Below are 72,089 nucleotides of genomic sequence, written 5' to 3' on the forward strand. Positions count from 1 at the left end.
TCTGGTCATCTCCTGTACTGTCCGCAGTCTCTGGTCATCCCCTGTACCGTGTCTGCAGTCTCCGGTCATCTCCTGTACCGTGTCCGCAGCCTCTGGTCATCTCCTGTACCGTGTCCGCAGTCTCTGGTCATCTCCTGTACTATGTCTGCAGCCTCCGGTTATCTCCTGTACTGTGTCTGCAGTCTCTGGTCATCTCCTGTACTGTGTCCGCAGCCTCTGGTCATCTCCTGTACTGTGTCCGCAGTCTCTGGTCATCTCCTGTACTGTGTCCGCAGTCTCTGGTCATCTCCTGTACTGTGTCCGCAGTCTCTGGTCATCTCCTGTACTGTGTCCGCAGTCTCTGGTCATCTCCTGTACTATGTCCGCAGTCTCTGGTCATCTCCTGTACTATGTCTGCAGTCTCTGGTCATCTCCTGTACTATGTCCGCAGTCTCTGGTCATCTCCTGTACTATGTCCTCAGTCTCTGACCATCTCCTGTAGTATGTCTGCAGTCTCTGGTCATCTCCTGTACTATGTCCTCAGTCTCTGACCATCTCCTGTAGTATGTCTGCAGTCTCTAGTCATCTCCTGTACTATGTCCACAGTCTCTGGTCATCTCCTGTACTATGTCCGCAGTCTCTGGTCATCTCCTGTACTATGTCCTCAGTCTCTGACCATCTTCTGTAGTATGTCTGCAGCCCATTGGTTCAGAATATTTTTTTCTTGTCTCCCTCCTCTAAAACCTAGGTGTGTCTTATGGAATGAAAAATACGATATATAAATATATGGATATATATAGAATGTATATCGATTATATATGAATCTGGGCTACTTGAATGTGTCTCTTAACATGACATATACAATTAGTACAATAAACATCCCCCCTTTTAAAAGCCAACCATTTATTTAATTACACCGTGTTCCAAATTATTCTGCAAATTCTATTTATCACAAAGATTAAATCTTTTGTTTTTCAGTGTAACTCATGGATGGCATTGTGCGTCAGGGCTCTTTTGATCACTGAAAACAATCTGGGACACCTGTGATAATTAGATTGGCCGGTGAGCCCAATTGAAGGAAAAACTCCTAAAGGACGGCGTTCCACATTATTAAGCAGAGCACCATTTTCCAGCAATATGGGGAAGAAAAAGGATCTCTCTGCTGCTGAAAAGAGTGAAAACATTCGATATTTCAGGAAAACTTAAGCGTGATCATCGCACTATGAAGAGATTTGTGGCTGATTCAGAGCACAGACGGGTTGGTGCAGATAAAGGCACATTGAGGAAGATTTCTGCCAGATCCTTGCATCGGATCAAGAGAGCAGCTGCTAAAATCCCATTACATAGCAGCAAACAGATATTTGAAGCTGCTGGTGCCTCTGGAGTCCCACGGACATCAAGGTGTAGAGTCCTCCAGAGTCCTGCAACTGTGCATAAACCTTCTATTCGGCCACCACTAACCAATGTTCAGAAGCAGAAACGGCTGCATTGGGCAGAAAATACATGAGACTCATTTGCAAACGGTCCTGTTCACTGATGAGTGCCGTGCAACCCTGGATGGTCCAGATGGATGGAGTAGTGGATGGTTGGTGGACGGCCACCCTGTTCCAACAAGGCTGCGACATCAGCAAGGCAGTGGTGGAGTCATGTTTTGGGCCGGAATTATGGAAACAGAGCTGGTCGGCCCCTTTTGTGTCCGCAAAGGTGTAAAGATGACCTCTGCAAAGTATGTGGAATTTCTGACTGACCACTTTCTTCCCTGGTACAGAAGGAAGAACTATGCTTTCCGTAATAAAATCATCTTCATGCATGACAATGCACCATCTCATGCTGCAAAGAATACCTCTGCATCAATGGCTGCTATGGGGATAAAAGGAGAGAAAGTCATGGTGTGGCCTCCATCCTCCCCCGACCTCAATCCTATTGAGAACCTTTGGAGCATCCTCAAGCAAAAGATCTATGAGGGTGGGAGGCAGTTTACATCCAAACAGCAGCTTTGGGAGGCTATTCTGACATCTTGCAAACAAATTCAAGCAGAAACTGTCCAAAAACTCCCAAGTTCAATGGATGCCAGACTTGTGATCTGCTATCAGATAAGGGCTCCTATGTTACAATGTAACGTGACCGCTTCAAATGTTTACAAAGTTACAATGTTGGGAAAAGTTTGATTGAAATAGCTTTTGATTTCAGTAAATTTGCTGCAAACACAACAAATGACAACTTTCAGTTCTTTACAACCTAGAAAGTGTTCTGAAACTTCCTGTCCGGAATAATCCGGAACACAAATCCTGTTATCATTAGGAGGTTTGTTCAATAAAATGTGAATTGTCCTCTTCTAGTTGTCACCTGAGAATTCTGCCGACTGTTATTTACATCAATTATTGAGGGAAATGAGGAAATATCATCTGCAGAATAATTTGGAATACGCTGTATATTTAAATACTGTATAGGAGAAACAAACATTGTATTGCCGGCAATTTTGCGGACAGTGAGAGGGAGGTCGGAGATCGCGGTCCATCTCACTTTGGTCACACAATTACTATGTAATCTATGATAGGATCGTAGTAACATCAGAGGTGTACTTAGGTGTTGTGCTGCCCTAGGTAATACAAAAATTGGACACCACCCCTCCCGGCGAAGAGAGCTTGCCACCAACCAACACCAGACCCCCCACCTCAGAGAGAGCCTGACAGTGACTAATAACAACACCCCTGCCCCACCCCCACCCGAGAGAGCCTTCCACTAATGCCCCACCCCACCCCCTACAGAAAAAAAGATACTCGCCTTCACAGCTCTGGACACCCCCCCCACAGAGAGAGCCTAATGGTGACCAACAACACCCCTGCTCCACCCCCACCCGAGAGAGCCTTCCACTAACACCCCACCCCCTGACAGAAAAAAAGACACTCACCTTCACAGCTCTGGACATCCTAACCCCACGGAGAGAGCCTGATGGTGACCAACAACACCCCTGCTCCACACACACCCAGGAGAGCCTTCCACTAACACCCCCCCAACAGAAAAAAAGACACTCACCTTCACAGGTCTGGACATCCCCCCCACGGAGAGAGCCTGATGGTGACCAACAACACCCCTGCTCCACCCCCACCCACGAGAGCCTTCCACTAACACCCCCCAACAGAAAAAAAGACACTCACCTTCACAGGTCTGGCTATCCCCAGGAATGACAGTGGGACTCTGCATACACCATCAAGCAGCCCACAGCCTTTCTCAGATCCCACCTGGTCCCCATGTCCCTCCTCCAGGGGCCAGTGCTGCCCATCTAAAAAAATGCCGCCCTAGGCAAATGCCTTGTTTACCTTGTGGTAAATACGCCCCCCGAGTAACATAAGCACTTATTATCCAACTCACTCTGTGCTGGAATCCAGTTTGTTCAGATTGTATTTTCTTGGTGTACATTCCGTGTAGAGCGTGGGCCAGAACATACACAGCCCTGTATGCATAGGAGGGTATAGATGTATAATGAAAAAATACTTTAGAAATTTTTACATCTGTACAATGTCTGAGAGGGCGAGAAGTGTAAAGTTGTAAACAGTTATTTTTGTCCAGATTTGGGGAAAGGCACCGAAGCGAAGAAATCCCAATATCTTGCAGTATTGGGTCAGTTAAGCAGCTGGAGAAGTTGACACCGACACCACGATGATTGAAGTTCACGCTTTTCATTTGTGGCCACTGAAATATGAAGGTGCAGCTGACTGGTTTAAACTTAGCATAGAAGGCATCTAAGAATTTACTCCACGACGGCGGGAAAATATATGTGATAGTTTCTATAGCAAAATGAGAAAAGTACGCTGTGAAAGTTCCACACACTACCACGACTTTACCTGATGATTTATACATCATCTTTACTTTCCGATAATGATCTTCAAGATGTGAAGTGCTTTTAAAGATATAATCTGTGCAGATCCCGTGTTGGCTCATCATCCTGCTCAGTTCTTGGGCCTCATCATCACTGCTGCCATCCCATGATGTTATTATTCCAACCCAGTTCCACCCAAAATGCTTCAAGAAATGTACAACAGCCGTATAATAGGCCCGATTGTCCGGTGTCATACGGAATAAAGTTGGATACATTCTTCCATCACTCCGGGGAGGGTGAGTGATTCGATAACTAAGCTGGATGATACGTTGGGAGATATTTTCATGGGATGGTATTATTATTATTATTCAAAGAAAATAGGAGAAATGTAATATATAAATGACACACAAAGATCTCTATCATATTAGGATGGACTTTTGTCTTTTTTCAGCCAGACTAACTATGTAACTATATTTATTTTTCTGTTCTGATAAAAAGAAGTACTTGCCAGAATTTATATCCTAGAGATCTAAGTAGATGATGGCACACAATGCCTACTTACCTTCTACACCCTCACATTCAGCCCTTAATTCACCTACAACAACTCCTCATTCTAAGGCTACATAGTTACATAGTTAGTCTGGCAGAAAAAAGACAAAAGTCCATCCAGTTCAACCATAGAAAAAAAAAGAGTTATAATCCTACACCCACAGTTGATCCAGAGGAAGTCGGAAAGAAAAAGTCTACCAGCTATACTTCGTAGCATTGAAAATGATCAGTCCAGTTGACTGCCTGTCTCAATTCTTGAGGCCCTAAAATTCCAGGAAAGTACTAATACCCCCCCACCAAATGACCCCTTTTTTGGAAAGCTGGAGAGAGAGCTGGAGTACTCTTAAAGGAGAAACTATTTTGTCCCCATATGTACATAGTTGCTAAGGAGTTTGTCCTCAAGTTCACAGTTCCCTTGGGCATCCCATACACCCCTCAACCCCTCCGAGTTCTAAACCCCTAAATAAAATTACAAAACCAAGATCAAAGAATGTTTTCTGACTCCAGTGTGCAGAATGTGGAAGAAAATGCGTGTTGCCTGGCTGTGCAGAGCATTAGAGGGACCCAATAATTGTTATTGCTCCTGCAAAGCAAAGTGTAAAAAAAAAAAAAAAAATTACTGATCACCCCCCCAGAGTAGTACAATGTTACCAACTGCATTTAAAAAAATATTTAAAAATGTAAAAATAAAATAAAAAATACTGCCCTGAGAATTTAAATTTTTTTTAGGTTTTTGTTTTTAACAGCTTGCCAACTGCCTGCCTACAATCTGCGGGCCAGTGGTGGGTCTGGGCAAAGCGATGTATCCTTACGGCACTTTCTATTTTGGGGTGTATCTGCGCCCCCACTGTCCCCCCGTCAGTCCAGGGAGAGAAGAGAGAACACCGCACTGTGAGTAAAAGCGCTACAATTTACACACACGGTGGATTAGCACATTAACTCCCCTGGCGGTATTCCCGAGTGTATTTCGGGGTAAAGTTTCAGTACCACAAGTGGTGACCCCCCCCGAGCTACACTCGGGCTTACCATGCGGTGCTGCTCTGGGATCTGTTCTTCACTTACCTTGTCCTACGCTCCCGCGATGTTCCTCCTGCAGTGTTCCCGGCAATGTGCTCCGGAGGACGCCGGTATCTTTCATCTGGATTCCGTCCCCTGCGACCTCGGGACGTACGGGGGACGGAACTGGCGGGAAATTTGAAAATGACAAAAAGTGACATTCACTGAATACACTAAAATCACATAGTATAACATTCCTGTATCCAACCATTTCACATACATTTTGTCCCGAGTGCTTTGTCCGGCGCCCTGCCTGCATTATTACTGTTCTTTCTGCCTGGAAACTGAGAAACGTCCATGGCGTCCAAAAAGCGTCCCTTTAGGTCAGACGCGGTTTTAGACTGGCTAGAGAACAGCGATAGTAAATCAGAACCACTTGCAGAATTGAGTGATAATGATTGGTGGGGGAAATTCCTCATCAGACACTGAAAACGATTCTGCGACTGAGCTCAGCGATGTGCGAATTTGGCGCTCTATTTCACATTTCAGTGTATTTTGTTTGATTATATTATTGAATTACATTTATTATTATTATATTATTATTTTTTAGGATTATTTATTAAATTATAATTTATGATTTCGTGTTTCAAATTGTATCATACCCGGGATGTTTACTAGACTTTTGTTCGGACAGATTTCAGGGAGTTATTCCTAAAAATTACAGGCCTACAAAAAAAAAATACATATTTCCGTGCAAAAAAATTACCACTTTGAGCACAGAAATATGGACATAATCAGACCGCTAGGGAGGTTAACCCTTTGATCACCCCGTCACCCAGCCACTGGCATTAGTACAGTGTCAGTATATAGAAATTTTCACTGATCACTGTATTCCTGCCACTAGTGACATCAGATGATGTCAGGGTCAGTTAGCGCCCCTCCCAGCCAGGGTCAGCCAGTGTTAGATAAATGGAGATTATATCCCCCTTATGTATTATACATGGAGATCATATCCCCCTTATGTATTATACATGGAGATCATATCCCCCTTATGTATTATACATGGAGATCATATCCCCCCTTATGTATTATACATGGGGATCATATCCCCCCTTATGTATTATACATGGAGATCATATCCCCCTTATGTATTATACATGGAGATCATATCCCCCCTTATGTATTATACATGGGGATCATATCCCCCCTTATGTATTATACATGGAGATCATATCCCCCTTATGTATTATACATGGAGATCATATCCCCCCCTTATGTATTATACATGGAGATTATATCCCCCTTATGTATTATACATGGAGATCATATCCCCCCTTATGTATTATACATGGAGATCATATCCCCCCTTATGTATTATACATGGAGATCATATCCCCCCTTATGTATTATACATGGAGATCATATTCTCCCCCCTTATGTATTATACATGGAGATCATATCCCCCCTTATGTATTATACATGGAGATCATATCCCCCTTATGTATTATACATGGAGATCATATCCCCCTTATGTATTATACATGGAGATCATATCCCCCCTTATGTATTATACATGGAGATCATATCCCCCTTATGTATTATACATGGAGATCATATCCCCCCTTATGTATTATACATGGAGATCATATCCCCCTTATGTATTATACATGGAGATCATATCCCCCCTTATGTATTATACATGGATATTATATCCCCCCCTTATGTATTATACATGGAGATCATATCCCACCTTATGTATTATACATGGAGATCATATCCCCCCCTTATGTATTATACATGGTGATCATATCCCCCCTTATGTATTATACATGGAGATCATATCCCCCCTTATGTATTATACATGGAGATCATATTCCCCCTTATGAATTATACATGGAGATCATATCCCCGTTATGTATTATACATGGAGATCATACCCCCCTTATGTATTATACATAGAAATCATATCCCCCTTATGTATTATACATGGAGATCATATCCCCCTTATGTATTATATATGGAGATCATATCCCCCCCTTATGTATTATACATGGAGATCATATCCCCCTTATGTATTATACATGGAGATCATATCCCCCTTATGTATTATACATGGAGATCATATCCCCCCTTATGTATTATACATGGAGATCATATCCCTCCTTATGTATTATACATGGAGATCATATCCCCCCTTACTTATTATACATGGAGATCATATCCCCCCTTATGTATTATACATGGAGATCATATCCCCCCTTATGTATTATACATGGAGATCATATCCCCTTTATGTATTATACATGGAGATCATATCCCCCCTTATGTATTATACATGGAGATCATATCCCCCTTATGTATTATATATGGAGATCATATCCCCCCTTATGTATTATACATGGAGATCATATCCCCCCTTATGTATTATACATGGAGATCATATCCCCCTTATGTATTATACATGGAGATCATATCCCCGTTATGTATTATACATGGAGATCATATCCCCCTTATGTATTATACATGGAGATCATATCCCCCCTTATATATTATACATGGAGATCATATCCCCCCTTATGTATTATACATGGAGATCATATCCCCTCTTATGTATTATACATGGAGATCATATCCCCCCTTATGTATTATACATGGTGATCATATCCCCCCTTATCTACTGTGCATGGTGACAAATGCACAAAGCTTTATTGAGGCAAACAGATGACAGTCACTGAATAGGGGAGTGCGCAGGGAGGGTGAATACGCCAGTACAGGAAGACACGGAAGGACCAACCCAATTAAAGTCCAGCACCGAGAGCCAAGGGAGAGTCTCTGTAGCAAGTAATCCAACAGGGGGGGTTGGTGTGAGGTCAGCACAAGAACAGTTTAAGTGAAGCAGGCAGAGGGCTTGTACTCACGGATCCCTGGAGTCTAGCAGACAGTCTTCCCCAGCTCTGAGAGAAGGGGGGGTCCTAGGAAACCTTGGGTCTCTGCCGAGCCTGGCCACGGAAAACGTCCCGGCTGCAGCTCAGGCTCCTTCCAGGCTCCTTCCATCAGCTACACAGCAGTGAATACCTCGGGAGTCTAGCATCAGCTTCTTAAAACTGGTCGGACCCCCCCAGTCACCTAGGCAACCGGGGGGAGGTGTAGGGGGCCCGGAGGTAGGGTGGCTCTAGCTTGTCCTAGGAATGCGTTTCATCTCAGTAGAAGGGGGGAGGGGCACGGATGAGAGACAGCAGAGAGACCAGGGACAGAGCAAGGGGCTGAGAGGGGGGGGCAGCTGTGACAACAATATTGTTTTTGCACCGGTTTGTGGATGTCCCGGCACCCATAATGGGGCCTGGATGCTCCATAAATTGATACTGAAGGCTGTAGCTTTGTCTGTTGCGGATCTGCATGTTCTACTGTCTAGACAAATAATATTAAGGGATGTCTTTCCACTGTATACTTTACTGCTGATAGATATCATTTTTGTTTACCATGGTAATCCAGTGTATTTCACATAACGTCCAGGGTTTCAATTCACCAAATAAACGCAAAACAGCGATTTAAAATCAAAAACTGTAAATGTGATTGAAGACAAAATAATAATCAGAATAATAGTCCCATCAATCAATTAATAGTCCAATAATAGTGATATAGTGATCAGAAATCATCAAATAGTGACTTTCCGTGAATCCTTCAACCAATTAGGATGTGCGCTCACTTCCTTCTATGCCTATAAAATAGGCTATAAACACTTGTGGTTCACATTTCCTGGAACCTGCCAAAATGGGATGGATGTTGGGTACTTCCTATGAATGACAATGCTTTCCCCTTGTGTGCTGGATATCCCTGCAGGGATTGCTCCCTCCTTCAGCTGCAAAAGATCACTTGCTTTCTCCTCCTTAATCGTTCCTCAGTATCAAATAGAAATTGAAGACGTGTTTGCATGGAAATTGAACCATTCTCTGCGACCCCCACATATCTAGAAGTTACGCACTAAATCTGGCGCTCTTTCCTCTCTTCCTCAAGAAGTTCTGGGTATTTTTAAAACATTTTATTCCAACCTATTAGCTTCTCCACAATCAAATTCTGTTCCACCATCTGACTCATGGCTGGATCCTATACCCCTCCCTGCTCTCACACCCTCTCAGATGACCTCTCTCAATGCCCCCCGCACCTTGGAGGAAATATCCCATGTGATTAGCGCACTAAAAAGTTCCACCGCAACCAGGCCCTGATGGATTTACTGCCAATTATTATAAACACTTTGCCCCTACATTGGCTCCCTTTTTGATGACTTTATTTAATGATGTTTTGCAGGGAGGCAGGTTCCCTGAGGAGATGCTATTGGCTAACATGTCTTTATTACCCAAACCACTAAAAGACCACCATCTGCCCCAAAACTATAGGCCAATCTCAGTGATGAACAATGATTTGAAAATATTCAGCCGTATTCTGGCAGATAGGTTGGCCCCCATTATCTCCTCTTTGGTCTCTCCAGACCAATCGGGTTTTATCCCAGACAGACTAATCACAGACAACATTCGCCTCACATTAAACATTATTCAGGATGCAATTTGCACTCTAAAGCAGTTTTGTTACTGAGTCTGGACACTAACAAGGCCTTCGATAGTGTTCTTTGGCCTTGTTTTCATTGCTGCAGAGAATGGGCTTTAGTGAGGAGTTTCTATCTGGTATTCATGCCTTATACGACTCTCCTAAAACAAGGAAAAGGCTTCCCGGCTGTAACTCTGAATTTGTTACATTGGGCAGAAGTACCCGTCAGGGCTGTCCTCTTTCACCCTTACTATTGGCGCTAGTGTTGGAACCCTTGGCAACTGCAATAAGATCACTCGGATATCTCTGGTTACCCATTATTGGTTTCGCATTTCAAAATTTGCATGTATGCTGATGATGTTATGCTTTTCAGACCTTCCCTCTGTTGCAGTGGTGACTCGGGGTGCCCACCAGGTGGCCCTGGACCAGTCATTGCCCACTGCTACAGAGGAACTGTACTTACCAAGCACTTAGCGCCGCACTTTCTATTTTATTCCATATACCAGGACTTACTGAAACACAATGTGCCTTTTCACCGGGAACTTCAGAAGAACATCTTGTTTCTTTACTTAGGGCTACAAAACCAAATTGTTTTTGCCCATGCAACCCCATCCTGCCATCCACCGCTGGCAGACCTTCAGCCAGACCCCTGAGATCCTCTGGGCTGCCATCAATTTCCACAGCCGCAGGGGACCTAGAGCTATCTGCCACAGGTGCCAGGTGGACAACAGTCTGAGGAGACCTTAGGCCCTCTGGGCCAGGTTCACAAGGGTCCAACTCAGCTAGATTGGGCCCTTCCACAGACAGTTCCTCTGTAGCAGTGGGCAATGACTGGTCCAGGGCCACCTGGTGGGCACCCCGAGTCACCACTGCAACAGAGGGAAGGTCTGCCTTGCACATGTCATTACATTTGGCATCACGTAACACATTGTCAGTTGCGGAGTCATCTGTGACTTTAAACTCTTCTCCAGGCCTTGACTCCAGACAACCACTAGAGCCAGGACCTGGTACATAGTCATTCACCCCCTGACCCTCCCCAGAATCCCCAGTGTTCATGGAGTCTTTAAACAGTATTTTACATGAGTCCAGGGCCTCAGGTGGCAATGTAGGTTCTAGGGGGGCTGGATATGGCTCATAACGGGCTACCAACCGCCCCAGGTCAGTACCCAATAATACATTAGAGGGGATGGCATCTGTTACACCCACTTCTCTCATTCCTCTCCCAGCTCCCCAGTCTAGATAAACACAGGCTGTGGGGACAGCTGGGTTAATGCCCCCAACCCCCTTTACAGTCATGGTCTTACCAGGAATAAGATCCTCAGGGCTCACCAGTTCTGAGTGCACTAAAGTCACCTCTGCTCCGCTGTCCCTTAGGTCGGTAGTAACTTTGCCACCCACAATGACAGGCTGCAGGTTATCGGAGAGCCCTCCTGCATTCCTGAAAGCACACAAAACAGTAGACTCCAGGCGGGTGGTCTTGGTAGATGGTGGGACAGCCTTCTTTTTCTCAGGGCAGGATACACTAAGATGACCTATCTGGTGGCACAAAAAACATCTCTGGGTATCCACAGTTGCTGGGGTGGCTCCTAAAGGTCTGGATGCCTTGGTCTTCTGGATGTCCTGAGAAGAGGGTCCGCTTGTTTCTCCTCCTTTCCAGCTGGGTGCAGTAGTCCTCAGGTTGACCGATCGGAGCCCCCCTGGTGTCATGAAGCCGAATTGTCTGCATTTCTCTTTTAAGCTTCAGGAAAATGGCAAAGTCTGATTATGTATAGGTGACAAAATCTTATTAGCACCCAGGTGCCACTTCCAGCCTGAGGAAGCTCTGTCTCTTTTCAGATGCTAAATGATGACCATCTGTCTCTGAGTACCTATGACTGAATATTTCTTTAATAACAAGGGCTGAACTAAATTTACGATTACATATTGCTACAGGTCACATTTCAGCTACTCAAATCTGTACATTTATGTCACACTCTCCGTCCCTGCATCGACTATAGGGAACTCAACAAGATCACCATTAAGAATCGGTACCCACTCCCTCTCATTCCCGAGTTATTTCAGATGTTTTGGACAGCCCGAGTGTTTATGAAACTAGATTTACAAGGGGCCTACAATTTAGTTCACACAAGGGAAGGTGAGGAGTGGAAGACCACTTTCAGAATGAGCTTTGGACACTTTGAGTACCTAGTGATGCCGTTTGGATTATGCAACATTCCTACGACATTTCAACACTTCGTGAATGATATCTTCAGGGAATATCTCAATCTCTTCTTGATCATCTACCTGGACGACATTTTGATTTTCTCCAACTCATTGGAACGTCACCGAGACCATGTTAAGAGGGTACTGACTACGCTGAGGACGTATGACCTGTACGCTAAGGCGGAAAAGTGCGAGTTCGAGAAGCAGTCCATCCAGTTTCTTGGGCTCATAATCTCCACTGAAGGAATCTCCATGGATCCTCAGAAAATCTCCGCCATATTGGATTGGCCTGCACCTACTGACAAGAAAGGGGTCTAAAGAGTTGTGGGCTTTGCCAACTTCTATTGGAAGTTTATCAAGGGCTTTTCAACCATTATTGCCCCTATTACCCAGCTCACTCGTCGGCATACACATTTTCTCTGGGGCCAGGAAGCACAAATAGCCTTTGAGCAATTAAAAAAGCAATTTACATCTGCTCCTGTATTACAACACCCAGAACCAACACTTCCCTTCATCTTGGAGGTGGAGGCTTCAGAGGTGGCTACAGGAGCCATGCTCTTGCAATGCCAAGGCCCAAAAGTTCTGCTCCATCTGGTAGGCTTTTTCTCCAGGAAACTAAGCCAAGCTGAAAGGCACTACGACGTAGGTGACAGGGAACTTCTGACGATCAAAACGGATTTCAAAGAATGGAGGTACCTTTTGGGAAGGAGCTAGTCACCCAATTATGATCTTCATGGATCATAAGAATCTGGAATATTTAAGATCCGTCAAGTGCCTAAGACCGCGGCAAGTTATATGGGCCTTATATTTCTCCAGGTTCAATTTTCATATCACCTACCGCCCAGGATCCAAAAATGGGAAGGCAGATGCTCTATCCCATATGTTCCTGGATTCAGTTGATCCTTCGCCCCCCGATACCATCCTGTCTGCCCAAAATTTTTTGTTAATCCAGCCCAGTCTGAAGTTTTCGATTGAACAGGCCTCTGCACAGTGCGCCAAACCCGAACAGGGCTAATTAGGAGGCAGGATGGCTTTCTTTGGCACCAGGATAAAATCATTGTACCCCAGGAGGTAAGATCCCAAGTAGAGATGAGCGAAGAAATGAAAAATTCGATTCGACTGATTCGGCGAATTCGTGGACAATATTCGATTCGAGTCGAATAAATTCGCTGTGAATTTAACTTAAAAAAGGGTGTTTCTAGGCTTCAGAGAGACTTAATATTAGTGCAGAACACTGTACCTTTAATTTAAATGCCCTTGGAGTCTGCTGGGGAAGAGAAATAATACTGTCTGTCAGTATGACATGCAGATGAGTGCCGTCGATCTTAGAATCACTGCACACTTCACTCCTTTGGCCAGTCACGGGGCCAAAACCAGTGTTTGGAGCCACAGTGTGGCGGTGGAGGCAGCAGCAATGGGAGGCCATACAGCAACCTATGACAAAATGGAAACCAGCAGGAGCGTGAGGAGACCTGAAAGTGGCACATGGCAGAGTGGGAGCAATGGGAGGCGGTAGAGGGACCCAGGTCACACTGTGGGCCCAGCAGCAGCGTGACCAGGCGGTACGGGGGCCCATGGCCGATATGGGGCTTGGTGGCACCTATGGAAGGCCTGTAATCTGCCAGCGACCTATGACAAAATGGACAACCGCAGGAGTGTGAGGAGATTTCAAAGTGGCACATGGCAGAGTGGAAGCAATGGGAGGCCGTACAGGGACCCAGGTCACACTGTGGGCTCAGCAGCAGCGTGACCAGGAGGTACGGGGGCCCATGGTCGATATGGGGCCTGGCGGCACCTATGGAAGGCCGCTAATCTGCCAGCAACCTATGACAAAATGGACAACCGCAGGAGTGTGAGGAGATTTCAAAGAGGTACATGGCAGAGTGGAAGCAATGGGAGGCTGTACAGGGACCCAGGTCACACTGTGGGACCAGCATCAGCGTGAACAGGCGGTACGGGGGCCCATGGCCGATTTGACCTCATTCATCCCATAGTCCTGCCGACTCACGAATAGCGTGGCCTCCTCAAAGGGCCTGAGCAAGCGCAGGTGTCACACATGAGCTGACAATGGCTGACATCTAAGTTACACAGGGAGTACCTTTATCCGCTTTTAACATCAGGAAATCTGTGATGGCCTTTAGCTGTTCGTAAAGGCGGTCTAACATATGTAGGGTTGAATTACACCTTGTTGCAACGTCACAGCATGAGGAGTCGGTACGGGGGCCCATGGCAGATTACATGTCTGGCAGCAGCAATGGGAGGCCCGTAATCTGCCAGCACCCTATGTCAAAAAATTTAACACACCAGCAGTGTGAAGAGACCTGAAAGTGGCACATGGCAGCAGAGTGTGGCGATGGAGACAGCAGCAATGGGAGGCCGTACAGGGACCCATGAGAGACTCTGGACTTGGCAGCAGCATGAGGAGGCGGTATATAGGGGCCCATGGCAGATTAGGGGCCTGGCAGCAGCTATGTGAGGCCCGTAATCTGCCTGCACCCTATGTCAAAAAATTAAACACACCAGCAGTGTGAAGAGACCTGAAAGTGGCACATGGCAGCAGAGTGTGGCGATGGAGACAGCAGCAATGGGAGGCCGTACAGGGACCCATGAGAGACTCTAGACTTGGCAGCAGCATGAGGAGGCGGTATATAGGGGCCCATGGCAGATTAGGGGCCTGGCAGCAGCTATGTGAGGCCCGTAATCTGCCTGCACCCTATGTCAAAAAATTTAACACACCAGCAGTGTGAAGAGACCTGAAAGTGGCACATGGCAGCAGAGTGTGGCGATGGAGACAGCAGCAATGGGAGGCCGTACAGGGACCCATGAGAGACTCTGGACTTGGCAGCAGCATGAGGAGGCGGTATATAGGGGCCCATGGCAGATTAGGGGCCTGGCAGCAGCTATGTGAGGCCCGTAATCTGCCTGCACCCTATGTCAAAAAATTAAACACACCAGCAGTGTGAAGAGACCTGAAAGTGGCACATGGCAGCAGAGTGTGGCGATGGAGACAGCAGCAATGGGAGGCCGTACAGGGACCCATGAGAGACTCTAGACTTGGCAGCAGCATGAGGAGGCGGTATATAGGGGCGATGGCAGATTAGGGGCCTGGCAGCAGCTATGTGAGGCCCGTAATCTGCCTGCACCCTATGTCAAAAAATTAAACACACCAGCAGTGTGAAGAGACCTGAAAGTGGCACATGGCAGCAGAGTGTGGCGATGGAGACAGCAGCAATGGGAGGCCGTACAGGGACCCATGAGAGACTCTGGACTTGGCAGCAGCATGAGGAGGCGGTATATAGGGGCCCATGGCAGATTAGGGGCCTGGCAGCAGCTATGTGAGGCCCGTAATCTGCCTGCACCCTATGTCAAAAAATTAAACACACCAGCAGTGTGAAGAGACCTGAAAGTGGCACATGGCAGCAGAGTGTGGCGATGGAGACAGCAACAATGGGAGGCCGTACAGGGACCCATGAGAGACTCTGGACTTGGCAGCAGCATGAGGAGGCGGTATATAGGGGCCCATGGCAGATTAGGGGCCTGGCAGCAGCTATGTGAGGCCCGTAATCTGCCTGCACCCTATGTCAAAAAATTAAACACACCAGCAGTGTGAAGAGACCTGAAAGTGGCACATGGCAGAGTGTGGCGATGGAGACAGCAGCAATGGGAGGCCGTACAGGGACCCATGACAGACTCTAGACTTGGCAGCAGCATGAGGAGGCGGTATATAGGGGCCCATGGCAGATTAGGGGCCTGGCAGCAGCTATGTGAGGCCCGTAATCTGCCTGCACCCTATGTCAAAAAATTTAACACACCAGCAGTGTGAAGAGACCTGAAAGTGGCACATGGCAGCAGAGTGTGGCGATGGAGACAGCAGCAATGGGAGGCCGTACAGGGACCCATGAGAGACTCTGGACTTGGCAGCAGCATGAGGAGGCGGTATATAGGGGCCCATGGCAGATTAGGGGCCTGGCAGCAGCTATGTGAGGCCCGTAATCTGCCTGCACCCTATGTCAAAAAATTTAACACACCAGCAGTGTGAAGAGACCTGAAAGTGGCACATGGCAGCAGAGTGTGGCGATGGAGACAGCAGCAATGGGAGGCCGTACAGGGACCCATGAGAGACTCTGGACTTGGCAGCAGCATGAGGAGGCGGTATATAGGGGCCCATGGCAGATTAGGGGCCTGGCAGCAGCTATGTGAGGCCCGTAATCTGCCTGCACCCTATGTCAAAAAATTAAACACACCAGCAGTGTGAAGAGACCTGAAAGTGGCACATGGCAGCAGAGTGTGGCGATGGAGACAGCAGCAATGGGAGGCCGTACAGGGACCCATGAGAGACTCTAGACTTGGCAGCAGCATGAGGAGGCGGTATATAGGGGCCCATGGCAGATTAGGGGCCTGGCAGCAGCTATGTGAGGCCCGTAATCTGCCTGCACCCTATGTCAAAAAATTTAACACACCAGCAGTGTGAAGAGACCTGAAAGTGGCACATGGCAGCAGAGTGTGGCGATGGAGACAGCAGCAATGGGAGGCCGTACAGGGACCCATGAGAGACTCTGGACTTGGCAGCAGCATGAGGAGGCGGTATATAGGGGCCCATGGCAGATTAGGGGCCTGGCAGCAGCTATGTGAGGCCCGTTATCTTGCAGCACCCTATGTCAAAAAATTAAACACACCAGCAGTGTGAAGAGACCTGAAAGTGGCACATGGCAGCAGAGTGTGGCGATGGAGACAGCAGCAATGGGAGGCCGTACAGGGACCCATGACAGACTCTAGACTTGGCAGCAGCATGAGGAGGCGGTATATAGGGGCCCATGGCAGATTAGGGGCCTGGCAGCAGCTATGTGAGGCCCGTAATCTGCCTGCACCCTATGTCAAAAAATTTAACACACCAGCAGTGTGAAGAGACCTGAAAGTGGCACATGGCAGCAGAGTGTGGCGATGGAGACAGCAGCAATGGGAGGCCGTACAGGGACCCATGAGAGACTCTGGACTTGGCAGCAGCATGAGGAGGCGGTATATAGGGGCCCATGGCAGATTAGGGGCCTGGCAGCAGCTATGTGAGGCCCGTAATCTGCCTGCACCCTATGTCAAAAAATTTAACACACCAGCAGTGTGAAGAGACCTGAAAGTGGCACATGGCAGCAGAGTGTGGCGATGGAGACAGCAGCAATGGGAGGCCGTACAGGGACCCATGAGAGACTCTGGACTTGGCAGCAGCATGAGGAGGCGGTATATAGGGGCCCATGGCAGATTAGGGGCCTGGCAGCAGCTATGTGAGGCCCGTAATCTGCCTGCACCCTATGTCAAAAAATTAAACACACCAGCAGTGTGAAGAGACCTGAAAGTGGCACATGGCAGCAGAGTGTGGCGATGGAGACAGCAGCAATGGGAGGCCGTACAGGGACCCATGAGAGACTCTAGACTTGGCAGCAGCATGAGGAGGCGGTATATAGGGGCCCATGGCAGATTAGGGGCCTGGCAGCAGCTATGTGAGGCCCGTAATCTGCCTGCACCCTATGTCAAAAAATTTAACACACCAGCAGTGTGAAGAGACCTGAAAGTGGCACATGGCAGCAGAGTGTGGCGATGGAGACAGCAGCAATGGGAGGCCGTACAGGGACCCATGAGAGACTCTGGACTTGGCAGCAGCATGAGGAGGCGGTATATAGGGGCCCATGGCAGATTAGGGGCCTGGCAGCAGCTATGTGAGGCCCGTTATCTTGCAGCACCCTATGTCAAAAAATTAAACACACCAGCAGTGTGAAGAGACCTGAAAGTGGCACATGGCAGCAGAGTGTGGCGATGGAGACAGCAGCAATGGGAGGCCGTACAGGGACCCATGACAGACTCTAGACTTGGCAGCAGCATGAGGAGGCGGTATATAGGGGCCCATGGCAGATTAGGGGCCTGGCAGCAGCTATGTGAGGCCCGTAATCTGCCTGCACCCTATGTCAAAAAATTAAACACACCAGCAGTGTGAAGAGACCTGAAAGTGGCACATGGCAGCAGAGTGTGGCGATGGAGACAGCAGCAATGGGAGGCCGTACAGGGACCCATGAGAGACTCTAGACTTGGCAGCAGCATGAGGAGGCGGTATATAGGGGCCCATGGCAGATTAGGGGCCTGGCAGCAGCTATGTGAGGCCCGTAATCTGCCTGCACCCTATGTCAAAAAATTTAACACACCAGCAGTGTGAAGAGACCTGAAAGTGGCACATGGCAGCAGAGTGTGGCGATGGAGACAGCAGCAATGGGAGGCCGTACAGGGACCCATGAGAGACTCTAGACTTGGCAGCAGCATGAGGAGGCGGTTTATAGGGGCCCATGGCAGATTAGGGGCCTGGCAGCAGCTATGTGAGGCCCGTAATCTGCCTGCACCCTATGTCAAAAAATTTAACACACCAGCAGTGTGAAGAGACCTGAAAGTGGCACATGGCAGCAGAGTGTGGCGATGGAGACAGCAGCAATGGGAGGCCGTACAGGGACCCATGAGAGACTCTGGACTTGGCAGCAGCATGAGGAGGCGGTATATAGGGGCCCATGGCAGATTAGGGGCCTGGCAGCAGCTATGTGAGGCCCGTAATCTGCCTGCACCCTATGTCAAAAAATTAAACACACCAGCAGTGTGAAGAGACCTGAAAGTGGCACATGGCAGCAGAGTGTGGCGATGGAGACAGCAGCAATGGGAGGCCGTACAGGGACCCATGAGAGACTCTGGACCTAGCAGCAGCATGAGGAGGCGGTATATAGGGGCCTATGGCAGATTAGGGGCCTGGCAGCAGCTATAGGAGGCCCGTAATCTGCCAGCACCCTATGTCAAAAAATTAAACACACCAGCAGTGTGAGGAGACCTGAAAGTGGCACATGTTTGAGGCATGATTCATGGCGGATTTAGTCAGTTGTGTCAGGAACTGGTGGTTTGAAATCCAGACTAATCCACGCCTGATTCATTTTCACAAACGTGAGTCTCTCCACACTTTGGGTGGACAGTCGTGTCCTCCGCGGAGTTACAATACCTCCTGCCGCACTAAACACGCGCTCCGATGCCACGCTACTGGCCGGGCATGACAGCCTTTCAAGGGCAAATTCAGCTAGTTGGGGCCAAAGGTCAAGTTTCGTTGCCCAGTAGTCAAGGGGATTGTCTACCTCGGTTGGCAGGGTGCTGTCCAAGTAGGCCCAAGCCTGTTGTTTGAGCTCCTGCTCCAGGTCCACCTGATGCTGCTGCTGCTGCTGCGGCTGGTTAGTAGTTTCCTCACTGCGCTGGTGAAGAAAGCTACTCATCATCGACTGCAGACTGAGGCAGCCACTGCTGGTGGAGCTGCCACTGCTCCTACCACCCCACCCCTCCCCTGCTGCCATGCCAGCGGAACGCGAGCGCACAGGGCCCACAGTGTCTGAGGATGGACGTTGGCGCACAAAGGCAGAGACCAACTGACTACATAGGTGGTTTTTATAGTACGTAATTTTGGCCTCCCTCTCAGCAGGTGTGAAAAAGGCCACCATTTTGGACCGGTAGCGAGGGTCCAACAAGGTGGACAGCCAAAAGTCATCCCTCTGTCTGATGGTTATTATTCGGCTGTCGCTACGCAAGCAACCGAGCATGCTATGGGCCATTTGTGCCAAGGAATGCGAGGGACTCCCTGCCTCCATCTCCACAGCATACTGCCACGGTGCGTCTGGGTCCTCTGTCTCCTCCTCCTCCTCCTCTACCAGATGCTCCTGCTCCTCCACTCCTGTCCGCTGAGTGGAAAAACCACCCATTTCACTCAATAATTCCTGAGCACAAATGTCCTCCTCTACCTCCTCCTCTTCTTCCTGTCCTGCCCCCACAGGGGTCATGTGGCGTTGAGATCTGTGCGCCACGTCTACCGCACCCTGACCAGCCATTGTTAACAGCATTTGTTCCAGGACGTGCAACAGAGGAATGACGTCGTTCATCCCATAGTCCTGCCGACTCACGAATAGCGTGGCCTCCTCAAAGGGCCTGAGCAAGCGGCAGGTGTCACGCATGAGCTGCCAATGGCTGACATCTAAGTTACACAGGGGAGTACCTTTATCCGCTTGTAACATCAGGAAATCGGTGATGGCCTTTCGCTGCTCGTAAAGGCGGTCTAACATGTGTAGGGTTGAATTCCACCTTGTTGCAACGTCGCAGATCAGGCGATGCTGTGGAATTCCGTTCTGCCGCTGCAGCTCAATGAGGGTGTTCTTTGCGGTGTAGGAATGGCTGAAATGCATGCACAGTTTACGTGACATTTTAAGGATGTCTTGCAGTGGGATGGTGGATTTTAGGAACCGCTTGACAACCAGATTGAACACGTGAGCCATGCATGGCGCATGGCACAACCTTCCTTGACGCAGAGCAGACACCATGTTCTTTCCGTTGTCAGTCAACATGGTTCCGATTTTTAGTTTGCGCGGAGACAGCCATCTGTCGATTTCTCTGTTCATTACACTCAGCAGTTCCTCCCCTGTGTGACTACGTTCGCCAAGGCATACCAGGTGCAGCACAGCGTGACACCGTTGCGCCCTGCACATGTGATATGCCGGTCGGGTAATGGGACTTGGCACGGGGGTGGCGGCTGAGGACACGGCGGAAAAAGAGGTGGTAGAGGCGGACATGCTTGCTGGACCAAGGACGTGCAAACGTGGAGGCAAAAGCGTCGTGACCTGTCCAAGTTGCTGGTGCGGCTGTGCCGGCACCACGTTCACCCAGTGGGCCGTAAATGACATGTACTGTCCCTGACCGTAGTTACAGCTCCACACGTCGGCGCTGCCGTGCACTTTGGCAGAGACCGACATGCTCAAAGACTGGCCCACCATCTCTTCTACATGTGAATGCAGGGCTGGCACTGCCTTTTGGGCAAAGAAATGACGGCTTGGCACTCTCCACCGCGGCGCGGCACAAGCCATCATTTCTCGGAAAGGTGCTGAGTCCACCAGTTGGAAAGGGAGGGACTGCAGCACCAGCAACTTGGACAGGAGGACGTTCAGCTTTTGCACCGTCGGGTGCGTGCTCGCAAACTGTTGTCTCTTGGATACGGATTCCAAGAAAGACTGTTGACGGAATCCGAGAAGAGGAGTAGCAGGAGAAGGAGCATCTGAACGAGCGGAAGATGCCAACGAGCGACAACTCCCCTCAGCAGAGGTGTTGGAGCCTTGACTGGCTGATAGAGGGCGATTGACGACGTCGGGTGACGGAGCAAGTAACGGAGCGGGTGATGGAGCGGGGGCTGGGGCAGGCAGAACCGCCGTATGTTTATCACGGTTTTCCCAGGCCACCGAATGGTGACGCTGCATATGCTGACGCAACGCTGTAGTCCCAACATGGGCCCCCTGGCCACGCTTGCATTTCTGGCCACATAGTCGACATACGGCTACGTTTACTTCCTCGGGCGGCTTGAGGAAAAATTGCCACACCACCGAGTAGGAAACTTTGCCCCCGCTACTCTTCACTGGCTGACTGCTACTTCCTCCGTGCGCACCGGCACCACTACTGGCCGTGGTGGTAGGCTGCAGTGGAGCTGGTGCTCTACTCCGTGGACGTTTGGCTCCACTGACACTGATGCGACCCTGCTGCTGTCTCCTGGGCAACCCACCGACTGTTTTGCTCGCTGCCAAGCTGCCACCCTCTTCTCCTGATGATGCGGAAGAAATTGCCTGATGACGACGAGGCTGCCAAGTGCGATCAACCTCCTCATCATCAAGTAGGGTCTCCGCCTCACTACTAGCCCCCTCGGCTGCGTCTGGGTCAGGAGACAGACCTGTCTCTAGACCGGCTACCGAGCCACTCTCCTCGCCAGTACTTGTTCGCTTGGCTGCTGAAAAGGCCGATGTCTCCCCCCGTTCCTGACCGCCCTCTGTTAGCTCTTCCTCACTGTACAGTGGGGCTGAGCCCACAGCATGCGATACTTCGCTTGGTGAGGGAACAGCAAAGGACAGGGGCAGGTAGAGGACACGTGATTTCAGTGGGCTTGCTCCCGGGCCATGCCAACTAACGGTTGTGTCTGACGTACCCACCGACCGTTGGCTGTAGGTGTCAGAGGTGACCTGGGAAGAGGAAGACGACCGAGCCAACCAATCAATGACGGCAGGGTTGTCGGTGGAGACACGACCGCTGGATGACACCGGGAGCACTGGCCTCTGGCTGCGAATACTGCTGCCTCGACCCCTTCCTCTGCTGCCACGTCTGCTCGCTCCTAAAACATTGCCTCCTCTGCCACTCCTCTGCATGTTGTCTGACATACTATTTAATTCAACGATTAGGTGTCCCTGAGTAACAATTCTCTGGCACTCAGTAACAATTCTGTCTGTCCCTGAGTATGAATTCTGTGGCCCTGAGTAACAATTCTGTGTCTGTGCGAGTAACAATTCTGTGTCTGTGCGAGTAACAATTCTGTGTCTGTGCAAGTAACAATTTTGTGTCTGTGCGAGTAACAATTCTCTGGCACTCAGTAACAATTCTGTCTGTCCCTGAGTAACAATTCTCTGGCACTCAGTAACAATTCTGTCTGTCCCTGAGTAACAATTCTCTGGCACTCAGTAACAATTCTGTCTGTCCCTGAGTATGAATTCTGTGGCCCTGAGTAACAATTCTGTGTCTGTGCGAGTAACAATTCTGTGTCTGTGCAAGTAACAATTTTGTGTCTGTGCGAGTAACAATTCTCTGGCACTCAGTAACAATTCTGTCTGTCCCTGAGTAACAATTCTCTGGCACTCAGTAACAATTCTGTCTGTCCCTGAGTATGAATTCTGTGGCCCTGAGTAACAATTCTGTGTCTGTGCGAGTAACAATTCTGTGTCTGTGCAAGTAACAATTTTGTGTCTGTGCGAGTAACAATTCTCTGGCACTCAGTAACAATTCTGTCTGTCCCTGAGTAACAATTCTCTGGCACTCAGTAACAATTCTGTCTGTCCCTGAGTAACAATTCTCTGGCACTCAGTAACAATTCTGTGTCTGTGCGAGTAACAATTCTGTGTCTGTGCAAGTAACAATTTTGTGTCTGTGCGAGTAACAATTCTCTGGCACTCAGTAACAATTCTGTCTGTCCCTGAGTAACAATTCTCTGGCACTCAGTAACAATTCTGTCTGTCCCTGAGTAACAATTCTCTGGCACTCAGTAACAATTCTGTCTGTCCCTGAGTATGAATTCTGTGGCCCTGAGTAACAATTCTGTGTCTGTGCGAGTAACAATTCTGTGTCTGTGCAAGTAACAATTTTGTGTCTGTGCGAGTAACAATTCTCTGGCACTCAGTAACAATTCTGTCTGTCCCTGAGTAACAATTCTCTGGCACTCAGTAACAATTCTGTCTGTCCCTGAGTAACAATTCTCTGGCACTCAGTAACAATTCTGTCTGTCCCTGAGTAACAATTCTCTGGCACTCAGTAACAATTCTGTCTGTCCCTGAGTAACAATTCTCTGGCACTCAGTAACAATTCTGTCTGTCCCTGAGTATGAATTCTGTGGCCCTGAGTAACAATTCTGTGTCTGTGCGAGTAACAATTCTGTGTCTGTGCAAGTAACAATTTCGTGTCTGTGCGAGTAACAATTCTCTGGCACTCAGTAACAATTCTGTCTGTCCCTGAGTAACAATTCTCTGGCACTCAGTAACAATTCTGTCTGTCCCTGAGTAACAATTCTCTGGCACTCAGTAACAATTCTGTCTGTCCCTGAGTATGAATTCTGTGGCCCTGAGTAACAATTCTGTGTCTGTGCGAGTAACAATTCTGTGTCTGTGCAAGTAACAATTTTGTGTCTGTGCGAGTAACAATTCTCTGGCACTCAGTAACAATTCTGTCTGTCCCTGAGTAACAATTCTCTGGCACTCAGTAACAATTCTGTCTGTCCCTAAGTAACAATTCTCTGGCACTCAGTAACAATTCTGTCTGTCCCTGAGTATGAATTCTGTGGCCCTGAGTAACAATTCTGTGTCTGTGCGAGTAACAATTCTGTGTCTGTGCAAGTAACAATTTTGTGTCTGTGCGAGTAACAATTCTCTGGCACTCAGTAACAATTCTGTCTGTCCCTGAGTAACAATTATCTGGCACTCAGTAACAATTCTGTCTGTCCCTGAGTAACAATTCTCTGGCACTCAGTAACAATTCTGTCTGTCCCTGAGTATGAATTCTGTGGCCCTGAGTAACAATTCTGTGTCTGTGCGAGTAACAATTCTGTGTCTGTGCAAGTAACAATTTTGTGTCTGTGCGAGTAACAATTCTCTGGCACTCAGTAACAATTCTGTCTGTCCCTGAGTAACAATTCTCTGGCACTCAGTAACAATTCTGTCTGTCCCTGAGTAACAATTCTCTGGCACTCAGTAACAATTCTGTCTGTCCCTGAGTATGAATTCTGTGGCCCTGAGTAACAATTCTGTGTCTGTGCGAGTAACAATTCTGTGTCTGTGCAAGTAACAATTTTGTGTCTGTGCGAGTAACAATTCTCTGGCACTCAGTAACAATTCTGTCTGTCCCTGAGTAACAATTCTCTGGCACTCAGTAACAATTCTGTCTGTCCCTGAGTAACAATTCTCTGGCACTCAGTAACAATTCTGTCTGTCCCTGAGTAACAATTCTCTGGCACTCAGTAACAATTCTGTCTGTCCCTGAGTATGAATTCTGTGGCCCTGAGTAACAATTCTGTCTGTGCGAGTAACAATTCTGTGTCTGTGCAAGTAACAATTTTGTGTCTGTGCGAGTAACAATTCTCTGGCACTCAGTAACAATTCTGTCTGTCCCTGAGTAACAATTCTCTGGCACTCAGTAACAATTCTGTCTGTCCCTGAGTAACAATTCTCTGGCACTCAGTAACAATTCTGTCTGTCCCTGAGTAACAATTCTCTGGCACTCAGTAACAATTCTGTCTGTCCCTGAGTAACAATTCTGTCTGTCCCTGAGAATGAATTCTGTGGCCCTGAGTAAGAATTCTCTGGCACTCAGTAACAATTCTGTCTGTCCCTGAGTAACAATTCTCTGGCACTCAGTAACAATTCTGTCTGTCCCTGAGTAAAAATTCTGTGGCCCTAATAACGTTTCTGTGGCCCTAAGTAACAATTCTCTGGCACTGAGTGAAAATTCTGTCTGTCCCTGAGTATGAATTCTGTGGCCCTAACTAGCGTTTCTTTGTCCCTAAATAACGATTCTGTGGCCCTCATTAACAAGTCTGTGTCCCTGAGTAATGGTTCTCTGTCCCTAAGTAACTTCTCTCTGTCCCCAATTCTCGTTTCTGTGGCCCTAACTCTGTCCCTGTCCTTAGTACAGAGCGGTCTGCCTCTGTTCAATGACTGCAGGCAAATGAAGATTTCCAAAATGGCCGCTATATATACCTCGACCATTACACAGTGCTGGCTGGCTGGCTGCTGATTGGCTGATGCGATCACATGTCGTTGAGGAATGCATTATGGGGCAGCGCGCCTTGTCTGCGCGCCTTCCCCGACATCCCCGCTCCGTCGCCGCACATGTCAGCCGCCATTTTCGGAAAAATTTCGATTCGCGCGTCCGAATTAGGCTGTTTTTCGGATTCGGCACGAATCGAAATTTTTCCGATATTCGACTCGAATTCCACTTCGGATACTTCGATTCGCTCATCTCTAATCCCAAGTTTTCAAGACATTCCACGACCATCAACTTGCTGGTCACTTCGGAGCCCGAAAAACAATGGAACTGATCCAGCGATCTTTTTGGTGACCCAACTTAAGCCAAGACTGCAGAGCCTACGTAAAATCCTGCACAGTGTGTCTACGCAGCAAGGGAGACAAAACCAAGGCATGGGGGTTGCTGAGGCCCCTGCCCATTTCCCCCTGGGAAATGATTGCAATGGACTTTATTGTGGACTTCTTGCACTCTGAGGTGCTTACTACCATCCTAGTGGTGATAGATCGGCTATCCAAAATGGCCCACTTTTTGCCAATGATAGGTACTCCGTCTGCGCCTGAGACAGCACATGCCTTTATCAAGGAAATTGGTAGGCTACACGGACTGCCCAGTAATATTGATTCAGACCGAGGGGTGCAATTTACCTCCAGGTTTTGGAGAGCCCTATGCAAAACCCTGAAAGTGGAACTCTGCCTATCATCTGCTTACCACCCTCAAAGTAATGGCCAAACTGAACGAACGAACCAAACGTTAGAGCAATATCTACAATGTTTCTCCGCCTTTTCCCAGGATGACTGGACATCCCTACTCCAATTAGCAGAATTTGCTTACAACAATTCCGTCCATTCAGCTACGAATCAGTCACCATTTTGGGCTAATTATGGATTCCACCTTTCCTGTCTGCCAGATACCATACTCGAAACCTTGGTACCCGCAGTACAGGACAGAGTCAGCAGGATACAGGACAACTATCAAGCTCTCCAAGAGTCCACACAAAGATCGCAAACAGACTATAAAAATACTATGACAGGAAACGGAGGGGAAATCCTTCTCTGAAGGTCAGAGACAAAGTTTGGTTGTCTATAGCCAACCTGAAACTTCTTTGCCCATCATGGCAGCTGGGTCCAAGATACATTGGCCCCTTTCAGATCAAGCAAGAAATCAATTCAGTAGCATATGAGCTATCTGTTCCCGAATCATATAGGATTCATCCAGTCTTCCATGTCTTTCTGCTCAAGCCAACGGTTCATGACCCATTTCCAGGAAGAGTGGAACCACCTCCGCCACCAATAACAGTTGGGGAGGAGGCAGAATACAAGATAGAATCTATCCTGGACTGCAGGAAACGGGGTAGGCAAATCCAATTCTTGATTCTCCTGAAGAAAGCTCATGGGAACCAAAGGACAACATACATGCCCCCAGACTTCTCCAAGGGTTCTACTCCAAATATCCAGACAAGATGGCCCAAGTAGGCATCCGGAGGCTGCCCTTTAGGGAGGGGACACTGTCAGGGCTCTGTCCTCGGCAGAGGTGTTAGAAGACCTGGCACCCCTGCCAGTACCTTGCATGGCCACAGAAGTTCACATCAGCTCAAATTTGGCGCCAAACAGCCTTTATAAGGAAGCTCTGCCCTACTCTCAGGTGCTGGTTGATCTCTGGCTTCCCAGTACCTTGTTCCTGTTCCTGTGCTATTGTGATCTGTGATTTCCTAATACCGACTCAGCTTGCTCTTGAACCTGTCTTCTCTGCTTAACCCCTGATCTGACCTTGGCTTGGCTAACGTATATTCTCTCTTGCGCCTCTGTGTATGACCTCGGCTATCCCATCTGACTATGAAGAAAATTAATTATATCAAATTTGTAATTTGGCACTTATATTATATTGATGGCAATCTTGCAAAATATTTAGTTTTTTTATGATTAATCATAATTTAATATTAAAATGTGTTAATTGTCACCTTAAGCCAGTGATATTTATTTCTTCAGTAACATAAGCTGAGACATTTAAACTGAGACAGCTGAGCTAGTTAACCAGCTGATAGCTGAGTATTCTATATTAGGGCATAGCTGGTTAGAAGACTCTAGTAAATGTCAAGGGTGTTAGAAGTGACTCAGAATAGAATAAGTATTATAATGTATATTATAGTATCTGTCTGTATTTAGCTTATGATTTATAAATTGGTAATATTGTTACATATGTAGATTAGTGGTTATACATTATTGGGATATTGTAAAGATACGTTCTTAATTTATATTAACATTTAAATATGAGTGACTGAGGTTACATCACCAGCTTATTATGGACATTACATATGTACTTTCAATCAAAAACACCATATATGTAGCGTCCTCTCCCTTCTATGAAATTGCTCTGCTAAGCAGTATTGATTTCCATACAAGGTCCCAAAATCCCAAGTTATGACGCTTACTTGCTTTGTAAAATCACCTAAGGGACAGTCTAAGATGGGCACACGACTCATATTCATTCACAATCACACACACACGGCTGTCCAAACAGACATGCATAAGAACATTCTGAGAAGCTGGAACAGGTGCGTGCTGCAAGACAAGAAATAGTCATTAACGTCACTTCCTTCTTCTTGCTCGGACTCAGCTGCGTTGAACAAGACAAGACTACATGAAAGACCACTGAACATGGCCAGACAGCCATGACAATAATGGTGACTTATCTTTAAACCTCTGCTTGATATTTCTGGTTTTATCTACATGGAACTGTTCATGATACGCTTTTCGTTGTTATTTTAAGCCATTGTGTGATAGAATAAAATCACACTTTATTTTTTATTTCAACGGCTCTTTCATTCATAATCACCTCAAGACACTAAAGAAGTATTATATGTGTCAGAAAATCCAACAGACTACGTCTGCTCTGATCTCCACCTGGTACCTGACCTCGGTTTTGAACCGGCTATCCTGTGATCCTCTGTTTCCTGGAAGGCTTGCATACCTTGCGCAGGCATCACCTGCCTGCAGATCTCAGTGCATCAGCTGTGCTCCTGGGTGGACCACCAACGAGCACTCCAACAGGCGACCTGTGCCACTTTGGGCCTGACTCCTGCTGTCCCACTCTCAGGGGAGTCTGGAACTTAGCCAGAAGGGAAGCCCTCTCTCCATTGGCCTCTAACACCAGGTACGCGATAGCTGATTTAAAGAACTGAACCACTAAAGAGTCTGGTGCCCATAGGGTACCTGTAAAAGCCAAGAGGGCAGAAATGTGAGCCTTCAGAGTACTCACAGACAGACCCATATTCAGCCCCACCTGGAGGAATTCCAATAAGTGACAGATTCTAAGGGTATAAGGGTATTGCAAAGCCATGCCTGTTTGCAAATTCCACGAACTTGCCCCATATCCTGCTATAGGCTGTGTTGGTGCTGTCCTTTCTGGCTCTCATCAAGGTATCTGTGACCTTAGTCGAGCAGCCTAGATTCATCAGCCTTTGCCTATCAAGAACCAGGCCGCCAGTCTGAGTTTTTCTAAAGCGGGGTGCCGAATGGGTCCCTGCATAAGCAGATGCATTGTTACTGGCAAACGGTGTGGTTCTCTGATGTTCAATGAACGGAGTAGCGGGTACGAGGGTGTCTTTGGCCAATCTGGTATTACTGATAGAACCGTCACCCTCTCCAGGTGTATTCCGCGCAGCAAGCTGAGAATCACTGTGTGACGGAGGGTAAGCGGGACAGAACACACAAGGCAGACGGCAAACACTTACAGCTTTATTAAAACAGACAACAGTCACTCAATGGGGAGTAGTGCAGGGAAAGAGAGTCCAAAATACTTGTAATCTAGCCCCGGTGGACAAAGCTAAAGGCTCCACAGCAATTTGTAATCCAAGAGGCAGTTCATAAGCAGTCAGATAGCACAAGGGGAGCATACACTCGCGCAAAGCTGATGCAATAGTCTCAAGCAGAGCTGACAGCGTTCCAGGCAGGGCTGATGTAGCTTCTGGGATCCCCCTTTCTCCAATGGAGCCCAGGCAGAGCCAGGGGGCCACTAGAGTGCAGCTGGACCCCTCAGTCATTGCCCAGCAGAATGGCACTACAAGATTGACTAGCACTGGCCTATTAAACCCCCTGAGCAGGAAGAGAGGCGGAGGGGGGTCATTAGCAGGTGACAAAGAAGAGAATGGAACTACAGTAATTTAATTTGTGGCTGTAAATAGAACGGACTGGTTGGGCCGGATAATTAGTGGGGGAAATACATTAATACAAAAGTAAGGCACTAATTAGGGATGTATTCACTAATCTAATTTGGGACCTTTTGTGGAGGGGCGAGTTAATTACAGCTAGGGGCCTTTGGCACACAGTAGTGAATACTAATTGGAGGAGGCTCTTCCTATGGCCAGGAGGGATTAGGAACAAGGAATTAATACCTGGGGATTAATAACTGGTCTGGCAGAGAACTCATATCGTGACACTCCGGATCAGTAAGCAGGAATTGATAATTGGCCCCTATACTGTGCCACACTGCAATTGGAGGGAAGACATACGCAGTCCTGAAGTTCCATGCCATAGTTAACGTATCCACCTATTAGCTTGTGGGTGGCTGATTCTGGGGAAAAAACGAGGTAGTTTGGTATTTTTCAGGGAGGAAAATAGCCGTATACATTCTATTGCAGGAAGGTAGAGCCTGTTCTGGGCTATTGACATTGTTTTCAGGATGCCTGACATCTTTTCCTCTGGTAACACCACTGATGCTGCCCAAGTGTTCATTTCTGTGCATAGGTATACCAGGTTCTGGGTTGGCACAAGGTGACTCTTCTGTTTGATTAACCATCGGAAGTTCTCTAGTGTCCCCATGGTTAACCTTCAGTGTGACAGAAGTGTCTCTCTGTCTTGATTCAAGAGCAGAATGTCGTCCAAGTAGTGATATATTTGCACTCCCTGGGACCTCAGGTAGGCCACTAGGGCCAGAAGAATCTTCAAAAATACTCTGGGTGATGTAGTCAGCCCAAAGGGTAGGCATACAAACTGGAAGTGGAACTGCCCTACCGCAAACTGTAGAAATTTCTGGCAGTCAGGAGCTACTGGTACATGGAAATATGCATCCTTGAGGTCCACTGATAGAAGCCAATCCCCTGGCTGAATGAATTTCAGAATTGTCTGGAGAGATTCCATTTTCAATCTGATTTTCTTGATATACATGTTGAGCCTCTTGAGGTCTATTACTGGTCTCAACGCTCCCGACTTTTTCCATACTAGGAATAGAGGCGAGTAGATTCCAGAAAAACATTCTTGCCAGGGTACTGCAGCTATCACTTCCTGGTTGAGGAGGGTTTCTATGCATTTCCATAAAACCTCCAGCTTTTTTCTTGTCAAAGGTAATTTTGTTGGGACAAAGATTCTGTGGGGATTCCTGAGGAACTTCCAAGCATGGCAGAAATGGATGGTGGAAATTACCCAAGGATCCTTTACCTCTTGTGCTCACACCTAACGGAACTTGATAATCTCGCTCCTATGCGACAAGTGTGAACTGGCAGATAGTCAAAAAGACTTCTGGGACCCCTGTCCCAAAGGAAAAGTTGGCCTCTTTGATGTTTTGTAGCCATATTGGACCATTTACGATGAAATTCTCTTCCTAGCCTGTAAAATTAGCGTCTCTACCCCTGGCCCTTGGCAGATTTTTGTAAGCTGCACCTCTCTGCACAGGAGCCTCTTATCCTGGGGAATAAATCCCGACTTCCCCCTGTGGCTTTTGTGATGGCAGTGTCTAATTTATTTCCAACAGGGACTGCCCCTCAAATGGTATCTTATACCATCCTTGCTTGAAGGCTGGGTCCACCACCTTTAGGGCTCTCCTGGTTGTCACTGCATTAATCATGATCCTGGCCAATATTTTAGTTATGTCAATGGATGCCTCCACCATAAGAGAAGCTGTTAGCTTCAAATTGGCAAAGGAGGCCAAGACCTCGGCTTTGCTCAGGTCACTTCCCACTGTCACTTCTGACTTCTGAACCCAGGACTCCATGGCCTTCAAAATAGCTGCCAAAGCCATAGAAGGTCAACACGTCCCACTAGCAGGTGTGTAAATCTTTTTAAGATCCACATCCACTCTTCTATCCAACACGTCCCTGAATGTCACTGCATCATCTAGCAGATGGGTTATGTGTCTAGCAAGGCGCATAAGTGCTGCATCCACCACCGAAGGCTTCTCCAAGCTCTTAATTCTCCCCACCTTGAAGGGGTATAGCTTTGTGAACCGATTATTAAAAGAGATTCTCTTATCCACTTGGTTCCACTCATCTGTAATTATGTTCTGAATTTCTTCCATGAATGGGAAATTCACCCCCTCCTTTTTCATGTTTGTGAAAAACTTCCTCTGCTTCTTCTGTGGTTCTTCCCCGGCGTCTTCCCAAAGCACAGCCTGCCTAATCTCTTTCATGGAAGGCTGGACCAAGGCACAATCAAAACCATCATAACGGCCCTCATCCTCTTCTGAGGAAACAGCATCTGAGGCCTAAAGTTCCTGGGCCTCTGGAATTGCTTGACTAGCTGGCGGCATCTGGGGAGAAAAGGAGAGCAAGGTGGACGGCACTGGGGCAGCTGATGGCTGCGACTGCAGTGCAAACGCATTTAGCATCTTCTCAAATGCCTGCTTCATTAGCGATACCATCTCTGCCTTATCGGGCTTTTGGTGTTTAGTTGCTTCTTTGAAGCAAGTCTCATAAGCTGTCTTGCCCAGCACGGCTCTTCTAGGGCATGCCTAGCATCCTCCTGGTCTGGGTTGGTCATAATGCGAATCCCTGCCATATCGTGATGGGGACCACTGACCCCTAGAGGCTGAATGGGAATGCAAGGTTTCTGTCCTTCCCCAAGAATGTTGGTCCTCTCTTGCCAATGACTGTCTCTGAGCTTCTTGCTTCTGACCATCGGGAATGGCCAAGACTCAAGGAGCTGGGGCAACACAGACAAAAAAACAAAATTAGTCATTGATTTGAAACACACCAAAAAGAATATGCGCATCTGGCGACGTCTCCCCTACCTTCTCTGAGAATACTGGTCTTTAGAGGGGGTAGGCATGTTATCACTGCTGCAAAAAGATAAAATCAAGAGCAGCACAGCGGATAGAACCACAGGAGCACAGCTTTGCAGGTGCAATGCATACCTGGAGGAGAGAGAGGGAATCGCAAGCACAGGCAGGCTGCAGGAGCACACAGCAGATGCTTTCAGCCAAAAACATCTTTTAAATTTTGGCTCCCTGAAGCATGGCTCCACCTCTCCTCTCCTGATTGGCCGAGCGGTCTGTGCATGCTCAGAGCGGGCCACAGCGTGCGCTCCACAATGGCCCGCACACACTGACCAAGTGGCACCAGTTAGAAGTAGGGAGACCGGAGCCTCTCCCCTTTAGAACAGCACAGCCGATAGAGCAGCCATCACCCCCAGCAGGAAGGAGGTTACCCCCTACCAGCTGCTGCAGCTACCAGTATCCAACCAAGGAAGGAGGTTACCCCTACCAGCTGCCGCAACTACCAGTATCCAACCGAGGAAGGAGGTTACCCCTACCAGCTGCCGCAACTACCAGTATCCAACCGAGGAAGGAGATTACCCCTACCAGCTGCCGCAACTACCAGTATCCAACCGAGGAAGGAGATTACCCCTGCCAGCAGCCGCAACTACCAGTATCCAACCGAGGAAGGAGATTACCCCTGCCAGCTGCCGCAACTACCAGTATCCAACCGAGGAAGGAGGTTACCCCTGCCAGCTGCCGCAACTACCAGTATCCAACCGAGGAAGAAGGTTACCCCTGCCAGCAGCCGCAGCTACCAGTATCCAACCGCGGAAGGAGATTACCCCTGCCAGCAGCCGCAGCTACCAGTATCCAGCCGAGGAAGGAGATTACCCCTGCCAGCAGCCGCAGCTACCAGTATCCAACCGAGGAAGGAGATTACCCCTGCCAGCAGCCGCAGCTACCAGTATCCAACCGAGGAAGGAGATTACCCCTGCCAGCAGCCACAGCTACCAGTATCCAACCGAGGAAGGAGATTACCCCTACCAGCTGCCGCAGCTACCAGTATCCAACCGAGGAAGGAGATTACCCCTACCAGCAGCCGCAGCTACCAGTATCCAACCGAGGAAGGAGATTTCCCCTGCCAGCTGCCGCAGCTACCAGTATCCAACCGAGGAAGGAGATTACCCCTGCCAGCTGCCGCAGCTACCAGTATCCAACCGAGGAAGGAGATTACCCCTGCCAGCAGCCGCAACTACCAGTATCCAACCGAGGAAGGAGATTACCCCTACCAGCTGCCGCAGCTACCAGTATCCAACTGAGGAAGGAGATTTCCCCTACCAGCTTCTGCAGCTACCAGTATCCAACCGAGGAAGGAGATTACCCCTACCAGCTGCCGCAACTACTAGTATCCAACCGAGGAAGGAGGTTACCCCTGCCAGCTGCCTCAACTACCAGTATCCAACCGAGGAAGGAGGTTACCCCTGCCAGCTGCCGCAACTACCAGTATCCAACCGAGGAAGGAGGTTACCCCTGCCAGCTGCCGCAACTACCAGTATCCAACCGAGGAAGGAGGTTACCCCTGCCAGCAGCCGCAGCTACCAGTATCCAACCGCGGAAGGAGATTACCCCTGCCAGCAGCCGCAGCTACCAGTATCCAACCGAGGAAGGAGATTACCCCTGCCAGCAGCCGCAGCTACCAGTATCCAACCGAGGAAGGAGATTACCCCTGCCAGCAGCCGCAGCTACCAGTATCCAACCGAGGAAGGAGATTACCCCTGCCAGCAGCCGCAGCTACCAGTATCCAACCGAGGAAGGAGATTACCCCTACCAGCTGCCGCAGCTACCAGTATCCAACCGAGGAAGGAGGTTACCCCTACCAGCTGCCGCAACTACCAGTATCCAACCGAGGAAGGAGATTACCCCTACCAGCTGCCGCAGCTACCAGTATCCAACCGAGGAAGGAGATTACCCCTACCAGCTGCCGCAACTACCAGTATCCAACCGCGGAAGGAGATTACCCCTACCAGCAGCCGCAGCTACCAGTATCCAACCGAGGAAGGAGATTTCCCCTGCCAGCTGCCGCAGCTACCAGTATCCAACCGAGGAAGGAGATTACCCCTGCCAGCTGCCGCAGCTACCAGTATCCAACCGAGGAAGGAGATTACCCCTGCCAGCAGCCGCAACTACCAGTATCCAACCGAGGAAGGAGATTACCCCTACCAGCTGCCGCAGCTACCAGTATCCAACTGAGGAAGGAGATTTCCCCTACCAGCTTCTGCAGCTACCAGTATCCAACCGAGGAAGGAGATTACCCCTACCAGCTGCCGCAACTACCAGTATCCAACCGAGGAAGGAGATTACCCCTACCAGCTGCCGCAACTACCAGTATCCAACCGAGGAAGGAGGTTACCCCTGCCAGCTGCCGCAACTACCAGTATCCAACCGAGGAAGGAGGTTACCCCTGCCAGCTGCCGCAACTACCAGTATCCAACCGAGGAAGGAGGTTACCCCTGCCAGCTGCCGCAACTACCAGTATCCAACCGAGGAAGGAGGTTACCCCTGCCAGCAGCCGCAGCTACCAGTATCCAACCGCGGAAGGAGATTACCCCTGCCAGCAGCCGCAGCTACCAGTATCCAACCGAGGAAGGAGATTACCCCTGCCAGCAGCCGCAGCTACCAGTATCCAACCGAGGAAGGAGATTACCCCTGCCAGCAGCCGCAGCTACCAGTATCCAACCGAGGAAGGAGATTACCCCTGCCAGCAGCCGCAGCTACCAGTATCCAACCGAGGAAGGAGATTACCCCTACCAGCTGCCGCAGCTACCAGTATCCAACCGAGGAAGGAGGTTACCCCTACCAGCTGCCGCAACTACCAGTATCCAACCGAGGAAGGAGATTACCCCTACCAGCTGCCGCAGCTACCAGTATCCAACCGAGGAAGGAGATTACCCCTACCAGCAGCCGCAGCTACCAGTATCCAACCGAGGAAGGAGATTTCCCCTGCCAGCTGCCGCAGCTACCAGTATCCAACCGAGGAAGGAGATTACCCCTACCAGCAGCCGCAGCTACCAGTATCCAACCGAGGAAGGAGATTTCCCCTGCCAGCTGCCGCAGCTACCAGTATCCAACCGAGGAAGGAGATTACCCCTGCCAGCTGCCGCAGCTACCAGTATCCAACCGAGGAAGGAGATTACCCCTGCCAGCAGCCGCAACTACCAGTATCCAACCGAGGAAGGAGATTACCCCTACCAGCTGCCGCAGCTACCAGTATCCAACCGAGGAAGGAGATTTCCCCTACCAGCTTCTGCAGCTACCAGTATCCAACCGAGGAAGGAGATTACCCCTGCTAGCAGCCGCAGCTACCAGTATCCAACCGAGGAAGGAGATTGCCCCTGCCAGCAGCCGCAGCTACCAGTATCCAACCGAGGAAGGAGATTGCCCCTGCCAGCAGCCGTAGCTACCAGTATCCAACCGAGGAAGGAGATTGCCCCTACCAGCTGCCGCAGCTACCAGTATCCAACCGAGGAAGGAGATTGCCCCTACCAGCTGCCGCAACTACCAGTATCCAACCGAGGAAGGAGATTGCCCCTACCAGCTGCCGCAACTACCAGTATCCAACCGAGGAAGGAGATTACCCCTACCAGCTGCCGCAACTACCAGTATCCAACCGAGGAAGGAGATTACCCCTACCAGCTGCCGCAACTACCAGTATCCAACCGAGGAAGGAGGTTACCCCTGCCAGCTGCCGCAACTACCAGTATCCAACCGAGGAAGGAGGTTACCCCTGCCAGCAGCCGCAGCTACCAGTATCCAACCGCGGAAGGAGATTACCCCTGCCAGCAGCCGCAGCTACCAGTATCCAACCGAGGAAGGAGATTACCCCTGCCAGCAGCCGCAGCTACCAGTATCCAACCGAGGAAGGAGATTACCCCTGCCAGCAGCCGCAGCTACCAGTATCCAACCGAGGAAGGAGATTACCCCTACCAGCTGCCGCAGCTACCAGTATCCAACCGAGGAAGGAGGTTACCCCTACCAGCTGCCGCAACTACCAGTATCCAACCGAGGAAGGAGATTACCCCTACCAGCTGCCGCAGCTACCAGTATCCAACCGAGGAAGGAGATTACCCCTACCAGCTGCCGCAGCTACCAGTATCCAACCGAGGAAGGAGATTTCCCCTGCCAGCTGCCGCAGCTACCAGTATCCAACCGAGGAAGGAGATTACCCCTACCAGCAGCCGCAGCTACCAGTATCCAACCGAGGAAGGAGATTTCCCCTGCCAGCTGCCGCAGCTACCAGTATCCAACCGAGGAAGGAGATTACCCCTACCAGCTGCCGCAGCTACCAGTATCCAACCGAGGAAGGAGATTACCCCTGCCAGCAGCCGCAACTACCAGTATCCAACCGAGGAAGGAGATTACCCCTACCAGCTGCCGCAGCTACCAGTATCCAACCGAGGAAGGAGATTTCCCCTACCAGCTTCTGCAGCTACCAGTATCCAACCGAGGAAGGAGATTACCCCTGCCAGCAGCCGCAGCTACCAGTATCCAACCGAGGAAGGAGATTGCCCCTGCCAGCAGCCGCAGCTACCAGTATCCAACCGAGGAAGGAGATTGCCCCTGCCAGCAGCCGTAGCTACCAGTATCCAACCGAGGAAGGAGATTGCCCCTACCAGCTGCCGCAGCTACCAGTATCCAACCGAGGAAGGAGATTGCCCCTACCAGCTGCCGCAACTACCAGTATCCAACCGAGGAAGGAGATTGCCCCTACCAGCTGCCGCAACTACCAGTATCCAACCGAGGAAGGAGATTACCCCTACCAGCTGCCGCAACTACCAGTATCCAACCGAGGAAGGAGATTACCCCTACCAGCTGCCGCAACTACCAGTATCCAACCGAGGAAGGAGGTTACCCCTGCCAGCTGCCGCAACTACCAGTATCCAACCGAGGAAGGAGGTTACCCCTGCCAGCTGCCGCAACTACCAGTATCCAACCGAGGAAGGAGGTTACCCCTGCCAGCTGCCGCAACTACCAGTATCCAACCGAGGAAGGAGGTTACCCCTGCCAGCAGCCGCAGCTACCAGTATCCAACCGAGGAAGGAGATTACCCCTACCAGCTGCCGCAGCTACCAGTATCCAACCGAGGACGGAGATTACCCCTGCAAGCAGCCGCAGGGGAAGGTGATTACCCCTACCAGCAGCCACCGCAGGAATCCTGTAACACCCCAAAAGCTGGCAGTACTTTACCATGGCCTTATGCTGCCCGGTGGACCAGCAGCGGGGCTCCCTGGTTAAACTGCTGTGATCAGAGAACTACAGAGACCGCATCCAACCGTGAGAGTGATTCTGGATGGACAGAAGTCGCCAACTGTCTGCAAAGTCAATAGCTAAAGACCTCCAAACTTGGTGTGGCCTTCAGATGAGCCCAACAACAGTGCGTAGAGAGCTTCATGGAATGGGTTTCCATGGCTGAGCAGCTGTATCCAAGCCTTCCATCACCAAGTGCAGTGCAAAGCGTTGGATGCCGTGGTGTAAAGCACGCCACCGCTGGACTCTAGAGCAGTGGAGACGTGTTCTCTAAAGTGACCAATCACGCTTCTCTGTTTGGCAATCTGAAGGACATGTCTGGGTTTAGCTGTTGCCAGGAGAATGGTACTTGCCTGACTGCATTGTGCCAAGTGTAAAGTTTGGTGGATTTGGGGTTGTTTTTCAGGGGTTGGGCTTGGCCCCCTAGTTCCATTAAAGGGAACTCTTAAGGCGTCAGCATACCAAGACATTTTGGACAATTTCATGCTCCCAACTTTATGGGAATAGTTTGGGGATGGCTCCTTCCTGTTTCAAAACCAAAAACCCATTAAAAAGGGCTGATTTCATAAGCTGGAATGGAAGCATTTGGGCATGGTGGTGTATTGGGGACACTTTTTCTTGCACTCCAGGAGCTGAAGAAGAGAAATTTATCTTGGGAATGATGCTTCTGGAAATGGTGAGGTGGGTGTAGAAGAATCATACAGCAGTTCAAGCCTTCACTTGCCAATTGACCGTTCTCGGCCTGTCCCCAAAGGCCCCCTTTCCAGCTTTTTGTGGCATATTTTAAGCCACTGAAACCTCCTGTGAGACTTCCCTCCCAGTCAATAGAGACAGCCCATGTAGAGAATGTTATGATGTTGTAGGGGGTGGATGCGGAGAGTGAGGAACACTGAGAAGGAATGCTGTCCTTTTGCTGATGATCTCATTGAGGTTTTGCTTCACCTGAGCAGACGTGTTTCATTATGCATGTGGTAATCAAATGGCTGGGACTTTTGCAATGGTTGATACTGCAGGTCACACCGGTGCTGTCAAAGCAAATACATTAAAAATCTTGCAATAGAGAACTCTTTCTGAAGTGTTTTTGTGCTTTTTGGTAAAACAATGCAGTGTGGTACTGCATCTCACAAACTCAACTAATGAACTTGTGTAGCAGGGCCAATTTATATACATTTGAGGGATTTAGCTTTTCTACAGCTTTAGACACACAGTTTACTGTGCTTCAGCAATGAATGAACACAAGAGTGATTTGTACCGATTGCTCGCCATGTTCATTCAGGAAGGGGGCTGGTAAACATGTCAGGCTTTCTATCCTGAATGTTCCCAATACCCCACCAGCATCTGAAAGCCGATTGGAGGCAGAGGAGGGGAAGTAATGTGTTACTTTGAAAGGAAATCTCACAAACTATACTAATAAACTTGTACCAATTTATAAAAAAGTTGAGAGATTTAGCTTTTCTACAGATATAAATTTGTTTAGGCACATATTATACTATGCCACAGTAATAAATGAATAAAGGAGCGACTTGTAGCAATTGCTCACTGTGTTCATTCAGGAAGCTCTTTATCCTGAATGATCCCAATGCCTCAGCAGCAGCGCCTGACAGCTGGCAGGAGGGATAGGAGGGGAAGCTGGCTAGCAGCCCTGTGAGGAAGGGGCAGCGGGGAATCAGTGCTGGGGGGGATTGAGGACAAAGGGGATCAGAGAAGTGTGGGGTTACTTATATGCAGAGACCAATCTTTTTGTGGCTCCCCTGCAGCAGCTAAAGCCATAGGGGGATGGAGAATCAGAGGAAAAGGAGAAACTGGAGGCAAAGGAAAGGATACAAATAGAAGGGTCAGAGAATAAGAGCAGCAGGGGGAATTTTGAGAGCGGTCAGAGAGATGACAGAGCAGCGGGGGAAGCAGAGCAGTGGTGACAGCAGTGAGGGGGAGGGTCACATTTTAGGTAAATGGATGCAAATATTGGCTTGTTAGCTTGCTTTGTGCATCAGAGTCTGATGAATAGTACATCTATAAGCTCAGGGTCACTGAAGTGACCTCAAAGAAGCACTGGTCATCTGCCGGGAACTGCTTGTGAGGATACAGTGCTACACGGCCTCCTGTTCTCACCTTCAGGGGTGCCTGGAACGTAGCCACAAATGTAGGAAATGCAGTAAATACAAAATCTCACTGCCCCAGGACACAAAGGTACGGTGGAATATACATAACAAACCCAAAACATGCTGCATAAAAGGATCAACATAAACTAAACCAGAAGATATAACACCCAAACATCCCACCTTCCCCAGACCTGGCCATCCCCCACGAAAACCTTGGGAGGCCTAAGACCCAACCCTTGACATTGCATAAAACCACCATGTGCAAAAAGCAGACGAGTGCAAAACAATTCAAGGTAATATAGGACACGGAGCATCCAGATGAAAGTGCAGTGCAGACACCCAGCATTGGCTGGTGGTACAGTCTTGGGGTCCACGTGGACAGGATTGGCAGAGTCCCTCACCAAACTCAGCATGGCACCTGGCGGTGGGTTAGCAGCACACTATTCCCTATGAGCATAGCACTGGGGATGGGGGGGTCTGGAACAGGAGGAGATAGCAGGCTGCAGCTCCAGATAGTGCTCTGCCCAAGTAGCTGTAATGGGTGGCTGCCAACAATTCTGGACAGGTCCCTAGGCTAAAAAGCAGTAGTGATGGGCCAGACACCCCCTATTTGGTTTGTGGTTGAACATCAGAACCAATTGAATGTAGAACCATGAACTTTGAACATGAACCGAACAACTGAGCCATATCTTAGCACATCTGAGAATGTGGTGCTCAGTTATTAAAATCTGGAAGGAGTTCTATGATGAAGTCACGCGGTATTCTAGTAGAGAAACATTCATTCATGTCTCTGCTGTCAGTGGGGTTCCCAGCTGACAGCTGAATGGAAAAAGAATTGGCGGCATTGCCCAACAATTTATTTCTTTTTCTTAAATGACGTGGGGCCCCCCCTCCCAGTCATCCCAAGCCCTTCAGGTCTGGTATGAATTTTGAGGAGCCCCCCAATTCCATACCAGACCCTTATCCGATCATGCAGCCCGGTAGGTCAGGAAAGGGGGGGTTTGAGTGCTTCACCCTCCTGAACCATACCAGGCTACATGCCCTCAACATGGGGGGTGCTTTGGGTCTTCCCCCCAAAGCACTTTGTCCCCATATTGATGGGAACAACGGCCTCTTCCCCACAACCATGGCCTTTGGCTGTGGAAGTCTGCGGACGGGGGGGATTATCGGAATCTGGAAGCCACCTTTAATAAGGGGGCCCCCAGATCCCACCCCCAATGTGAATGAGTATGGGGTACATGGTACCGCTACCTATTCACAAAAAAAGTGTAGTGTAAAAAAAGACAAGCAACAGTTTTTGAAAAGTCCTTTATTATGCCCGCCACCGCTGCTACCCAAAAAAAGGGGAAAAAAGTGCTTCGCTCTCCACGCCGGCCCCTGCTGCCTGACAGCTGCACCCGCGAAGACAATCCTTATATACTGTCATGATGTCACAAGGGGGTGGGGTTCTGTGGTCAGGTACATTGCTTTGACCAATTACAATGCGCTGTCAGGGCGCAATGCATTGTGGGGCATGGCGGCAAACTTGTAATCAACTCGAACATGCAGCCCATCTCTAAACAGAAGCTCTACAAATCAAGGCAGCAGAGTCTCTTCCCTCCCAACTAGTCTCTTGAGGAGGTGGGTTAAGGAGAAGTTTGACACAGGTTGAGGGGAACCAGGGGAGGACTGACCATTTGGAAACGCGGGCACTGCCTGAGGGCCCGGAGTCAGTAGGGGGCCCCATGAGATGCCCATGGTACCTTTTTCATAGGCTTTTTTGAGTTTGGGCAAGGACACAGGGGCCCCATGATCCCCTATTGCCCGGGGGCTCCATGAGTTGTCAGTCCACCCCTGAGGGTAACTAACTGCTTCAGGAGGATAGATAGCAGCAGAGACCACTCCACAGAGCCTCCAATGTCTCCCACTGAGGATTTAGGCTGAGGAGCGATTCCCACTCTACAAGACTCTAGTTTCCTTTACCTCCCAGCCAGGATCTCTGGATAAAGCTTGTTATTGAGGCAGAACAGGCTGAATGGGACTCACAGCACCGAGTCACTAGTGTATCCCACCAGACTACAGACTCGGAGATCGGTGCCCACTCTGCAAATCTGTGGAACAGGGAACAGAGGTGCAGAAACAGGCTACAGGGGACACAATGCACTGCAGGGATTAATAAGAGCTGAGATCATATCACAGAGCTTTGTGAAGGTGCACCTTCTCTGAATGCTATCTTGGACACTCCTCACACAATTTGTGCTATATTTACTTCTTGTACTGTTTGGACATTGCTTCTCAGTACAATAAATGGGTCCCTGTGCTGCCCAAATTTCCACTGGTGCTATGCCTAAGGACAGCTAAGATTTTTACTGCAAGCACTTCTACTTTATCTTCTTGGATCTGTGAGCCCTCCACTTGTGTCCCACCATCTCTATATGTCACCTGCAAGGGATTCAAGGTGAGGGATGGACTTTGTTTAAAGCTTCCATCCATGGATGGTGAGATTTCAAATTGGAAATATTGATGGCACCTTGTGGGGATGATTAATGTGATGGAAGTCATTGACTACTCTACTGAGTACGGTCTTGGGGGATGATTATTTCAGTAATAGTAGTAATTTTTGTGCTAATCAAAACTTCATTTTAGGGCTTGTTGGCCCACTTTTATTAAACCCCAAAGTAAAGGTTCAACAGTAAACTTGCCCTTGCAGGGGTTCTATCATCAAAACTAGTAACACCTGGCTCCCTCTTTAGCAGTACCAACGTTCTCCTCACTGTGACCATTTCACCTAGCTCTCCTTGCTCAGTCAGTCTGTAGTTACAGCACCCGGCTGCACAGGCCCACTCCCTGGCCTCTTAATTCGGGATCTCCTGGCACTCCAGGCTCTCTCACTCCTCTCAGACCACCAGATTCCCTCAATCCTCTAGACTTGTCTAGTCATCCTGGCTTTCTCAGACTTGTTTAGCTGCCTTGACCCCCTCAGCCTGATGGGCATGGAATCTCTCTTCCAGAATGGACTGCTCTCTCTTGAGTGGATCACCTCTCCGAATGGGAACCCACACCTGTTCCCTGATAGGCCTAGGCCTGTCTCCTGATTCACAGTTCAGGGTAGACTTTGTTTAAAGCTAACATTTATGGATGGTGAGCTTCCATTTAGAAATAATGGTGGCACCTGGTGAGGATGCGAAATGCCTGACTACTCTATTAGGTTAAAATACTTCCTGTATAGATCTTCCACACACAATGCCACCCATCCATCCCGCTCGGGACCTGGGCTTGTCAGCCCCTTCACTTCAGGCTCACCCCTGGCACATACCCTCAGCGGGGACCCCTCTACCACAGTTGGGTGCACTCAGGGGTCGCAACCTGGTCTCAGTTTTGCACCAAGTCCATCCCCACCATCAGGGGCTCTGGTGAAAAGGCAGACTGGAACTTAGACTCCGCGTCCTGGGAAATCCCGTTCTGTGGAGCGCTAGAGATCCCGCTGGGCGGTGCCTGACACTAGCTAAATAGGATTTTTGTTAGAGAAGCAGCCTGGGATGAGATAGCCTGGGAATGAGGTAGTGAGTTCACCTCAGGACAAGCTGGAAGGCTCTACAGGTCAGGGCTTCTGGAGCGCTCCCACCTTTCCAGAAACTTCTGGCACTTTCTGGAAGAGGGTTGGAGGAGGGGAGTAGGCCCAGATTTGCATATTTAGGGAACTTGGCCAATCCCCAGGCAAAAGGCCAGGTAGTGTGGTCAAGGAGAGCCCTTAAATGTGGCAGAGCCTGAGCAGCAGGGTTTGTTGTTGGAGTCGAGTCAGGTGGAAGATGGACTGAGAGAAGGTGCTGGAGTGCGGAGCCCGGGAAAAGACCCCAGGGAGGGGAGCCTACCTACTGGCTGGATGCTGAACAGAAGGATCTCCACTGTGCCGCTAGTCTCCTAGGGAGGACAACCTGTCAGCAGGGAAGGAGCTAGCCCAGCATAAGGTTTGAAAGCAGCTACCAACCCACCAAGCTACAGGACAGGACAGTATGAGAACTCCTCCACCCCCTGGGCCACAGAAGAGAGAGAACGGTCAGGTGCAACACCCAACTTCTCATCTGGGACAACTTAATTGCAGATCTTAGAATGCCTTGCCCAGAGATACCCTCAGGACAGCCGGATGCAAGAGGAAGGATTCATGTGAGGTCTCAGGAGATACAACAAAGAGGGCTCAGTGCTCCTTAAATTAGCTGTTGCTGATGCTTGTTCCACATTTTGCACAGTGTGTGCTAAGATGTTGTCCTCAAGTTCTACAGTTCCTTGGGCATCCCACATACCCCTAGACCCCATCCAAGTTATTGTAGCGCTACACATACATAATATATGGAAGTGATCACTTACCTGTGTATACCGATACAGACTGAGCAATTGGGCCATCGCATTATTCGTATAGAAAGTACTGTCACCAATAAAACCGGCCACTTCTCCGTCTCCCTTACAGTAATAGTTGGGAGCTTCCTTCTCTCCAGACAATATCTTTATGACATTTTGCAAAGTTCTCATTGGATCATTACAAGTATTATATATATGATAGCCCAGGGTGACATTGGGCAGGAGATGGGGGTTCTGGTTTATCTCATCGACAGCAGTAATCATCGCCAAGATGCTTTTGTACTCTTCAATGTCAACACTGCCAGATAATGAGAGGTTTTAAAAATGAAAATGGTTACTTCTGAGAGTACAGTTTGGTCACAGCCCACAAAACTAAAGCCCCGTATACACAATGAGAATATTGGACGAATGATCGTCTGTTTTTTGGGGGGTTGCGTCCTAGTCTCATATCGAAAGTGAAGAGGCTGCCAACGTTGCGAACATTCTTGTACAACAGAAAGAAATTTCGGGAGTGATGTCATGTATTTGTATTGTATTTTCTGATGAAAAATGTGCTGATTAAATCTTACAATCTGATATCGTATGAGACACATTTCATCCCTTCATATAGCTGTGTACGGACGATCAGATTATCATACGATCGCTTGAAAAGCGGGAATTTCCGTACTATTTTCTGATCATACATGCTAGGCTTAGCACTTCTTAGAAAACCATAAAAAAATGTAATTTGATAGGCAACTGCAGATCACATAAATGACAAACAGTAGACTGCAGATGATATCCTGTAAACATGTTCCGGTTCCCTGGAGGTGCAGAGCTGAAAAGTGCTGGAAGAGGGGTGCAGAGGGGGAAGGGGAGAGCAGGGTTGCAAAAGCGAGCAATTTTGGAAGAGATTGCATGATGAGCAGTGCTGGATCAGGAGTACTCGAAGAGGATTTCGAAGGGGGGGGTGAGGGGGGGATAGTATTGAAGGAGCATTGCAGCAGGTGCAGAGGTGAGAAGTGCTGGAAGAGGGGTGCAGAGGGGGAAGGGGAGATCAGGGTTGCAAAAGTGAGCAATTTTGGAAGAGAGTGTATGAGGAGCAGTCCATGATCAGAAGTACTTGAAGAGGATTTCAGGGGGAAAAATGGGACAGTTTTGAAGGAACATTGCAGCAGGTGCAGAGGTGAGAAGTGTTGGAAGAGGATTGCAGGGGGAGCAGTGTGGAATTAGGGTTCCAGGGAGTGCAGAGGTGAGAAGTGTTGGAAGAGGATTGCAGGGGAGCAGTGTGGAATTAGGGTTCCAGTAGGCGCAGAGGTGAGAAGCGTTGGAAGAGGATTGCAGGGGGAGCAGTTTGGAATTAGGGTTCCAGGGGATGCAGAGGAGAGAAGCGTTGGAAGAGGATTGCAGGGGGAGCAGTGTGGAATTAGGGTTCCAGGGAGCGCAGAGGTGAGAAGTGTTGGAAGAGGATTGCAGGGGGAGCAGCGTGGAATTAGGGGTCCAGGGGGTGCAGAGGTGAGAAGCGTTGGAAGAGGATTGCAGGGGGAGCAGTGTGGAATTAGGGGTCCAGGGGGTGCAGAGGTGAGAAGTGTTGGAAGAGGACTGCAGGGGGAGCAGTGTGGAATTAGGGTTCCAGGAGTGGAGAGGAGAGAAGCGTTGGAATAGGATTGCAGGGGGAGCAGCGTGGAATTAGAAGCGTTGGAAGAGGATTGCAGGGGGAGCAGTGTGGAATTAGGGTTCCAGGGAGCGCAGAGGTGAGAAGCGTTGGGAGAGGATTGCAGGTGGAGCAGCGTGGAATTAGGGTTCCAGGGGGTGCAGAGGTGAGAAGCGTTGGAAGAGGATTGCAGGGGGAGCAGCGTGGAATTAGGGTTCCAGGGGGTGCACAGGTGAGAAGCGTTGGAAGAGGATTGCAGGGGGAGCAGCGTGGAATTAGGGGTCCAGGGGGTGCAGAGGTGAGAAGCGTTGGAAGAGGATTGCAGGGGGAGCAGCGTGGAATTAGGGTTCCAGGGAGTGCAGAGGTGAGAAGCGTTGGAAGAGGATTGCAGGGGGAGCAGCGTGGAATTAGGGTTCCAGGGAGTGCAGAGGTGAGAAGCGTTGGAGGAGGATTGCAGGGGGAGCAGCGTGGAATTAGGGTTCCAGGGGGTGCAGAGGTGAGAAGCGTTGGAAGAGGATTGCAGGGGGAGCAGCGTGGAATTAGGGTTCCAGGGGGTGCAGAGGTGAGAAGCGTTGGAAGAGGATTGCAGGGGGAGCAGCGTTGAATTAGGGTTCCAAGGGGTGCAGAGGTGAGAAGCGTTAGAAGAGGATTGCAGGGGGAGCAGTGTTGAATTAGGGTTCCAGGGGGTGCAGAGGTGAGAAGCGTTGGAAGAGGATTGCAGGGGGAGCAGCGTGGAATTAAGGTTCCAGGGAGTGCAGAGGTGAGAAGTGTTGGAGGCAGGAGGTATAAGGGCGAGCAGTTTTGCACAGTACATTGCTGCTACTATTGTATGTTACATACAGGTGTACCTCGGTTTAATTTTGCAAAAAATTTGGAAACCGAAATGTGGTTCCCATAGGAATGCAGTGAAAACCAATTAATCCGTTCTGGGGGTCAGAAAAAAGTAGAAAAAAAGTTGATGTCACTATAGGTCAGTGCCGGTTTTTAAATGTAATTACTGCTTTTTTTTCCCTTCACTATAGCTCATGGATTCAGCTGTCACGTTCTCCCAGCTAAAAGAAACAATGTTTCCTTTTAGTTTATTTCCATGAGTTAAGAGAAACAATATTTCCTTCTAGTTTATTTCTTGGAGTTAAAAGAAACAATGTTTTCTCTTAGTTTATTTCCACGAGTTAAGAGAAACAAACTTTCTTTCTAGTTTATTTCTCTGAGTTAAAAGAAGCAATGTTTCCTTTTAGTTTCTTAAAAGAAACAAAGTTTCCTTTAGCTCCGGGGAAAGTGACAGCTAATCCTGTGAGCTATAGTGAAGAAAAAAAAAGCCACAATTGCATTTAAAAATCGGCACCGACATACACTTCGTATTGTGAACAAAAATTCATTAAAAATGCATTCACCGAGGCGTTATTTTCAATGGATTTCATTCATAAACTGAAAATTACAGTAACCGAGGCGTTGGTAAACCGAGGTACACCCGTACTTATATAAATTGTTTGGCATTTTTCCTGCTTCTGACCACAGCACTCCCTACACTGGGCTGAACATGACATGCTCCTGATTATTGCTTACTTCACATTATAGACAGGTGTGGTTCGTTTTGTTCCGAATCAAAATTCAGATCAATTAATCCTTATTCGGAGATTCAGATGTATCCAAATTTCTGAACTACAATAGTAATGTATTTAAATGAACCCAAAACAAAATTTCAAAATTTGAATTCAAATACAAAATTGAATTTGAACACAGGAGTAAAATCAAATTGAATAGAAAGGAATGAAGGAAAACAGAACAGAATAGAACAGAAAATAAAAGAAAATAATGAAACAGACTAGAAAATAATAGAATAGAATAGAGCATGAGGTTTTGATTGATTGTTTAACTGCCTCCCGCCTGCCATAAAGTACAATGACGGGCGCAAGGCGGTTCTCTCATTCTGGGAGGACATCATATGACGTCACCCCATTCTAACAGCACATGCGTGGCTCCAGGGTGGCGACTGTGCATTCGCCATTCTCTCTTCTTGAGCTGTCACGCTGACAGAGGAGAGGAGAGCCGGTAATCGGCATTCCTCAGAGGGGACATCTACACTGATCATCAGAGCACTAATGATCAGTGTGCCCTGATGATCAGTGTAGCCCCAGTCAGTGTTTATCAGTGCCAGCTCTCAGTGCTCATCCATGCCACGTGCCAGTGCCCATCAGTGCCACATATCACTGCCTACCAGTGCACATCAATGCCACATATCAGTGCCCATCTGAGCTGACTTTCGGTGTCACCCATCAGTGCCAGTCAGTGCCACCTATCAAGGCCAATCAGTGCTACCTATCAGTGCCAGTCAGTGCTGCCTATCATTGTGCATCAGTACCACCTATCAGTGCCAGTCATTGCCGCCTATCAGTGCCATATATGAGTGCTGCCTTTCAGTGGCCATCAGTGATGCCTGTCAATGCCCATCAGTGCCACCTACCAGTGTCTCCTCATCAGTGCCACCTATCAGTGCCCATCAGTGCTGCCTATCAGTGCCGCCTATCAGTGCCAGTCAGTGATGCCTATCAGTGCCAGTCAGTGCTGCCTATCAGAGCCAGTCAATGCCACCTATCAGTATCATATATGAGTGCTGCCTTTCAGTGCCCATCAGTGATGCCTGTCAATGCCCATCAGTGCCACCTACCAGTGCCTCCTCATCAGTGCCCATCAGTGCCACCTATCAGTGCCCATCACTGCAGCCTCATTAGCGCACATCAGTGAAGGAGAAAAATCACTTATTTACAACATTTTATAACAAAAACTAAGAAAAAATGTGTTTTTTCAAAATTTTCAGTGTTTTTTGGTTTGTTTAAGAAAAAATAAAAATGCCACCAAAATAAAGCTCTATCCGTCACAAACAAATAATAAAAAATTCATACGGGTACAGTGTTGCATGACCGCGCAATTGTCATTCAAAATGTGATAGCGATGAAAGCTGGAAATTTGGCCTGGACTGGAAGGGGGTATAAGTGCGCTGTAGGCGAGGGGTTGAATAATTTTGTTTTGTTACCTTTGTTTAATTTGTTTTCGGAATTAGTTTTGTTTATTTGTTTTTGAATTCAATTGAAATTTTCCAAATTCGTTCAAATTGAATTTAATTCGACCAAATCGAAATTATTTCTATCTTATTCTGTTGTTTTTTTCTCTTCTCTTCTACAAGGTATCAAAAACTTTCAAGACTAGTTTTGTAACACACCAACAGATGGCAGCACAAGGCTGCACGCACAGTCACAGGCAGCACTGACCTTCATAAGTCAGTGTGCCAAAAGGCATTGTCCTGGGTACATCGGGAGTTGTGCAACTGGTGCTATTCTGAGCACGTGTGTTACCATGTCTGTTATTTCATCATGGATCATGACTTGATGTTTTGCTTTTTGAGATCTTTTAGCATGCTTCACTTTGTCAGACAGTGTCTATTTTAGTGATTTCTTGATTCAACAGGTCTGGCAGTAATCAGGCCTTGGTGTGGCAAATGTAACTCAGCTTTCCAAAAATGTGGTTAACCAATTCAATACCAGGCAATTTTCCCCCTTCCTGCCCAGGCCTTTTTTTAGGTTTCAGCGCTCTCACCACCGGGGTTTTTATTTTTTCATAAATTAACAAAAAAAGACCAAACATTTTGAAAAAAAAACACGTTTTCTTTGTTTCTGTTATAAAACTTTACAAATAAATAATTGTTCTTCATAAATTTAGGCCGAGATGTATTCTGCTACATGTCTTTTGGTGAAAATAACCCAAATTAGGATGTATTATTTAGTTTGTGGGAAAGTTATAGAGTTCAAAAACTATGGTATAGATTTGAATATTGATCAATCCTGAAGTACTGATGGCCAATCTAATTTCTTGAGGTCCAAGAATGTCAGAACAGTACAGATATCCCCCCAAATGTCAGGACGGTACAGATATCCCCCAAATGTCAGGACAGGACAGATATCCCCCAAATGTCAGGACGGTACAGATATCCCCCAAATGTCAGGACGGTACAGATATCCCCCAAATGTCAGTACGGTACAGATATCCTCCAAATGTCAGGACAGTACAGATATCCCCCAAATGTCAGGATGGTACAGATATCCCCCAAATGTCAGGACGGTACAGATATCCTCCAAATGTCAGGACAGTACAGATATCCCCCAAATGTCAGGACGGTACAGATATCCCCCCAAATGTCAGGACAGTACAGATATCCTCCAAATGTCAGGACTAGAGATGAGCGAATTTCTCAAAAATTTGATTCGGCTGATTCGGCGAATTCCAGTATGAAATTTGATTCGATGCGAATTAATTCGCTACGAAGTTAACTTATTAAAAGGGTTTCTAGGCTTCAGAGAGCCTTTAAATTAGTGCAGAACACTGTACCTTTAATTTAAATGCCCTTGGAGATGAGGAAGGAGAAGGAGAAGGAGAAGGATGAGAAGAAGGAGAAGGAGAAGGATGAGAAGAAGGAGAAGGAGAAGGATGAGAAGAAGGAGAAGGATGAGAAGAGGAGAAGGATGAGAAGAAGGAGAAGGAGAAGGAGAAGGAGAAGGATGAGAAGAAGGAGAAGGAGAAGGATGAGAAGATGGAGAAGGAGAAGGATGAGAAGAAGGAGAAGGATGAGAAGAAGGAGAAGGAGAAGGATGAGAAGAAGGAGAAGGAGAAGGATGAGAAGAAGGAGAAGGATGAGAAGAAGGAGAAGGAGAAGGATGAGAAGAAGGAGAAGGATGAGAAGAAGTTAACTTATTAAAAGGGTTTCTAGGCTTCAGAGAGCCTTTAAATTAGTGCAGAACACTGTACCTTTAATTTAAATGCCCTTGGAGATGAGGAAGGAGAAGAAGAAGGAGAAGGAGAAGGATGAGAAGAAGGAGAAGGATGAGAAGAAGGAGAAGGATGAGAAGAAGGAGAAGGAGAAGGATGAGTAGAAGGAGAAGGATGAGAAGAAGGAGAAGGAGAAGGATGAGAAGAAGGAGAAGGAGAAGGATGAGAAGATGGAGAAAGAGAAGGATGAGAAGAAGGAGAAGGATGAGAAGAAGGAGAAGGAGAAGGATGAGAAGAAGGAGAAGGATGAGAAGAAGGAGAAGGAGAAGGATGAGAAGAAGGAGAAGGATGAGAAGAAGGAGAAGGATGAGAAGAAGAATGAGAAGAAGGAGAAGGATGAGAAGAAGGAGAAGGATGAGAAGAAGGAGAAGGAGAAGAATGAGAAGAAGGAGAAGGATGAGAAGAAGGAGAAGGATGAGAAGAAGGAGAAGGATGAGAAGAAGGAGAAGGAGAAGGAGAAGGATGAGAAGAAGGAGAAGGAGAAGGATGAGAAGAAGGAGAAGGATGAGAAGAAGGAGAAGGATGAGAAGAAAGAGACGGAGAAGGAGAAGGAGAAGGATGAGAAGAAGGAGAAGGATGAGAAGATGGAGAAGGAGAAGGATGAGAAGAAGGAGAAGGATGAGAAGAAGGATGAGAAGAAGGATAAGAAGAAGGAGAAGGATGAGAAGAAGGACAGTTCTGTGACAGTTTCTGTCTATTTCTGACAGTTCTGGGACATTCACTCCATACAGCGGTTGAAACATTGTATCTATTTTTTTCCATAAATGACATTCTGCAGATACACTTAGAGGAGCGCTGCAGATACACTTTTTGCCGGCTTGGAATTATTCTTATTTTCATCCTACTTCTTCATCCTCATCCTCTTCTTCTTCTTCTGAGGATGAGGATGAAGAAGAAGAAGAAGAAGTAGGATGAAAATAAGAATAATTCCAAGCCGGCAAAAAGTGTATCTGCAGCGCTCCTCTAAGTGTATCTGCAGAATAGAGGAACTCTGCACATACACTTTTTGCCGGCTTGGAATTATTCTTATTTTCATCCTACTTCTTCTTCTTCTTCTTCTTCCTCATCCTCAGAAGAAGAGGATGAGGATGAAGAAGAAGTAGGATGAAAATAAGAATAATTCCAAGCCGGCAAAAAGTGTATGTGCAGAGTTCCTCTATTTCTGACAGTTCTCTGACAGCTTCTTCACATGTACAGCGGTTGAAACATCTGTATCCTAAATGTAAACTAATAGATACAATGTTTCAACCGCTAAACATGTGTTCCTTCTGTCAGAGAACTGTCAGAAATAGCGGAGCTCACTGCAGGGACACTTTTGCCGGCTGATCGGGAAATATTCGATTCGCGCACCCGAAGTAGGCAAAATTTCGGATTCGACGCGAATCGAATATTTCCTGAAATTTGACTCGAATTCCGGTTCGCCTGGTTCGATTCGCTCATCTCTAGTCAGGACGGTACAGATATCCTCCAAATGTCAGGACGGTACAGATATCCCCCAAATGTCAGGACGGTACAGATATCCCCCAAATGTCAGGACGGTACAGATATCCCCCAAATGTCAGGACGGTACAGATATCCCCCAAATGTCATGATGGTACAGATATCCCCCAAATGTCAGGACAGTACAGATATCCCCCAAATGTCAGGACAGTACAGATATCCCCCAAATGTCAGGACAGTACAGATATCCCCCAAATGTCAGATCGGTACAGATATCCCCCAAATGTCAGCACAGTACTGATATCCCCCAAATGTCAGAACAGGACAGATATCCCCCAAATGACCCCTTTATGTAAAGTAGACTGTCCAACATACTTCATAACAGGCATGGCGAGTATTTCGAAGTTGTGTTTTTTTGTCATAATTTTTCGGAAAATTAAAAAATACAAAAAAAATGAATAAAAAAATATTTTTTTTATTATTTTTAATTTTGTATTACATTTTTTAAAAATTTTTTTAGTTTTTTTTTCATACCATAGTATGTATTACCATAGTATTACCATAGTAACATTGTACTACTTTGGGGAAGTGATCAGTATTTTTTTTTTTTTTTTACACAATTTGCTTATAGCAAAGAATTACTTTGCTATAAGCAAGCATTTACCTGAATGAAATCGATTCATTCAGGGTTTTTTTTTTTTTGTGCTTAGCTGTGATTTGGCCACAGCTAATCACTTGACATGTGCATGTGACCTGCTGTGACCATTCACAGCTAGACACTAGTATACAATGGATGGCATGAATGAAGCCATCCATTGTATACAACTGTCATGTGACCTGCTGTGATTGGTCACAGCAGGTCACATGGTACCGGCAATAGGGGCCGGTACTCAGATCTATTAGAAAAGTGCAGCGCTAGATAATACAGTGTAAAATACAGTAAGTTCGATCTAAATAGTTCGATCGGGAATAAATGTTCATAAAGAATCCTGCGATCGATTCATAAGTAAGGTGAACACAGCTTGTATCAAATCCGGAAAATGGCAGAAATGCGCACTCACCGACCGCGCATAGGAAATGCGCATATGTGTATCAAATCCCACAGATGTCGTTATCCTCCAGGAAGGGGTGTCATCAGACGATCTGCTGGGCTAGACGGGCCTCCTTAGATATGGATCAGCCAAGGTATATATTCCTTCCAGGTGCAGGATTCCCTCCTCTGGATAAGATATACAGCTGTGTCTGCCAACCCCTCAGTGAGGGGTAAAAATAGGGAAAGTACCCATAGTGTAGTATGTAAATGCTTTATTGGTGCATAAAATCTAAAAAATCTAAAAAATCAGGTCAGTGAACAAGATACTGGCACAGTGCCAGAAGAACACACAGTGAGGACTTGTTAAAAGAAAATAAGTACTGACCCTAGTAGCAGTTGGCCGCCAGACCTACACGTGGTCTGGGCGGCTAGATCAGGCGTCACAGGCTGTCAGTTCCTCCTGAGGCCTTTCGTGCTAAGGCACATCATCAGAGGGGATACTGACAGCCCTGTGACAGACGCCAAATGCTTAAATGCAGACCGCGGGGATTCGCGCATGCGCACTGAATCGCCGCCATTTTGCCGAAGACCACGCTACTGCGCATGCGCGCAGATCGAAGCGCCATTTTGCCATGGATATATAGAACTGTCAGCCGAGGCACACTGAGCCAGGCTGACAGCGCACCGACATCGGCGCGATTGAGCCTGGAAAAAGAGGCTCTTTGTTCCCAGGGAGGTGAATGCTCAGTGACATCACTGGGCAGATAGTTATGACCACCTCCCTCCTCCCAGTCAACACCCATTCGGGTGAGAGTGCAGGAAATGGAGCTACTAAACCCACGTTATAAAGGGGTGCTCCGAATGTTCGGGTCTCCGGCTGATGGATTAAATAAAGCATATATAATAGATAAAAGATGATAATATAAAAATAATAGAACACAGATCAAATCAGGCATCAGTATATATAGCTATATATAGCTAAACAGCTGTGACTATAGAGGGGAAATCTGAAGAACTATCAAATTCTCCACCGCCGTTTGCCACCAACTGATAATTTGCATCCAGAGGTACCATTCACTTGCCACCTTAACATAAGAAATAGCAGTAAGCACTGCCATCCTAACGTATAAACAAACGCTGATATGCCACTACAAAGTGGTTAAACAATATCAAGGGGGTAATAGTATCAATAACACATCCCCTATTTGGTGATTCAACACCGGAAAGGTGAGTTATACAGATGACATGGTATAGGTTCATAGCTTATGTAGGTACTCCAGGTGCAAAAAAATTGGATAATATCAAAACAGAGGACTCCATAAATCCCTACATGGGATGACCGAGTACATCAAATATAAGTCATAACAACATAACAAATTGACAAGATAATATAAATGAATAGGATAGCTAAAAATATCGTAAAACACATAAAATCTATTCAGGGATATAGTATAGTGTATACCATATCTCACTCTTGTTTAATTTTGCATTGGTAAACACCATCTACTCTACTGAAGAGATGTACCCGATTATGCATAGTGCATATTATGCACAATCACTCTGCCACATAGGAATATACTATGGTGAGAGATGATCTCACAGAAATAATGGTAATATCTAATCCTAGGTATGTGGGAGAAGGTACATTTAATGAATCCTTGGCAGATATGGGTGTTTAGATGCAATAGTAAATAACGTTAATGTGGTACAGGTAAGAGTTAACAACCCACCAGTGTGGGGAAGAGGATAGTTATATAGATCGGACTAAAAAAAAAAAAAAATTTCCCTATGGGATAATACAAAGATGTTATTTCCATAAAAATCTGTGAAACTGAATAGGATAACTGAATTAGGTAGGGTAGCTAAAACGGGTATTAGCTTATAGATGAAAAGGTTGAAATGGAGGTATAAGATCTATATTTGTCAGTCTGATGATGGTATATTCTGTAAAAATCGCAAAGCAATAGTGCAAGGGGGGTTTGTGTAAACCAGTCTATTGGTGGGTGTCCATGATGCTAATTGTTTGCTATATAACAGTTGATATCGATATCGATGTTATGTCCTTTGGGATGTAAAGTGTCTAGTTCAAAAACCCATTTTGTTTCGGCTTGTGATACAGCCCTAGTTTTATTCAGACCTCTCCAATATGGTGTTATTACCTCGATTCCCACAAATTTGAGGGAAGAGGGATCGCAATTGTGAAAACGCCTATAGTGATTTGAGAGTGAATGCTCTCTATAGCCCTTCTTGATGTTGGCTACATGTTCTCTCAATCGGTCACGGAGACGTCTGGTCGTCCGCCCCACATACTGCATGTGACACGGGCATTGGAGAAGGTACACTACAAACTTGCTGTTGCAAGAAATAAATTGTTTGATAGTGTACGATTTGTTGGTTCTGGAAGATGTAAAGTTGTTAATCCTGTGTTTCCTAGTTCCATTACACTTACAGATAACACATTTGTTACATGGGTAAAACCCTTTCAATTCCTCAAAGAATGTAGTACCGGTTGGAGGGTTAATTGCATTAGGGGCTATTTGGTGCCGAATTGCTGTCGCTTTCCGATAGATGACCTCGGGTTTGTCTGGTAAAATTTTTGATAATATGGGATCTAGTTTCAGTAAGTCCCAATTCTTTTTTATAATTCCCCCAATCTGTCTGAATTGTGTGGAGAATGTTGTGATGAAGGGACAGACCCTCGTTTTGACTGGTCTAGATGTGTTAGATAACATCCTGTTCCTATCGTATTGGGCAACCATTTGGATTGTATTATCAAGTATGTCCTCCTTGTAGCCCTTTTCAAGAAACCTTTCTTTTAATACAGATGCTTGATCAAAGTAAGTGTTCTGGTCTGAACAGTTGCGTCGACTGCGCATAAATTGGCCTTTCGGAATGTTATTAAGCCAATTAGGGTGGTGACAGCTACTGGTTGGAATGTAGCTATTCCTGTCAGTGGTCTTAAAGAATGATTTCGTTGTAATTTTACCATTAAGGTTGATGAGTGTAAGGTCTAAAAAATTTATCTCAGACTGACTGTATGTGAACGTGAGATGAATGTTGAGCTTGTTATTATTGAGGCTAGTGAAGAAATTAACAAGTGATTCTTCCTCTCCATTCCAAAGGAGGATAATGTCATCTATATACCTCTTGTACATAACTAATTCTGGCCAATCTCTGGCATATATGAGATCTTCCTCCCAGCGGGCCATAAAGAGGTTCGCCAAGCTGGGGGCAAACTTTGCCCCCATCGCGACACCCCTGGTTTGCAAATAATACGACTGGTCGAACCAGAAGTAATTGTGGTCCATTGCAAATGCCAATAACTCCAAGATATAACATTTTTGTATTGGCGGTAAAGTACTATAGTTCGTGAGGTGAAAATCCACTGCCTCCATACCATCTGCATGGTTGATGTTGGTGTAGAGTGATGTTACATCAGCGGTCACCAGATAGGTGCTGGATGACGTGTCTAAGGAGCTACAGATGTTTAATACCTGTTTTGTGTCCTGAAGGTACGATGGAGTTTGTGTTACCAAAGGCTGGAGGTAATGATCTATATACTCCCCTATTCTGGAGCATAGGGATCCGATCCCACTGATGATCGGACGACCTGGAGGGTGGACCGGGTCCTTATGTATCTTAGGCAAAATGTACAATATTGGCAACCTAGGTGCTGTGGGGCACAGATAGCCTTTCTCTTTCTTGTTTAGAATGTCTAAGTCATAGCCTCTATTGATAATCTTCTTAAGTTCTTTTTTGTAACTTGGCATAGGGTCACATGGTAAAGGTCTATATGTAGTGTTGTCATTCAGAATGTTTTTGACTTCCATAATATATTGGGCCTTGTTGAGAACTACCACACCTCCTCCCTTGTCTGCTGGTCTAATGACAAGGTCTTTCCTTTCAAGTAGGGATTTGATTGCCACATTGTCACCCGCCCCTTTATATGGGTTCCTCACCGAGATATTTCTAAGGTCTTTGAGGACCTTATCCCTAAAGAGATTCACATATGAATGTGTTTGAGGTGGTGGGTTGTAGGTGGAAGCGTTCCGCAGGTTAGAATGTACAAAGCCATTACAGCCGCTCGAGGCAGCATTGTTAATAATTGGGTTACTGTAAAAATATCGTTTTAAAGACAGCTGCCTGGCAAATTTATGCACATCAATGTATGTGTTGAATTTATCCAACTTTTTGGGTGGTGCATATTTAAGACCCTTGTCAAGGAGGCGTAATTCGTTATCATTCAGGTGTGTGTTACTCAGATTAAAAATTCCTTTGCCTACTACATTTTCCTCTTTTTTGGAGTGTCTATTCGTCCTTCTTCCTCCCCTCTTTCCTCTTCTAAACCCCTTCTTTTCCTTGAGTGGCCTTCCTCTAAAAAAGGCTGGTTAGGGTATTGAGGTTGATGTGGGTTCTTAGGGACAGGGTTTTGTGGATGTTTGCGATTACCCTGATGGTTGCCCCTAGAATTCGTTTGTTTCCTCTTTTGGGGAGGGTAGTAGGGGGGAGGGTGCCTAGTTCCCCTATAGTCTTCATAATAATTTGGAGTGTAATCCATGGAACTTTGCTCAGGGTAATAATTATGATATGATCGGTCAAAATTGTTATGTTGGGTCGATGGCTGGTTGTTATTCCTTGGGGGGGTATAGTAGTCAGCCGGGATTCTCTCCCTTGCATGACTGTAATTGGCATTTGGATGCCTATATAATTCTCTGGAGCCAATGTTACTGTCCCACTGAGGTTGTGGTCTATTTGGGTACTGCTCCTTGTTATGGGCATTAGAGGGCCTTAAATTAGGTTTTTTAAAACTAGTTTTAGAAGTGTTTGTAATTGCAGTATTAAGTGGAGCAGCATCCTGCTGTTTCTGCCAGTCAAACACTTCTTGGTCTGAATAGTCCTCAAAGTCCCTCTGGAACTTTTTCTTTTTCTTTATTCTTTGTTCCTTTTCTATCCCCTCCAAGTGTATTTTAAGCTTATTGGACTCTATATTATAGCTATCCTTATCCTTAAATGGAGTCAGTTTATCCCTAATGAGATTGATCTCATTATCCAAATGTATCAATTTCTTCTTTTTCCTTAAAATCAGGAATTTTAATAGATCTAGTCCTGCATTATTAAAAAACTGGAACCATTCTATATGGCTATTCGTATCCTCTGTATCTGGGCGTACATCCCAGCGCAATGATCTGGGAACCATATTCTCTTTAGTATATTTATTCAAAAAAGAGATGTCCCATAGTGTTTTAATTTCACTTGTGGCAAGGTTTTTAAGTTGTACAAATAGACCTTTAAGGTCCTCTATTTCCTTATCCACTATATCCACTGTATAGAAATCTTCTGGGATGATAGCTCTAGAGAGTCTGTACTCAAAGATATCACCCATTTTTTATATATATAGAAGATAGCAGCAGCTCCGAACTTAAAAAAGTGATAAAGTAGACAAATTGATATAAAACAAAAGTGAGCGCTACTGATAAATTGTCACATAAGCAGCTAAAAGCACTAAGGATGATCACAACCACCTCTGTAAAAGAAAAATTAGAAAAGTGCAGCGCTAGATAATACAGTGTAAAATACAGTAAGTTCGATCTAAATAGTTCGATCGGGAATAAATGTTCATAAAGAATCCTGCGATCGATTCATAAGTAAGGTGAACACAGCTTGTATCAAATCCGGAAAATGGCAGAAATGCGCACTCACCGACCGCGCATAGGAAATGCGCATATGTGTATCAAATCCCACAGATGTCGTTATCCTCCAGGAAGGGGTGTCATCAGACGATCTGCTGGGCTAGACGGGCCTCCTTAGATATGGATCAGCCAAGGTATATATTCCTTCCAGGTGCAGGATTCCCTCCTCTGGATAAGATATACAGCTGTGTCTGCCAACCCCTCAGTGAGGGGTAAAAATAGGGAAAGTACCCATAGTGTAGTATGTAAATGCTTTATTGGTGCATAAAATCTAAAAAATCTAAAAAATCAGGTCAGTGAACAAGATACTGGCACAGTGCCAGAAGAACACACAGTGAGGACTTGTTAAAAGAAAATAAGTACTGACCCTAGTAGCAGTTGGCCGCCAGACCTACACGTGGTCTGGGCGGCTAGATCAGGCGTCACAGGCTGTCAGTTCCTCCTGAGGCCTTTCGTGCTAAGGCACATCATCAGAGGGGATACTGACAGCCCTGTGACAGACGCCAAATGCTTAAATGCAGACCGCGGGGATTCGCGCATGCGCACTGAATCGCCGCCATTTTGCCGAAGACCACGCTACTGCGCATGCGCGCAGATCGAAGCGCCATTTTGCCATGGATATATAGAACTGTCAGCCGAGGCACACTGAGCCAGGCTGACAGCGCACCGACATCGGCGCGATTGAGCCTGGAAAAAGAGGCTCTTTGTTCCCAGGGAGGTGAATGCTCAGTGACATCACTGGGCAGATAGTTATGACCACCTCCCTCCTCCCAGTCAACACCCATTCGGGTGAGAGTGCAGGAAATGGAGCTACTAAACCCACGTTATAAAGGGGTGCTCCGAATGTTCGGGTCTCCGGCTGATGGATTAAATAAAGCATATATAATAGATAAAAGATGATAATATAAAAATAATAGAACACAGATCAAATCAGGCATCAGTATATATAGCTATATATAGCTAAACAGCTGTGACTATAGAGGGGAAATCTGAAGAACTATCAAATTCTCCACCGCCGTTTGCCACCAACTGATAATTTGCATCCAGAGGTACCATTCACTTGCCACCTTAACATAAGAAATAGCAGTAAGCACTGCCATCCTAACGTATAAACAAACGCTGATATGCCACTACAAAGTGGTTAAACAATATCAAGGGGGTAATAGTATCAATAACACATCCCCTATTTGGTGATTCAACACCGGAAAGGTGAGTTATACAGATGACATGGTATAGGTTCATAGCTTATGTAGGTACTCCAGGTGCAAAAAAATTGGATAATATCAAAACAGAGGACTCCATAAATCCCTACATGGGATGACCGAGTACATCAAATATAAGTCATAACAACATAACAAATTGACAAGATAATATAAATGAATAGGATAGCTAAAAATATCGTAAAACACATAAAATCTATTCAGGGATATAGTATAGTGTATACCATATCTCACTCTTGTTTAATTTTGCATTGGTAAACACCATCTGCTCTACTGAAGAGATGTACCCGATTATGCATAGTGCATATTATGCACAATCACTCTGCCACATAGGAATATACTATGGTGAGAGATGATCTCACAGAAATAATGGTAATATCTAATCCTAGGTATGTGGGAGAAGGTACATTTAATGAATCCTTGGCAGATATGGGTGTTTAGATGCAATAGTAAATAACGTTAATGTGGTACAGGTAAGAGTTAACAACCCACCAGTGTGGGGAAGAGGATAGTTATATAGATCGGACTAAAAAAAAAAAAAAATTTCCCTATGGGATAATACAAAGATGTTATTTCCATAAAAATCTGTGAAACTGAATAGGATAACTGAATTAGGTAGGGTAGCTAAAACGGGTATTAGCTTATAGATGAAAAGGTTGAAATGGAGGTATAAGATCTATATTTGTCAGTCTGATGATGGTATATTCTGTAAAAATCGCAAAGCAATAGTGCAAGGGGGGTTTGTGTAAACCAGTCTATTGGTGGGTGTCCATGATGCTAATTGTTTGCTATATAACAGTTGATATCGATATCGATGTTATGTCCTTTGGGATGTAAAGTGTCTAGTTCAAAAACCCATTTTGTTTCGGCTTGTGATACAGCCCTAGTTTTATTCAGACCTCTCCAATATGGTGTTATTACCTCGATTCCCACAAATTTGAGGGAAGAGGGATCGCAATTGTGAAAACGCCTATAGTGATTTGAGAGTGAATGCTCTCTATAGCCCTTCTTGATGTTGGCTACATGTTCTCTCAATCGGTCACGGAGACGTCTGGTCGTCCGCCCCACATACTGCATGTGACACGGGCATTGGAGAAGGTACACTACAAACTTGCTGTTGCAAGAAATAAATTGTTTGATAGTGTACGATTTGTTGGTTCTGGAAGATGTAAAGTTGTTAATCCTGTGTTTCCTAGTTCCATTACACTTACAGATAACACATTTGTTACATGGGTAAAACCCTTTCAATTCCTCAAAGAATGTAGTACCGGTTGGAGGGTTAATTGCATTAGGGGCTATTTGGTGCCGAATTGCTGTCGCTTTCCGATAGATGACCTCGGGTTTGTCTGGTAAAATTTTTGATAATATGGGATCTAGTTTCAGTAAGTCCCAATTCTTTTTTATAATTCCCCCAATCTGTCTGAATTGTGTGGAGAATGTTGTGATGAAGGGACAGACCCTCGTTTTCGAGGTACACGGCCGGTGACAGATCGCACCGCTGCGTGGCTCTGCAAGCGTGAAAACTGCGCATGTGCGGGAGGATGCCAAATGGCGTCCACCCCGGAAATCTAGTGTATTTTTGTGGCTGCCAAACGGCCATTGGCCGGGCGACAAATGGTTAATCACAGTACATTCATGATTTAACATTTTTTTTTACATAGGGCCAGGTGGGTTTGGACAGCTTTCTTCCTTAATAAATGAAATCATAATTTAAAACACTACATTTTGTATTTATTCGGGTTATCTTTGTGTAATATTAAAATCTGTTTGATAATCTGAATAATTTAAGTGTAACAAATATGTAAAAAAAAACAAAAATCAGGAAGGCAGCAAATACTTTTTCACAGCACTGTCGCTGTCACAGTCTAGCCTGTAGTTTCCGGTTTGTGAAATTCTTACCTCCTTGCTCCGGTGGTTCTGCTAAACCTGCGATTTCATTCACATGCGCTGCTGTCTTCTGTGTTCACCTATGGGCATCGCCTGCTCTACTGTGGATATATATCCCCTTCCCTTCTATCACTTCCTGTCCTGCTTCCCCCTGTATATAGGCATGCTCAGTGCAGCTGGCGTTGCCTGAGCAACTTCCTAGTTTCTCTGTGATTCTTGTTTTCCTTGTTTCACTTGTATTCTGTAAAGAAGAATAATGCAGCCGAATGCATGTACTCCTGCGCTAGATAGTGGACTCCACAATGTCAAATTCCCCACTTGAGTATAAAAGGAATACAAGCCTTGCTGCCCTCAATGGACCAGGAAAATCCAAAGAGAACTGTATATAAGAAACAAAGAGAGGGCGCACGGCACTAGTGCATTACCTAGTGTCCACTGGCTCTGAGGAAGAGGTACAACCTCGAAACGCGTCAGAAACCAGATATCTAGAGGTCTACAGTCCCCCATCAGACCACTTCCAGGTGTTTTGGACCACATTGCATCCTTTGCGACATGCTTTCCATTTGATTTTATTTCTCTTGTGAGTATTTTACTATTGATAATAAATCTCTTTGTTTCTCATATACACTTGTATTCTGTGCCTGACTACCCCTGTACCAACCCCAGGTTCGTCTACCATTTTCCTGAGTTCAACATGTCTCCTTGGATCCTCATCTGTTTCCTTCCATCTGTACTTTGCACATGCGAGTGGTTTCTTCTTCATCAGCTGGGCATACCCGGTTCCAGTTTGCTGCAAGTCCATCCCCACCATTAGGGGCCCTGGTGAAGAAGCAGACTGGGAACCCCAAGTTGGCTTTCTACTACTCAACTGCTCACTACCATAGAAACCTGACATTAGCTTTCCAAAATGGGGTAATGTAGGTGTTTCCTTTGTTCTGGTGCTCCAGTGCCTCCACAAATGTGAAAGGTAGTCAGGAAATGACATGCATAGTTTATGTTCCTTTAAAGGTCAAAGGTGCTCCTTGGATTTTGAGTGGATTTGTAATAAACAATCTGGTTATAAGAATTCAATAGAGAGCACTATGGTTTGTTTGTTTTTTTCTTCTGAGTGGCAATGCTGTAAATGTTCCCTGGAGCTGGATCTGATGATAGGGAAGACCTTCAACCCTCTAGTGCAGCTTATCCCGGCTAATTAACCAATTTCCGTCTGGTCCATGTACAAAAATGGCTGGACGGGAGCGGTGCAGGGGTGGGCGGCCATTTATAAATGTCCTCCCTGCTTGTGCATGCAGAACCATGATCCAGTGCCCGCTGTGTCCGGAGGACACAGCAGAACACCGTTCGTCGAACGGGATCTTTGTGCGAGGTCCCGATCATGTGATCCCTGATTGGCCAATCAGTGATCACATGAAGAGTAGTAAGCAAGATGTCACTTCTGACATCATTGCTTACTACGTGTGAAATCTGTGAATGATCACCAAGATCACATGGTACAGGGCTATTCACAACAGCCTTGTACCATCTGACAAAATGTGACCAATCACAGCCTTCACAGTATTTCTCAATGTCTGCAGGAATGCAGCCAGAGAGAAGGAGAAATGATTGCTTTTACAGACTATGGCGCAAAAACAAATCTCAACAAGCCTTCACCCGCTCCAAATCTGCCTTCCGCACCTACACCTCCTCCCTCCACACTGCCAAACAAGCCTACTTCCTGACCCTCATCAAGGCCCTCTCCTCCAATCCTCGCCGACTCTTCTCCACCTTCAACTCTCTACTCTCGCCACCCCCACCTCCACCCAGCACCTCACTCACTGCCCTTGAGATTGCCAATCACTTCAAAAACAAGTCGCAAGGACATTGCCGCAACTCACACGCCCTCTCAACCCGTCCCCTCTCACACAGCTACCCCCTCATCCCCCCTCCCCCTCGACATAACCTGCAGGGACTTCGACGCTGCTCAAACTCCCCTTCCCCCTCACTCAGCTACCCCCTCATCACCCCTCTCCCACGGCCCCACCACTGCTCTGACCTCCACTTCCACCCCACCCTACATTCCTCATACTGAAGCTCCCCCAACACTCCACACCTTTGACCTTACTACCATCGAGGAAGTCTCCAAGATCCTCTTTGATGCCCGCCTCACCACCTGCCCCCTCGACCCTATCCCCTCACAACTCCTACGACCTCCCTCCCCCTCCATCCTACGCTCCCTCACCCACATCTTCAATCTCTCCCTCTCCTCCGGCACTTTCCCCTCCCCTCTGAAACATGCACACATCATCCCCATACTTAAAAAGCCCTCCCTGGACCCCAATGACCCGAACAACCTCATACCCATCTCCCTGCTCTCATTTACATCTAAACTCCTCGAGCGCCTCGTCTACACCCGCCTATGCTCTCACCTCAACGACAACAACCTCCTCGATCCCATACAGTCCGGCTCCCGTCCCCTACACTCCACCGAAACTGCCTTAAACTATCCAACGACCTGCTAACCACCAAAGCTAATGGCCACTATTCAGTGCTCCTACTCCTTGACCTCTCTGCGGCCTTCGACACAGTCGACCACCCCCTCCTCCTCAAAAAACTACACTCCCTCGGCCTCAGAGATTCTGCTCTCTCATGGCTCTCATCCTACCTGTTACAACACTCTTTCAGCATTACCTATAATGCTACCACCTCCCCCTCACTCCCCCTCTCTGTTGGGGTCCCTCAAGGCTCTGTCCTCGGGCCCCTTCTCTTCTCCATCTACACCTCCTCCCTTGGCCAACTCATACACTCTCACGGCTTCAACTAATACCTCTATGCTGACGACACACAAATCTATCTCTCAACCCCCCACCTCACCCCCTCGGTCTCAGCCCGAATCACACACCTGCTGAGCGACATATCAGACTGGATGTCGCTCCACTTCCTCAAACTGAACCTCTATAAAACCGAGTTTCTTGTCTTCCCCCCAGCCCGGACACCACCCCCCATTGACTTCTCCATCACATCCAACAACGCCAATATCAAACCCGCCCTGCAGGCCAAAGTACTTGGTGTCATTCTGGACTCCAACCTATCCTTCCAGCCCCAAGTCCAATCTTTAACACACTCGTGCAGACTCCACCTCCGCAACATCGCCAAAATCCGCACGTTCCTAACCCCAGAAACCACTAAACAGCTCATCCACTCCCTCATCATATCACGACTCGACTACTGCAACTCCCTCCTCACTGGCCTGCCTCGCCGCTGGCTATCCCCGCTTCAGTCCATCCTGAATACGGCTGCCAGACTCATTCACCTTTCCAACCGCTCCGTCTCCGCCACCCCCCTCTGCCAATCCCTCCACTGGCTTCCGATTGCGCAACGGATCAGATTCAAAATCCTAACACTGACGTACAAAGCCGTCCACCATACTGCCCCGAACGGCATCACTGACCTAATATCCAAGTACCGCCCAGCACGCACACTCCGCTCCTCACAAGACCTCCTTCTCTCTAGTTCCCTAGTATCCTCCTCCCATGCCCGCCTCCAGGACTTCTCAAGGGTGTCACCCATCCTCTGGAACTCCCTGCCCCAACCCATCAGATTATCACCTACTCTACTCTCCTTTAGGCGCACCCTTAAAACCCATCTCTTCAGGGAAGCCTACCCCACCCCCTGCTAACTTGCCGACCTCCTCCACTCTTCCTACCACTCCATCCCCCACAGCTATCTCCTCCTGTACCACCATCCCCTCCCTCCTAGATTGTAAGCTCCAAGGAGCAGGGCCCTCAATCCCCTCATGTTTTGCATTGTATTGGTATTGTTCTGTCACATGTTCTGTCCCCCTTTGTAATGTACAGCGCTGAGTGAACTATAGGCGCTTTATAAATACTGTATAATAATAATAATAATAATAATAATAATAATAATACAGCCTTTATGGATGTAAAATCAATCAGTGTAAAAAAAAAAAAAATCTTCATCACCCCCCAGAAGTAGTACAGTGTCACCATGGTGACACTGTACTGCTAGGGTGACAGTATGTAAAAAAAAAAAACAAACACAAATAATAATATAAAAAAATAAAATAAAAATGTGAAACAAAATTAGAAAAAATATAATTTTTGGTTATAACCTAATTTGGGTGATTTTTTTTTTTACTAAAAAGATAACTGAATATATTTTGGCCAAGATTTCTGAAGAAAGATTATTTATTTGGAAACTTTTATAAGAAAAACACTTTTTTTCAAAATTTTGGGACATTTTCAATTATATAGCGAAAAAAAAAAAATCCCAGCGGTGAATAAATACCACCAAAATAAAGTTTTATCTCTCTCAAAAAATGCTAAAAATTCATATGAGTACAGTGTTGCATGATCACGCAATTGTCATTCAAAATGTGACAGCGCTGAAAGCTGAAAATTGGCCTGGACTGGAAGGGGGGGGGAAGCGTCCGGAGTGGAAGGGGGGGAAAGCGTCAGGACTGGAAGGGGGTGAAAGCGTCCGGACTGGAAGGGGGTGAAAGCGTCCGGACTGGAAGGGGGAGAAAGAGTCCGGACTGGAAGGGGGTGAAAGTGTCCGGACTGGAAGGGGGGGAAAGTGTCCGGACTGGAAGGGGGGAAAAGTGTCCGGACTGGAAGGGGGGGAAAGGTTCCGGACTGGAAGGGGGGGAAAGGTTCCGGACTGGAAGGGGGGGAAAGTGTCTGGACTGGAAGGGGGGGAAAGTGTCCGGACTGGAAGGGGGGGAAGTGTCCGGACTGGAAGGGGGGGAAGTGTCCGGACTGGAATGGGGGGAAGTGTCCGGACTGGAAGGGGGTGAAAGTGTCCGGACTGGAAGGGGGGGAAAGTGTCCGGACTGGAAGGAGGTGAAAGTGTCCGGACTAGAAGGGGGGGAAAGTGTCCGGACTGGAAGGGGGGAAAGTGTCCGGACTGGAAGGGGGGGAAAGTGTCCGGACTGGAAGGGGGGGAAAGTGTCCGGACTGGAAGGGGGGGGGGAGTGTCCGGACTGGAAGTGGTTAAAGGGGATCTGCCCATTCTGACCTTTTATCATTTAAAGGTCCTACCAAGGAGGGAGAGTTTGTCCTCTTGAGCTCATGGTGGAGGAGTGAACACATTTTTGTGCAGAATAATTTCCATGGCCTTTTGGAAGATGGGTTCAGTTTTTGTTGATGCTGAAGACTTTTAATAGACTAGTGTGGGGTTTTTTGCACTATTATTTTGCAATAATATGTATTTTGTTGGCTCCGGCACTCCTGTGTAAGTTTGTTCTTTCAGACCGCACCTCACGTGTTTGTTCTACATAACCAGGTATAGTAGAGTAGTGCAGGTTTATGTTTCATACTGATGTACTTCTGCAGTGGACACTATGAGGACCAGTCAGTTAGTAAGAGGCTCACTACCTCATCGTCTGCTTACACAGCTTCCAAGATTCTTTCTCTCCTCTTGAAGCCAAGTCAAGGTCAGGCAGACCACGATTGCCGCCATAACTGCCAGAAGCATTGTTCAGGATAGAAAGAACCCCCCCCCCCCCCCCCCACACACAGGTGACCTCAGGAGAAGGCTGCTCTCATCATATTGTTCTTCTTGGAACAACTACACTGTCTTTTTCCAGAGCAGCCTGTATTTCTCCTGAGACTAATTCTCACTCAACCACAAAGCCACTGTGCTGCCCACCACTAAGCTACTGTGTTTTCCACCATGAAGCCACTGTTTCCAACCACTAAACCACTGTGCTGCCCACCACTAAGCCGCTGTGTTTTCCACCACAAAGCCACTGTGCTTCCAACCACTAATTCACTGTGCTTCCAACCACTAAGCCACTGTGATGTCCACCACTAAGCCACTATACTGCCCACCACTAAGCTGCTGTGTTTTCCACCACAAAGCCACTGTTTCCAACCACTAAGCCACTGTGCTGTCTTCCATTAAGCCACTGTACTGCCCACCACTAAGCCGCTGTGTTTTCCACCACAAAGCCACTGTGCTTCCAACCACTAATCCACTGGGTTTCCAACCACTAAGCCACTGTGATGATCACCACTAAGCCACTGTACTGCCCACCACTAAGCTGCTGTGTTTTCCACCACGAAGCCACTGTGTTTCCAACCACTAAGCCACTGTGTTTTTCACCATGAAGCCACTGTGCTGCCCACCACTAAGCCACTGTGTTTCCCACCACTAAGCCACTGTGCTGTCCACCATTAAACTGCTGTGCTGCCCACCACTAAGCTGCTGTGCTGCCCATCACTAAGTCATTGTGCTGCCTACCACTAAGCCACTGTGCTTCCCACCACCAAGCCACTATGATGTCCACCACTAAGCCACTGTGCTGCCGACCACTAAGCCGGTGTGCTGCCCACCAAGCCACTGTGTTTCCCACCACTAAGCCACTGTGCTATCCATGGCTAAGCCACTGTGCTGTCCATCGCTAAGCCACTGTGCTGCCCATCACTAAGCCACTGTGCTGCCCACCACTAAACTGCTGTGCTGCCCACCACTAAGCCACTATGATGTCCCACACTAAGCCACTGTGCTGCCTACCACTAAGCCGCTGTACTGCCCACCACTAAGCCACTATGATGTCCACCATTAAGCCACTGTACTGCCCCCCACTAAGCCACTGTGCTTCCAACCACTAAGCCGCTGTGTTTTCCACCATGAAGCCACTGTGCTGCCCACCACTAAGCCACTATGTTTCTCACCACTAAGCCACTGTGCTGTCCACCACTAAACTGCTGTGCTTCCCACCACTAAGCTGCTGTGCTGCACACCACTAAGCCATTGTGCTTCCCACCACTAAGCCGCTGTGCTGCCCACCACTAAGCCACTGTGCTGCCAACCACTAAGCCGTTGTGCTGCCCACCACTAAGTCACTGTGCTTCCCACCACTAAGCCACTGTGCTTCCCACCACTAAGCCACTGTGCTTCCCACCACTGAGCCCCTGTGCTGTCCATCACTAAGCCACTGTGCTGTCCATCACTAAGCTGCTGTACTGCCCACCACTAAGCCACTATGATGTCCACCATTAAGCCACTGTACTGCCCCCCACTAAGCCACTGTGCTTCCAACCACTAAGCCGCTGTGTTTTCCACCATGAAGCCACTGTGCTGCCCACCACTAAGCCACTATGTTTCCCACCACTAAGCCACTGTGCTGTCCACCACTAAACTGCTGTGCTGCCCACCACTAAGCCGTTGTGCTGCCCACCACTAAGTCACTGTGCTTCCCACCACTAAGCCACTGTGCTGTTCATCACTAAGCCACTGTGCTGTCCATCGCTAAGCCACTGTGCTGTCCATCGCTAAGCCACTGTGCTGTCCATCACTAAGCCACTGTGCTGCCCACCACTAAGCCACTATGATGTCCACCACTAAGCCACTGTACTGCCCACCACTAAGCCGGTGTGCTGCCCACCACTAAGTCACTGTACTGCCCCGCACTAAGCCACTGTGCTGTCCGCCACTAAGTCCCTGTGCTGCCCACCACTAAGCCACTGTGCTGCCCACGACTAAGTCGCTGTGCTGCCCACCACTAAGCCACTATGCTTCCCACCACTGAGCCCCTGTGCTTCCCACCACTAAGCCACTGTGCTGTCCACCACTAAGCCACTATGCTACCCAGCACTAAGCCACTGCGCTGCCCACCACTAAGCTACTGTGTTGCCCATGTTATATCAAAATATAAAAATGGTTAGATGGTTATAATAATATGTTTGCATACTTATAGACTTCCTCTGTGGCCTTTGGTTCATGAAACACATTGAGAATCCATCATTCATCATCATTTTTTCTACAGCATATTGCATATTATATTTGACATATTTGATTACTGTAGTCACATTGCTGGATTGATGCATTATATATATATGGTGGATAAATAGGTATACATATCATGAAGTACACAAGACGTTCCGTGAAAATGGAGGGCATAAAGAATAGTAAATCCCATCATCACCATGCACAGAACCCCACAAACCCAACTATGGACCCAAAACCACACTGAAATCAATGGGAGCCAAATCTGTGAAATGTAAAGTGACAATGTTCTCGACTAATAGGCAAGGGGATATACAATAGCATGGGGGAGGGGGACATGTACCAATTCCCAAAAAAAAAGATTTCCATTAGTGCAGCAGCAGTACTTTTTTTTAAATGCTGAACCTTTAAAAATACCCAATTCCATAAGATACCATGCGGGGAGGGGGGGGGGGTCCCTAATCCGTCCTGTGAAGTGACACGCTTACGATGTTAAAGGATACGTTCCCCTTTTGTAACATGTTACAGCCATATTCAGGGAGTAACATGTAACATGTAATGATCAGACTGGCCCCCGCACCCCCCCAGTCCCCGCTGTGACAACCAGTAGGGGATCCCCTCCCCCCTTGCTAGCTGTCAAATTTAAAGAAAAACATGCCCATGTGGGGCCCTGCCCACCTGGCCACATTACTCATTTACAGTCCTCTGTGAAGGAGGGACTACAAGTCCTAAAATCCTTAGTGGCTGTCGGCTCGTAGTCCTCGATGAACTCGCAGCTCCATGGTAATTCATTCATTCTTACTGTCAGTATATCTGCTTGTATCTCATACATCCAGTACACCCCACACATCCCATACACCCCATATACCCCGTACATCCCATACATCCCGTACATCCCATAATCCCATACACCCCATATACCCCGTACATCCCATACACCCCGTACATCCCATACATCCCATATACCCGTACACCCCGTACATCCCATACACCCCGTACACCCCGTACATCCCATACACCCCGTACATCCCGCACACCCCGTACATCCCATACATCCCATACACCTCGTACATCCTGTACATCCCATACACTCCATATACCCCATACATCTCATACATCCCATACATCCCATATACCCCGTACATCCCATATACCCCGTACATCCCATACACCCCGTACATCTCAAAAATCCCGTACATCCCATACACCCCCGTACACCCTGTACATCCAGTACATCCCATACATCCCCATACATCCCGCACACCCCGTACATCCCCATACATCTCTGTTTATCCCCGTACATCTCGTACATCCCCATACATCGTGTACACCCCGTACATCCTGTACATCCCATACACCTCGTACATCCCATACACCTCATACATCCCATACACCCTGTACAGCCCCGTACAGCCCGTACACCTTGTACATCCCATACACCCCGTACATCCCGTACATCCCATACACCTCGTACATCCCATACACCTCGTACATCCCATACACCTCGTACATCCCATACACCCTGTACAGCCCATACACCTTGTACATCCCCGTACACCTCATACATTCCCCACACCCCATACATCTCCATACGCCCCGTACATCTCGTACACTTCGTACACCCCCATACATCCCCGTACATCCCATACACCCCATACATCCCATACACCTCATACATCCCTGTACACCCCATACATCCCTTACTCCCCCATACACCCCGTACATCCCATACATCCCCGTACACCCCGTACATCTCGTATACCTCGTACATCCCCATACACCCCGGACATCCCGTACATCCCGTACATCCGGTACACCTCATACATCCCATACATCCCCGTACATCCCATACATCCCTGTTTATCCCCATACATCCCATACACCATTTACATCCTGTACATCCCATTCACCTCATACATCCCCATACACTTCGTACACACCTGTACACCCTGTACATCCCATACACCCCATACATTCCATACATCCTGTATACCCCATACAGCCCATACATCCCTGTACACCTCGTACATCCAATACACCTCATACATCCCCATACATCCCCGTACATCCCCATACATCCCATACACCTCGTTCATCCCGTATACCCCGTACACCGTGCACACCCCATACACCCCATAAATCCCCGTACATCCCATACATCTCGTACACCTCGTACATCCCATGCACCCCATACATCCCCATATATTCCCGTACATCCCGTATATCTCGTACACCTCATACATCCCCATACACCCCATACATCCTCGTACATTCAGTATATCTCGTACACCTCATACATCCTGTACATCTCATACATCCCATACATCCCTGTACACCCCCATACACCCTGTACATCCCCATATACCTCGTACATCCCATACACCCATACATCCCCATACACCCCATACATCCCGTACACCTCATACATCTCCCACACCCCATACATCCCATACACCTCCATACACCCCGTA

This window comes from Staurois parvus, unplaced genomic scaffold (assembly GCF_062004578.1).
Source record: "Staurois parvus isolate SC_StPar_1 unplaced genomic scaffold, SC_StPar_1.0 ptg000747l, whole genome shotgun sequence".
Taxonomy (NCBI): domain Eukaryota; kingdom Metazoa; phylum Chordata; class Amphibia; order Anura; family Ranidae; genus Staurois; species Staurois parvus.